Here is a 50,862-nt window from a genome sequence, read left to right as displayed (position 1 = left end):
GGGGGGGGGGGGGGGGGGGGGGAATGTTTATCACACATATTTCATAATGATAAAAAAAAAATGAATTCGATAAAGCTCGTTCAGATTCCCCCGGGGAGAGGGGGGGTGGGGATTGAAAAGGAAAAGGAAGAAAAAGAGTGGAGAGATGCCATGCCAATGATCTAAAGCATCAAGGAATACAGAAACATATAAGCCTAATATTTAATTAATCTGGTATAGCATACATAAGTAAAATTGATACAGTTACTTGGTATAAAAATTCCAAAATATTAAGTCGTTTTCCCATTATTTTATTGCAGAAACCAGCATTTTCAGAAAACAATCGAGGCAGCGATTCTGCAAGAAATCCCTTGCTCCAAATTCAAATTTAAATAAAAGTAGTGCCAGATTCATCAAACCCTTTCCTTGGCCAAATTGAGAAGTAGCTGTTCAATGGAAAATCGTACTGAAGTTTAAATATGCAGAGTTGCATTACTTGTAATCACTGACCAATAAATTTATGTACAAACATAAAGACATTTAGTAGAAAAGTCTAGTTTCTTGCCTGGATGGAGGATGAAGAAGTAGAATGACGCGCAACGGTTGGAGAGGCCGAGGGTGGACGGTGGCTACTTCTGCTGCGACGGTAGAGAGATTCTCCAGAAAGTGTGCCTGAAAGGCGGTCGAGACAGAGACTGGAAAGCTGAGTTGTCATCGGCGGAACTCTCAGTTCGCCAGACTCAGAAACTGAAAGGATATGTTATCTTCAAAGCGTGTCTAGCTAAAGCTTAATCCTCTGGACATAAATTATTAAAGTCAAAAGTTTTAATTTTAGCTATATATTCTGCTCATTAAAAAAATATTTAACGGAATTATATTATCACCACCAAATTTAATTATTGCACCACATTACAATCATACTACAATTAAAATATATTTTTAATAAATATACCACAACAAATTTACAATTATACTCTTAATTCAATAAAAACTAAAAAAAAAAAATACAGGTGTATTCATCTTCCTAATATACTTCTCTTTGTACCTTTCGCTTTTGACAAGTCAAAGAATTTTATATAAGTAATGTTATTCATAATCGCTCACTATAGTAGTTGCTCTACGTGGCATTCAACATGACGATTTCTGATTTGATGTATTAATGTGATAATTTTTTCTTGCCAGATATATTAAATCACTAACCACCACATACGTGTCACGTATGGCAATTATGGTAATGAATGGCTGCAAATAGTATTATTCGTTTTATATTCATCAATATTCCAACAATTCCTTGACATGGAAAAAATTCGCGTTAATACCTTGTTAACATTTTTTGAAGAATTCGAGTGAACTTTGCTCTAGAGGATAGCTGCCATGACAAATATACTCACAACACTGCATCGGACGATACAATTTTGAATTTCCACAGATTGTTGGACTGGAGAAACATAGTGATGGCAACGGGGGGTTACCCACCGTCCCATTTGGCCAAAATCCCACCCCGCCTTAGATGGGGTGGGGACGGGGCAACTTTTGGCCCTGTTTGTTATCCCGTTTAATTTTATTCATTTATTTTTTTACATTTTGAAAGTTTCGAATTATGTTATTATTAGATAATAAAATACAAATTCAAAATGAGTTTTTAAGAGGTGAATTGTCTAGAAATAAAATTATTTTTAATTTTTTTTTGCTCTCCATGGGACGGGTTTTGGGTGGGGTATACTCACCACGCCTTATCCCACCCTACCCCGCCAACCCGTTTGAGTTGGGGCAGGGTAAATTGCCATCCTAGAGAAACAGTTGTAATTAATTAATTAATCTTTTTTTTTACATAGCTTTAATTAACAATTAATTCGAGTTTTGTTGTGTTTCTCTTTTTCTTCAATACTTAGGGCCTGTTTGGAAGCGATTTTTCCTCCCAAAAAATTGATTTTTTGACCGTTATTTCACTATTTCAGCCGTCATATTTGACTTCTTCTCTCATATGTGGACCCCACTTTTCTCCTGATGATAAAAAAATCAATTCTCATTGTGGCAACTGATTTCTTTTTTATAAATCAAGGCATTATGTTGTATGGAAATCAGAAAGCACATCTACTAACACATTAACATATAATACCGGAATTGATAGTTTTCTTTCCCTCACAATCAACCCCAAACACCAGAGGTTATGAATTACAGAGTTTTGAAGCAAAAAAAGAACTAGTTTGGTTTGGCCGATCATTTGTTTTCAGTTCCATCGCTACACATGAAATGAAATCGTTTGATCTATCCATAAAATTCTCATTGAAACCCATTCATCAGAAGAACCGAAATACTAATTATATTATTTTATCTTAACACTTTAACATATCATGAACTAATGGTCAGCCCAATAAAATTTTCCAACAATATCGAATAATAAAACTAATAAAAAAATATTAAACAAGTTGATGAATTCATTTAATTATCGTATAATGGAGAAGAAAGAAAAAATTAGGATTTTGTTCATGGTGGAACAATAATTTATTTTGTTAAAAAGTATATTAAAACTCTAATTATGTAATTTTACTTAAGGCTACTTAAGTAAACAAGAAAAAACTTGTGGTGCACCTAATAAAATTTGTAGAATAATATAATTACCCAAACATTTATATAAAATTATTACTATTTCTCTTGTTATTACCCTTTATGAATTATTTTTAAATTTGCTAAATGAGGCTTACCAAAAAATAAAAGAGTATGGTTTCAAATAATTAACTAATTATTGATTAAATTTTAAAAAAAATTAAGAAGTTATTTTAAAAAGTAATTTATTCAAATATTTTAATATAAAATATATTCCAAAAGTTAATAAAATAAATTTCCTTCTTTTTATAATAACCTTAAATAATAGATGCTACATTTTAATAGCTATATAAGGTTATTCATACATATAGAAATGATCATCGGTGTTTAGCTTAGGTTAAGAATCGGTGACATGACATTAATTTATGCTGAGTTCTAATATTTAAATTAAATTTATTAATCATCAATTCATTTATGTATCATGTGATCGGTTTTCGTTAACATAACTTAAGCACCGATATTTAATAGATCGTTTTTCTTCATGAATAATTTTAGACACTTGAGTTGGGCTCTTGAAGCAGTTATAAGGTGCAATAGGACACGCTTTCACATGTTGATCCAAGTAGGGATAACTTATCTCCAAGTGATAGAGTCACATCGAAACTTCCACTCCACAAGAGTATTAGAAAAAGTATACCTAAATATCATTAAGGGATTGAACGACAAATTTTCCAGCATCTCCATTAGATTATGAAGAGTCTAAATTTGTTCATGAAGCTCTATCAGACTTCACAAAAGAAAATGAAAGATTGCAATTGAAGAAGACTTGGTTGATCTTCCGTTTGATCAAAAAGTTATTGGGAACAAATAGATTTTAAAGTTAAAGCGAAGGGCTTATGGATTTATAAAAGGAGGAAATTACACTGTTCCCGGTGTTTTAACTATACAGTGCAAAAATCTGATATGAAGTTTTGTTATTCACAAATCCGGGATGAATATGATAATTAAATATCTCCCCCAATTCCAACCTTAACCATTTCAATTCACACACACTCTCTCTCTCTCTCTCTCTCTCTCTCTCTCTTTGGTGGATAGACCCGGCAGTGCGACTGTGAGGACCTGACACGACGGTATGGTAAATTGTGGATTTGTGGTTTCGCTGCTCGTTTAGGGTTGGTCAGCTATGACACCTCCAACGTTGAGGCTTGGCATCGGAGCGGTCAAATGAAGTTGCGGCAAGATGGAGTTGCTTGAATCTGTACACATTGCACAACATCAATCTGTAGGTCAAATCCAGATCTATGTGTATAGAGAGGTGCGACGTGGTGGTGGTGGAGGCACTGTGTTGGTGTTGATGGGAGTGGTGTCGCATGGAGGCAGCTACGAGATTTGTGTTTATTCATGATAGTGTGTGGTAAATGGTAAATGACAGTGGGGTTGCGTGGTGGTGGTGGCGACATTTTCAGATCGGTCTGTCGCTACCGCGGGACGCTGCTGATGTGACGGTGAGGTGGTGATTCTGCAGGCAGTGGTGTGGCGCGAGGGTGATGGTATGGCGGTGATTTAAGATGTGGTGTACTAAAGACAGCGGTGAAGGTTGTAATGGATTGGGGTTACGGTGGGGCAAGCGACAGTGGTGGTTGTGGCGACAATGGTGGTGGTGGTACGCTGTGGATGTAGTGTGGTGTGATGCAGTCGGTCGTTGTGTTTTGGTGGTCGTTTTGTTGTTTGGTGTTTTTCGTGGTGGTGATCATGGCGATTTTCCATCGAACTGGGTATTTGTTAATGTGTGTGGTGGTTCCTAGTGGCGGAGGTGGTGGTTGTTGTTGATTGTGGTTGCCTTGATTTTTGTTTTTGTTGGTGTTGGTGTTGGCATCGATAATGGGGTGAGGGTGGTTGCAAGTGCCCGTGACGTTAATGATGGTGTGATAGTGGTGGTGGTGGTAGCCTGTGACCACTATTTGACGAGTGTGACCAACTATTTAGTTATTTGTGACCATGTAACCTGGGCAATGGTAACGAGGTGAGAGTGGTCGCAAGTGGCCGTGATGGCAGTGGCAGTGCGATAGTGTTAGTGGCGGTGGTCTGTGACCGCTATTTGACTTATGTGACCATCTGTGACCAAATATTTAACTGTCATCAACAAATTTGAAAATATGTGACCTATAAATTTTTAGATTTGTGACCATCAAATAAATTGTGACATATAAATTTTTAAATCTGTGACCATCGAAATAATCTGTGACTAATTAATTTAATGATATGTAACTAATAAATAAATTGTGACCTAAAATTTTGTATCTATGACTATTAGTTCTATAATTGAAACCTTATTACATTTAATTACTAAAATATTTTTAATTAACAAATAAATAAATACCTGACTTTTGCACTTTTAAACTTAGGACTTGAAAATTGAATTGGTGTAACCAATACACTTAAGTTATGAATTTTTCCCTTATAAAAGAGGTATAAGGCTCATTTGATGACAAAAGGTTATACTCAACAGGTGGGTATGAATTGTGAAGAAACTTTTTCACGAATTGCGAGATTTACTTCTATTTTTCCTGAACTAAATATATGAAGAGATTAACAATATAAAAAAATGTGACTCACTATTCTGAAATGCTGATATAGTATGTGTAATAAGGATTAAATTAACTGAGTGCCAACTCTTAGCCATGGTGGCACATTTAAATTTAAAATTATATCAAATGGACCTAAAGCCTGCTTTTATATATGAAGAGTAGAATGATGAAATCCATATACAACAACCAATTGGTTTCATTGTAACAAAGTTGTAATCTCGTACTACTTCATCACGCTGGACGAAAATCGTCGTATTTATCTAAATATGTACAATGAAAAAATTGTAATTTATCTCTTTACGTAGATTACATCTTTTGATTAGAAACCATAGTTGTTAAATTCGGATCGATCGGTCCGGATTGAAAATCGTCGAACCGAATCTCGGTCCGATCCGGGGTGATGGAACCGAATTTGGTTCAATGTGTGAACTGGATGATTATTAAATTGAAGTAAAATTTTACATTAAATTTTCTAGAACGAAGGAGATATTTTATGTCCATGACCATTATGGCAACTAATGACCCTTGATCATTTAATGTGAGCAATATATATATTAGATTTCGGAAAATTATTTCCTTTTTATTTCAAAAATATAATATAATTAAAATTAAAGTCTAATAATAACTCACCGATTGAACAGTTGACCTGTCGGTTGAACTATTGACCCAACGATTTTTTTGGATCGACCACCGGGTCGAGTTTTATAACTATGTTAGAAACGATAACAAGTATGTTCAAACCATTTAAGAAATGATTGTCATCAAATTTTGAAATCAAGAACAAGCATGAAGGAGATTATATACTTGGTTTTAAAATTAATAGAGATCGTTTAGAGAGACGTCTTGTTTTGTCATGAGAGTTGTATATAAAAATGATTCTTGAGCGTTTCAAAATGAAAAATTGCAATCTCATCAATACTTTTATATCGAAGGGCGAAACTCTTAATCTTTGAATGTGTTCTAAGACTTGAGAAAAAGAAGAAATGTTAAGAATACCATACTCCATCCAGTTGAGAGCTTGATACACTATGATGTATACTCTTTCTGACATTCATAATGGTGCTTGTCTAGTAAGTAGGTATGAATTTAGATTATCTAATCCTAAAAGATGACATTCGAAAGTCATTAAGATGATACTGAAATATCTGAAAGGTATTGCTAGTTATTCCATGTGCCATCAAGGGAATAATTTGTGCTTTAAATGAAAAACAAACACTAATTGCGTGGAGACCTAGATAAGTGCAAATCAATTTTGAAATATGCATTCTTGCTTAATAATAATGTCATCTCTTGGAGTAGCAAAAATTGATATGATTTTTTTTTCTATGTCTACAATGGAACAAGAATTTTGGACATGTGCTTCATCAATAAAAGAAGATGCTTAGTTTACGAGATTCGTTTATCGTACAAGAATCCTTAATGATGTGGGTCCTATATTTATTTAGAATGATAGTCAAGCTACTATTGCATATACTAAGGACTCCAAGTATCGTAGAACCAAACACACTTCTACACATCATATGGTAGCTGATCAGCTTACTAAATCAGTACTTCTCTTTGTGATACATTTTAAATCTCTAAATTACGTAGAATTAGTTTATACGGTAAACTCTTAAATGTCCGTTAATGAACAAATCTTTTTGAGTTCATATATAAAGTGTGATCTTTTATCGTGATTACTTATGAGTAATTTGCTTGCACACATAAAAAGTATGTCAAACATGTAGAGATTGACTCAATCCCACAAGCAATAGCCTCAAATATTTTGAGATATATTGAGATGAAATAAAGTGATCACTTTGTACATGTGATTTAATCGCCTTGATAAATAATTAAGATGAGATTACTATAAGTAATCGAAATGGATTTCATCGTCAATTAGACATGTTTAGCTACCAGTTTGAGTTTTCGATTGAGATTGCCTAAAGAAATAAATATAAAGAGAACCCCAGTTAGGTACTAAGATATATTTAATTTGTAAAATACAACATATGCCCCAAGAAAAATGAAGAAAACATCTGTAGTATATGTGCATTAACGATCAAAATGAAAGCATGAGTCTCTGCTTTCTTATTATGTGGTATTTACTATATGTATCATATTACTTATATACCCTTATAACTTTTTACCGTTTCTCAAGATTATTATAGTATTGTTTACTTTAGGACAACATTGTGAATATAATACGATATATTACATGGAGTTCAAGTCTATTCTTAGTTATTTGAGAGATTAGAAATATTTGAATTCGATGTTAAAAAATAAGCTTAGTTTATGACAAGAAATACCATTCCTCTTGTGGAGCTACTATATATTCCTAACAAATATAGCATTATGTGCTCTAAGTTATTCGTGGTCGCACAATCTATTTTCCAATATAAACTCGGTGAGTTAGACCTAGGGATGTCAAACGGGTCGAGCGGCTTGTCGGCTCGTCAAAACCTGGCTTGTGGGCGGCTTGGGCTCGTCATTTGACGAGCCCGAGCGGCTTGTGGGCACACAGCCTACGAGCCATTTTGACGAGCCCACGAGCTCGTCAAAAAACATTGATTTTTTTTTAAAAAAAATGTCCAAAATGTGCAAATTTACCAAAAAAAAAAAAAATTAAAAAAATCACGAGCTCGTGGGTTAAAGGACTGAGCCGACTCGGCCCGTTGTCATCACTAGTTAGACCTTCAGATGGATCTAATTGATTATTTTTTTATTTCAAATCAAATTTGTTATATGTGAGTGAGAGATGTTAAAAATGGATAGACCGTCCATGTGGATTGATTGGACCACTTATCATTATAATGGGTTGGAGAGAGAAGTTAATATTTGAATTTGAAGAATAACTTTCCACCACCCATAACCAACCACAACCCCCTTGTCTTCTATACACATGGAAGTGAGAGGTTGACACACACAACAAAATACATGAAAATTCGTATAGAAAAATGGTAGAAATTTTAAAAAGCAAAAGAACCACCATTTATTGGACATACAATAATCACATAAATGATATTTAGTTTGTGGATCCTTCCACTATGATCAAGTTTGGACCAAAAATGGTTCAAATAAAGAAAAGACAAGGTATACAATCAAGTAATCTTGGGAATTCTTCAAGTAAGTTTCAACAACCTTTGATCAATTAGAAGCAAGTTAAGACATATAGTTTTACAAGAAGATATAAAGTAGTAAGATGAGCCACTCGGCAAAATTAAGGCTCTTACAACAATCTTGAGCATGGACCCGCACAACTCTACCAAGATTTTAAGACTACAGATTTGGTGTTGGCATTCCATCTCCATGCGTTGGACAGAAGAAGAAGAAGAATAAACACAATGTTTTTTCAACCTCATAAGAATATATTCTGTGGTGGACTGCTATACAATGCACAAGTTATCGATAAGGCATTTTAGCATAGGGTCAGCAATATTATGCAAGCATGTGAGAATCTGATGAAGTCTGTTGGCTTATATGTCAGGGAAAAAAAAAATATAACGTACATAAATATATTCCAATCGCTAACATTTTAAGGGCGTAAAATCGAACACAACTTCATCTTACCGAAACCAAATTCGACAAGAATAAACAAGAAATGCATGAATATGAATTTGGTCGAGGCAAAAATTGAACTATTTGGCCTTAAGACGATTATGCCCCACATGGATGCTGATGATTTTCCTATATTCGTCTCTCAAGATATAACGATGAGCAATTCAAATTACATAGACCAACGAACTCTTTATTATGAAACTCTATTCAAAGTAAATGAACAAATGAAAATGCATCAACATGACATACAATTAAGAATTTAATGGATTAAAAATCCAAACACATTGGGTCTATATGTAGTTGTTAAAAAGTTGAAATCTTAGAACCCAACAAAAAACACAACTATTAAAATTAGTCTCTGAATATAAAGAGACACGCTAATTGGAAAATAATAACTCCAAAAGTCATGATTTTTCATATGGAAAAACACACCTTTCAGCTAGCCAACAGTTCTAAAATATTCCATAATATTACACATAAGTTTTCAATAATTCACGTATTTAAGTGGCTTAATTTCTCATTTATCAAATTATGATTTTCACTTAAAAGATTAATTAAAATTGGTCAAAACATTCCGACAATATATACAGACAATGGAAATAACTGTTATCTCCAAAGCGATTCATGCTAGTCCTCTTCTTTTACGCCATTAATTAAGCACTCAAACATAAAACATGCATCAATGACCAATGCATGAGATTATGAGAATATTTATTGATTTACTGAAAGCAAGCATTAGACTAATCGTTTCTGTCCAATATTTCAGATGTATCAGTGCCTCTACTTATAATTCTTCACTTCTGTGAAAAGATAAGCTACACACGTAGTTATGAAGTAGAAAATAATGTATTCCTAGATAATAAAGTGCTTAAATTTTAACAAGTTGATATCTAAATTTATGTAGAATGTTAACATTTGTTTAAATTTAACAATTTATCGATTTAAATAGCATTATTCATACTCATTTGGACGGGTAAAAATGTAACAATGAATATTATATATTTAAAAAATAATTAAAAAAAATTGTCAGTGAAACTTATTTGTGTAAAACAGAGATTTATTGAAATCATTATTATTATTTATTTTTTTAAAAAATGGATAAGTTTATGTATATTGAATCGCATGAAATTAATTATAGTGTAAGGAAAAGTATAAAAGGATTTTTAAGAAATTAGTAATATTTATTGTTGATAATCTTAGTATTAGCCCCAAACGCTAAAATGTACGAGAGTATAAGAAAATGAGCAACAAGGTTAAACTCCACTAACAAGTACTAGAAAAAGTCTCCATTTTTGTAAAAATACATTTTTCTCTCTCTCTTTTCAATCACACATTCTCAATAAAATAATGTTACACATTCTGTATTTTAATTTTTTTCTTTTATGTATTGTACAATTGAAAATGCAAATTATTATTAAAGTAATAGAAAAATAATTGGTGAATTTGTATTAAATGAAAATTTATTATATTAAAATTTATAAGTAAACGTACAATTATTTTTTCTAAAACTATTAAACGATGTGATATTTCTAAGATATGTTATTAAATATTGTGATTTGTCAAACAAGGAAATCGGTGTATTAAAATGTAGGCGACATTTATGAGAGGTGTCGGGCAAAAAATATATTTTTAAGTATTGTGAAATATTAATTATACCCTCTAGCGCATGAACGTATCATAGCATAAGAAAATGATCAACAAAGTCTAACTCACAATTTAAAAATTAAAAAAAATTAAAAAAATAATAATAATAAATGAAGGGAAGTAATTGATTGTATTCCCCAGAAGGGGTGTAAGTGAATACAAAACTATAGTAAGCAAATTGCTGAAGACGTGTTCGTGATTTTTGGAGCAATAAAAGCATGCTTAGCTATAAAAGTGTCACAAGCACAAAAATTGTAATTTACCCTCTTAATCTCTGTTTACTGCAATATTCTGCAACAAATCAGCCTGTTGCAATCTTCGTTGCCAGTAATTCCAGCCAGATATCACCAATTAATCGTATATTAAGCAGTCAATCCAAAGTGTTTCCTTGTCATGCCCTTTCAAACTGAAATGACTATGAATTCCTAGCTTGTTTCGAATACTTCGAAACTCTATAAAATTATTGTTTGCTAGTGGCGTAGTGAAGACATATAGGAATGAACATTCTCATATAAACTTTTTTTCCTCAAACAAAAAGGTAATCAATATCTATATGCTTATAATGCACGTGGAATACGAAAATAACAGGCGTGTACAATTGTTATTGGATATTCATATTTCTTAAATTGCTTATATATTAGGGTTTTGACTATTTATCAACGAGTCATTATCTTGTACAGATATGTTAAGAGTAAATCCTACATAGACTAATGATAAAAAGAGACGCAAATGTTTAGGTGAGAAAATTAGACCGTGGTAGGCCAGTTGTGGTTTGTACCACTCTACTATGGTACTTGATTGTGAACCCTTTGGGGCTCCAAATAGTGAAATTCGCACAAGAAATAATTGAGGCCAATAAAGTTTTCTCATATCATTGACATTCCATTTCCATGTGTATTGGAATATATTCCAGCATGGGCTGCCATGCCGTTTAGAAGATATGGATTAGGTCCTTTAGCCAAGGGTCAGCAATATTACTCAAGAATATAAGAATCTGACGAAATTTCTTGGCTTATAAATACAGATCACCAAATGGAAACATTTATTATCCCAAAAACCCTATCCAGAAATGAGGAAGGAAGGGCTTACATGAAGAGAAGAGGCTTGTTTAGTAGCCAAGAATGACTTGCCTGCATTCTTTCCAAAGATGTATGGTCCGATCAGCCACAGTAACTAGTCGAAAGAATGTGGGCAAGTATGTGTTTTTGTGGGTTTCCAGGCAGTCATCTTGGCTAACTTTACAAGCTCTTCTCTATCATGCTAGTTCTCTCTTCTCACAATCATTTAGCTCTGTTAAATATGTACGTTTATATGCATTCTTGAGTATAAACTAAGGCACCACGCCTATGACACCAAGCATCATCTCTTTCACAAAGTAAAGAAGATAAGAAGAATCCAGCAGGCAGACAAATCCACCCAACACGGTGCTGTAAGTTGCCATACAAATTTCAGTCAACGTATACTAATGATGAATTACTTCTTACAGTAAAAAGATTTAGAAGAATGTTAATCTTGATTTGTATTTTGTACATTTATTTAGTTTTTTGCATTATGATGATGACTGGTTAAATTTGTGGTGACTGCAGATCAATCACAATAATATCGATCGACATTAATAAACTTAAAATAGTGCTGCAAGATATACTAAACAAGATTCGAACTTATTTTTTAAGCTTAGGACTATAAAATAGTCCAATTAATGGTAACAAACATGAATAAAATCATCTAAAGTGCAACGAGAGATGCATTAACTGAATGAAATCAAACTACTCTAATGTGATTTTAACCATAAATTGCTAAAACTAATTGTCCACATAATCTAAAAGGCAATAGCAGAAAGACCAAATGATAGAACCATCACAGGAATCCAAACTTTCCACGACGAATAGAGAGACACGCCACCATTTCTATGAGCATGAGGAGAAGGTGCAGGTGCCTCAACTGGTGCGGGTGATACTGTTGGAAACGTTGGAAGCACAGAAGGAGATGAACTGGGGTGGCTCGGGGGCGCGGCTTCACTGCCGGTGGGGGAAGGGGCGGCGGCAGGGGCTGATTTCGATGCTGCGGAGACCCTAATGTCGACTCTCTGTCCACCTTCGCAGTGGCCGGGAACGCTGCAAATGAAATAAAAGTGGCCGGACTTTTTTATGGTGAACGAGTCATTGCCGGTGGCAAAGATCTCATAAGGGGCGGTGGAATTGCATGCGTTGAAATTCTTGTGTGTCACTCGCATAACATTGTGAAACTCTTTGTTGTACTTAAAGACTGCAAAAAAATTGACAATTTTGGATTTAAGTTTAACCAAAAAGCAATGAACAAATAATAAAAGTTATTCATCTGCATGTAATTGTTAGTCAAGTTTAAGGTACCAAAATCATTAACCTTAACATCAAATAATACATAATAGATTGACATAGAGTCGACTATATATCCTTGTACGAACAATGTTAACATCATTATCGATAAATTTTCGATCGACTAGACCAATATTTTCTTATGTACAAGACAACAATTTGTGGAAAGGGAAATTAATTAGACAAAGGAATTAACAAAAATTGGCTTACGAATGGTGTCTCCAACATGAAAATTCTTAGAAGCAGCCCAAGATTTGAAATCAACGTTGCCAATATTAGTCCAGCCAGCAGCATCACCGACCTTATAAACAGTATTCCCCATAGCCATGGATAATACACAGACAACCTGAATAATAAAGAAGAAAACCATTGCTGTCTTAGCCAAACCCATTGCTAAACCGTAGAAAAAAGAGAGGTACAAAGACAAATTTTGGATGAAAAGATTAAAATAAAGAAGATTAGGGCTGGAATTTCACTAGGGTCGTTCCTAATGGCAATATATATATACAGACGTATATATCTTAGAGGTATTAAATTTGGAAATAAAAGATATGATTGAAATTTTCCATGTTTGATTAGAATATTAGTGGCTTTTTTTGTGTGTGATTACACACTGATGATTCTCTTTCCATTGTAAAATCATGAATGTGGAATGTTTATTGGGGGAAAGTTTATCGGTTAAAATTCTATGCAAATGCATTTGTGTCTGATCAGAGATGTAAACTAATTGGTAAATTAAGTATTAAACATTGAACTGCTAAATTTTTATGCACTAAATAGGAATTTAAGCTTACTGATCAGGTAATTTGTCAAATCAAACACTTGTTAATGATTGAAAATCAATTGATAGAAGTGATTTTTAGTTGCAAATGTTTTGAATGTTAGGTAATTCCACTGCAATAGTGGTTTTCTCGTTATTATTGAATAAAAATGGTATATAAGGGATTGCATAAAATAACATGGAGGGAAAAGATTGGATGAAAAAGTTGACTGTATTTTAAACTAACAAAGAAAATAGTGACATATAACATTATGTCACTCATTACGTAAATATTGATGTATATGTAGCAAGGTACGTCTTTTGTATTATGACTTGATGAAAAACATAAGGCCAACCTACATAGGTTTGAATTGAGGAGTTTTTAATTTAGTTGACAACAGTTGCAATAAATATAAATCTTAAAATTTTGCTCTTATTGAAAAGCAATTTTTGTCAAAAATTTTCCTAGTTTACCTTTATTTATATTTGTACAATTTCAAGATTAAATGGGAAAATTTGTTTATAACTAGGCAAACTAAATACAAGCTAAGTGATTCGAGTGACAAAGAAAAAACAACAAACCGATTAGAGCAATGCAACTACGGCTTAATAGCTCATGGCTCAAGTGAAATCGAGGTAAAATAAAATGGGAGTTCCGATAATTCAATAGCTACCCATATCAATCAAGGTCTATTTGTCCAATTCTTCTAAGCATTGGCAAGGATATATTAGTAAATGAACAAAAAAAAAAAATTCTCAACAGAGAAACATGACTATATACTTAGGACAAGAATATAAAGAAAGTCGATCTATATAAATGGAATAAAGTGAGTATTATATTTTAGGTGACTTCGCTTCCATATCCACTAGCGTTAGGGATGTCAACGAGTCAAGTCGGTTCTTCTAAATCTTCGATTGCTTACTAAAGTTTAAAATATTTGAATATTAAACGTCAATCAATGACTTAACTTCCGTTTATAACCTCTAACGGTAGTAGTGACGTCGTTGACGGAATGTCCAAATAGCTCCACATCACTGTTATCATGTAAAAAAAAAGTCTTTCATTGTTCACTATATTTAGAAAATCTCTTCGATTGCTCACTATACTTTGAAAAATGTTTTTGATTGCTCATTATACTTTGAAAGAAGTCTTTGATTGTTCACTAAATTTTGAACATGATCGAATTTTGGCCACCAAACTTTTGTAAATGAGAACAGCCTGTCTCAAAATTTCCCACTTGAGCCGACTTCATTTTCATAAATTTAGTGACCAAAATTCAACTACTTTCATAACTTAGTGAACAATCGAAAATGTTTTTCAAAGTATAGTGAGCAATGAAGATGTTTTCTAAAGTATAATAAGTAATCGAAGACATTTGTTATAGTATAGTGAGTAATGAAAGACGATTTTTTCTGGGATAACGGTGGTGTGGCGTCACCTAGACATTCCCTCAACCCTGTCAGCCAGTGAAAAATGTCCAACATTTGGATAAATTCATTGATCAAATCTCGACATTTTAAAGTTTAGTGAGCACTCAAAAGGCATGAACATAAGTTCAGTGATTATTGAGACAATTAACTCTAAAATATATCCAAACTTCCAAAATCACCAAGAACTATCATAATTCGGGGCAAGCTAAACTGAACATAATAAAAGATTGCTACAATGATGAAACCACAAGATGATCGTCCCAATCAAAGAAACACATTAACATAAAGCCCAAAAACAAGCAAAAACAACACAATCTTGCTACAAAAGTCGAAGGGCAGGAGAGACTCTGCCCTATTCTGAGATGGGCTGGGCGTAAATGACCCACTTGGAGAGGTCGTAGGTACTGCCTTGTGGCTTGGAGGAGCTCGAATTGGGCTTGAAACTGGCACTGCAGTTGGCTGAAGAGCCTTGGGCACCCTTATATCAACCTTCTGTCCAGCCTCGCAGTGGCCAACAAAGCCACATGTATAGTAGTAGTGGCCCGGGCTCGTGATAGTTATCGAGTCATTGCCAGTCGAGTAGGTGGCTAGAGGCGAAGACGAGTTACAAGAGTGGAAATCCGGAAGGGCAACTTGCAGCACATTGTGAAACTTAGCATCGTAGTTGAAAACTGCACAAAAGCAAAACACATTATTGTTCTTTTTTCTGTTAGCAGATCAAATAGTCCAAAATAAATGTACAAGAAAGGATAGATAATTGGTGGGAAATACTTTGTTAAATGCCCTGTATCAGTTGAAACTTAGAACTGTTGAAGACACCATTTGAATGAATAAACAAGAAAAATACATTCTCAATTGTATCATTTTTGTATATGTTAGCAGCATCAGAATTTTCCCATTCATATTCACTAGACATGAGTATTTAACAATTAACATAGTAAGATTTGTGAAGAAGATAATTAACTTACTGAGAGTGTCGCCGATTTGAAAGGTCTTAGAAGAAGCCCACGTATTATAATCAACATTTCCAATGATAGTCCAGCCAGCAGAATCGCCAACTTTGTAAACAGAACCCAAGCAAAATCCAAAAACCGCCATTAATGAGCAGAAAAATATTTCCGTTTTCACAAAACCCATCATTCAAATTTGAAATATAGGAAAAACTAAAAAGAGAGGTGTTTCTTGGAGATATATTATAGAGAAAAAAGTGAATGATGAATGGAAATATTCGTGCAAGGGTCACTCACTCTAACCGTTTTTGCAGAGTGGGTGTAGAACATGTTATTTGGCTCACAATCAATGCATGAAGAGATTCTCAATAATCGTGAAAGTTTTAGGCCGAATGTTCACTTGTTATTAGACCCAATTTAACTATTGACCCAACTCGATTATCGGATCACTTCATCGTTGGTTAAACCTATTATACATTATTTGGACAATCACTATGTTCAAAACGTAATTTATCTAGTCTTTGTATTTGCATTATTTCTTCTCTCTTTCTTTGTCTTATAGTCAACTAAAAAGCATGTTTGGTTAATCGTAACAAGTCTACTTACAAGTAAATAAGTTTGTTTTGATATAAATTACATTTTTTGTTAATTAAAGTTTAAAATAATTGAGCTGCTTAGTTTTTATTTCACAAGTTTATAAATGATATATCAAAAAATAAAAAATAAAAAATAAAAAAATTTAGTATTGATTTCAATGAAATGGGTAGGTAATAACTTTACTGAATTTATGAAGTATTTATAAATTTGTACTCGAAAGCTTATTTTGTCATTTACTTCTACACAAGTAACTATTTCACTTTAATTAAAATATTTTAAAACTGGCACTTTATGTCAACATAAAATTTAACGTCTTCTTATATCTCATAGGGTGCAAAGCGTGTGTCTAGCACGTAGCATTGAAATGAAGACGAGAATATATAAATTCCTGTTTATTGTGTGTGTATGTGTGTGTCCATCCAGTCCAAAATACCAAAACTCTCACAAGTAGATACACATTTACCTTGATTCATCTATTACGTCCAAGATTTCTAGAGTTTTAACTATGATAATTTGAAGTTCACAAACATTGTCAAGATAATTGCTCGAGAATAAAAGCATGGTCGACATTAACCAAAACATTTAGGTCGAACCGTTGAAAGGGTGTTTGATAAGCATTTTTATGTAAAAATACATTTTAGAATAGTAAATTGATGTGAAATGTGTGGTTGAAAAATAAGAAAAAAATTTTTATTTACGTGTAATATTATTTTAATAAAGAATGTGTAATTAAAAAGAAGAAAGAGAAAAATGCATTTTGAAAAAAATGACTACCAAACGGGACCTTAAACCAATGAGTGACCTGCAAAATCCCTCCACCCCAACTGATTCTCCATACCCACAAGTTCACAAGTTACCAAAACCTTAATAGGGAGAAAAGCAAGAGTAGTTACTACATTCCAACTGGTTTAAATCGAAAAGTAGTGTTTCCATATTATATGATACTTGGGAAAATCTTGTTGAATTCTACTGACCTTAGACTCAAACTGGACAAATAACCAATGTTCTACAAATTCATAACATATCCAATGCATATGCTTTCAAATTAAGAAAAACAGATTTAATCATATTCCAACTCATCCGGAGTAATTGGCCGCTTGAGAGGTATAACAGACTTCTTTTCTACGTCCCGAGATAAAGCTTTCCTCATATCTGAGAAATGAACCGAAAAACCAAGAAAAAGAGATCAAAAAACTACATTTTGTGAAGCAAAATAATGAACTGGTAGTCATATGCAGCAACTCACCCAACCCATCCTCTTCTCCGGAGTAATAGCGTAGTACCCGTCTATAAACTATATAGCCAAGCTGAAAGGACAAACAGAGAAATGAGCAATGTTACTTAAATCACATTCGAAAAGAAAATACATTATACAGAGCCTAACTAACAGAAATTACAAAATAATACCTTTTCATACATCTTGATAGCAGGTGTATTTGAAGCTCTCACGAAAAGATCAACGAAATAAGCCTTGTCACTACAAAAATGAAGCACGCTTTAAGCTCATCCAGCAAACTATGAAATCTCGGGATATAAAAATTGGTAAAAGGAGGGCACGATAAGCTTCTAAAGCAATGTAAAATGCAAGAGTTCAATGTTAAAAAAATGTTGGATTACATTTTATTTTACAACTGATTGCACTGTTAAATCTCAATATAATCTTGTTTCTATGAACTAAACCCTGAAGCAAGCACAATTTCATTCATCAAACTATGTCCACTTACATCTTGTCACTGACGTCCTCAAGCAGGTTCATGAGTTTCTTGGCCAATTGTTGCCTGCGAAATTCAGGAGCTACACTCACTGCAGTGACATGACCATGCCATGACTCCCCTTGTCCTTCAACTTTTCCCATGACTGAAAGCACATTGAAGCATTATGACATTGTCCGATATATTATCAGAAGATATAGACAACAGCCAAAATTTGAAGTAATAATAGAAAGGGAAGCAGGAACGTATAACTTTCATACGTCGTCACTGTAGGTTGTGTGGGGACTAATGCAGTGTACACTTTATCCCCTCATCCGCGGTTCGTCCTTCGCGATAAAGGCAACTGGGGGTTTGGGATGCTTTGGGACATTCGACATGTATTAGGAAGCCCCAATATTTTCTTCCTGTGTAAAGAGTATTAGGACGAGCCTCCATTCTGTATAACATAGTGAGTCCGATAAATTGGATTTATCTTATTCCATATAGTGCAATTGTGGAGCAGCATTAGGTGCACATAGATCTCACACTGAGAGTAAAGCACCTAATCATGTGTTTTTCTTACTTCCACTTTTCTTATTTCGGATGATTCATTGCTCTCTTTAGTATGGGGATTATTCGTTTAATCCATAACTGTCACCATTTACTCCTAAATTTTTGGAGTCCCGTTAGTAAAACACTAAACCAAAGGTTAAAAATCATTTCAAGCGTACAACCTTCCTACAGCTCCTAAATCCCATCTTATATCTTTCTACAAGTGTCATGCCATATCTTAGGCCCTCAAGAGGACAATATATTTACAATCAATTCCAGGAGTGCCAATTAGCCCTTACTATGGAAACACTAAAACAAAGGTTAACAATCTTTTGAAGCATGCAGTTTTGTCAAAGTCCCAAATGGATCTGTTCTATCTTTACTCAAAACCAATGCCATGCCTTAGGCCCTCCTTAAGGGAGATTTTGCTTTCTGAAATCCTCTAGATGTCAGTTCCCAAACAGAAAACGCACTAAACATAATTGTATGTTGATTCTCTGCATCAATGTTATTTTATCGACAGCCTTCAGATGTAAACCACAGACACTCCTATAGGGGTGACATGTTCATGTTTAACACTTGCAGATTCCAGAACATGTGTCTAACAAGGTCGGTAGCTTGTCAAGTTTTTATATAATTCTAAATCTTCCAACAATTGAGGAACACTTTCTACATACCTTAGATATCAGTCTGGCATGCCAAGTGGTTTGGCCAATACACCTTTTAATTTTTAACACGCGAGGACAAGCACTTTTTAAAAGATGTGCATGTCTCTCTTTTGAATATTTGTTTTCATTTATATAGCCAAAGGGATATTCACAATCTTCATTGCGAAGGAGTGGGATTTGAAATCTCTGTAATATGTTTATTAACAACCTCCTGAAATGTAAGAAAGAGAAATTTCTAATCCAAGATAGAAAAAGATCTCTTTCCATCCTTTAAGTCTTTAACCGAACAGTGGCAAGTTGATTGTAATAGGTTGATTCAATTGTGGACGCTAGGACTAAAGGTTGAGGATATTAAGGATTTGAAGTAGAGGAAGCTTGAGATTCCATTGCTGAGCTAAACATTGTCCACTGATTCTGATACCAAATTAAAAAAGAGGAGAAGATACTTCAGTGAAAGAATTTTTAAATTCCACTCAAAAAATTCATACAGCACACTAGATTAAGCAAGAAAATGCAACAACCTAACTTGTCATATGCATAGACATGTTATAACACAAAGCTTAGATACCGATAGGAATATTGTGAGGTGTACACATCTTAATAAGGACCTAATCACCAATATCTCCAATAATTGTCATTGCAATCAAACTTCACAAATATATCTCGAAAGTTATTCAAGTTGATTGAAATTAAGTTTAATTATGGAACGAATCATAACATATAGATGCATTTTCAATGCTCTACTAGCTTAAAGTCAAAAGAGTGGAGTGGAGGTTAACTTGGATAATAGTTGGCATTCACCTATTAAAGCCACTCCCTTTTGAAGTAGTTTCTGCTGAAGAAAAGATTACTCTTATAAAGAAAAGATGATGAATATCTGTAACTAGAAGTCTAGAATGCAAGAAATTCTGGATGAGAGATTGCATGAGAGAAGAACCTTGGGAGATTTTGCAGCTATGAAATATAAAATTTCTGACTTTCACATTCAGGACAATGCTGCTTTCTAAGGGGGCCAACATGCACTTGGAGGTTAGTTTTCTATTCAAATTTCGAGTATAGGTTCTCACGAGAAGGGGATAATAATAATTTTGCAGCTATGAAATATAAAATTTCTGACTTTCACATTCAGGACAATGCTGCTTTCTAAGGGGGCCAACATGCACTTGGAGGTTAGTTTTCTATTCAAATTTCGAGTATAGGTTCTCACGAGAAGGGGATGATGATGATGATGATGATGATGATGATGATGATGATGATGATGATGATAATAATAATAAAAACTGATAAACCCTAAACTTGCCACAAACAATCAAAAACCATTCATTCTAAATCTAATTCCATAGAATCAACAGCGAGAAAAAAAAATCTAAAAATTCAAAAATATAGAACACTCATTGGTGCTTTTTTCAGTAAACAAAATAAAAAATATGAAACAGTAAGCAAAAATTACATAAAGAGGGAAACTTACTGTAACCCATGATTCGGTTGCCGGGAGCTTCAGCCACATGGAAATAATCGGGCCACCGCGCCAAGTATGTCATATAGAATGACATGTTAAACTGCAATCATTAATATCATGCATTGATTAATTAACATCATTTTCACGGAAAGTTATAAATAAATCTATACATAAGAAAATATATATATTAATAATTGGGGAAAGAATGAAATTACAGTTTCAGTCAGGTGATCGAGATTCACTGATGCGAATCGGAGGAGATCGTCGCAGCAAAATCTTCGAAGCGTCGTCATCTCCCTGTGGGTCTTCGCTATTCAGCCTATGCGAGTGCTTATTGGGGGGACAACTTGTGGATTTGGGGGATTTTTTTTTTTAAGCCCTGCAGTGAAAAAAAGGGTGAATTGAAAAACTAAAAACTAAGGGGGTGTTTTCTTTGTGTTTCAGTTTTGTGTTTTGAGTTTTGAATTCATTTTGAGTTTTTGTGTTTTGAGTGTTTGTTTTGAAATTGTTGAAAATGCGTTCTTTTTGTTAGTTTCTCAAAACAAAAAACAAAAAAAAAATTTTTTTTTTTTTAATTTTGAGAATCACCACAACACCACCTCAAAACACAAAAAAAAAAAAAAAAAAAAAAAAATTTTTATATTTTTAAAAAAAAACCCCCATTTCTAATAACATAAAAAAAAAAAAAAAAAAAATTTTTTTTTTTTTTTTTTTTTTTTTTTTTTTTTTTTTTTTTTTTTTTTTTCCCCCCCCACCTTTTTAAAAAAAAAAAAAAAAAAAAAAAAAAAAAAGAAAGTGTTTCCCGCGTTTTCAATTTTTTCAAGTTTTACACTGAAAACGCCCAAAACGACAAAAAAGTCGTTTTGTGTTTTCTTCACAAATTTTTTTTCGTTTTCGAAAACGAGAAAAAGAACGCGTTTTCACCGTTTTGAAAAATCGAAAACAGAAAACGACCCGAAAACGGTAAAGAGAACAGGGCCTAAGTTACCGTTTGTTAGCCATTTTCTTCAAAATGTTTTTTTTTCTTTTTTTCAAGCACATATTTTTTATTAAAATAATATTACACGTAAATTAAAAGATTTTTCTTATTTTTCAACCACAGATTTCACATCAATTTATTCTTTTAAAATATATTTTTACATAAAAATGCCTATCAAACATCTCCTAAAATGTCGCTCAAACCTCCTTGAACTTTGAGTCTTTGCCCGAGTCGCTTGTGTGACACACAATTTAACCCTTGTTTGAAATCTATTTTATGCTGAAATGAATTTTATAATAGTAATTTTTTAGACAATGTGCAATTATAAAATGTGTAATATTATCCATAATCGTTCACTGCAGTAGTTGTTTATTCTATATGTCGATTTGTGATTAGATGTATTAATATAGTAATTTTTTTTATTTCATATATCAAATTACTAATCACCACATGCATGGCACGTAGAGCGACTATGACAGTAAGTAATTGCAAATAACATTATTCTTATAAAATAAGAAAAAAAATTTAAATCTACTTGCAAATTATTTTCTTAATAGAATGTGTGATTGAAAGTGAATATAAAAAAAAATGAATTATTAAATAATGGGGCCCAAACGGTGTCTTATCTGTGTGGCACAAATTTCTATCAATTATCCCTTCGAATGATGGATGGAGAGCTTTCTAGCAAATGAGGTGATTCTTCAACAACATTTTAAGTTCAATAAAGATTCTCGACCTAAAAGCTTAAGCTCTAGTTTGATATGGATTAAAATTCATATTTTAAATAAAGTCAAAATTAACAATAAATTTTGACAACATGGGTTTCATAACTTTTCAGTCATACATTTCATCAATTTTTATCAAAATATATTAAAATTTGATTTTAATCATCACCAAACATGGGTTAATTATTTTTTAGACAATTAATTCGAGTTTTATAATTAAGTAATTAACCTATTGAAATTTTTTAACGGACTTCCAATTTAAGCAATGTTTTCCTTTTGGACAACTTACAAAGATACCATTAAAATTAAGGATCTTTTAAAAAAATCATATAAAAGCATTTTCGAAATAAAAAATATTGTATAAAATTAATTGTCACTTTTTCATAGATAAAAAAAGTGACACAATGTCACTTTTTTATTAAGAAATGACATACAATATCACTTATATTAAAAAGTGATTTTTGTCACTTAAAAAGTGATAGAAATTTCAAGAAGGTGACAGAAAAGTGACACACATCAAAAGAAGTGACAAAAATCCAAAAAAAGCGACAAAAAATGACAAGATATAAAAAAAAACGTCAAACGCTAAAAAAAAAATATATATATATGTGTGTGTGTGTGTGTGTGTGAGACCGCCCTTAAACACTCAATTGGCGTGATCACCCAATAATACACTGGGTGACATTGTGTCGCATGGTTAACACTTTCCATTAAAAAAGTGGTATTATTATTATTATTATTATTATTATTATTATTAAATAGATACTCTCCAAATACCCTTTTTAACTTCTTTTTTTTGGTTAAAAATAGTATCCAAATACCCATTAAAATTTTAATGCATAAGCCAATTTTTCATAAATGCTATCGCACCCCCATACATGGTGAAATAGCACAGAAATAAATTTGACAATCAGAGTTGTTTTCTTATTTGATTTGATTACTTTATGGAACCTGTTTGGACGCAAATTTTGCCTCATTATGGGCTTTAATAATGCAAAACTTCATTCAACAGTTGGAGACATATCTCATGTCATATATTATACAATTTTTCGCAATCAAGAAAGACAATCTACTACTCTTTCATAAGGAATCGAAAGGCAAGATACAGGAAATCAATCTTTTAAATATTATTTCTCAATTTTTGGGCAAAAAGAATAAGATGCAACTGGAGATTAATTAATCAAGATTAAAGAGATTTAATATTTCACAACTTCTCTTTTTCTTCATATATTTCAAATTGAGGTGACGTCTTATTACTTCAATATGATTTCTGGTAACATTATAATATTAGGCTAAACTTGTAATCTATAAGACATCAATAAAGGTAATCTCGTCTCTTTCCAATATTATTATGGTTTATCTGTCGTTTTATCGATGACTTCATTATTTTGTTTTTTACGCTGTATATTCTTTTAGATCATTTTTAAAATAAGTGGACTCGTTTTATCAACGAACATGCAATCCACGTTGGTCACACTAATTTTGTTAAAAAGGTGAAATTTTAAAAATTAGGTGGTTAGTAGTTTGGATTAACGCCCAACTTTAACTTCCGAACGATTGCCCAAGCGGTTTAAGGGCAAAACATTCAACTGGGCAATCGCCCATTAAAGCATAGGGTAACTAGCCCGTGTAAAACTAGTGACATTGTGTCACTTTGTTACAAAAAGTGTGACGTATGAGCACTTAACAATATTACAGTATATCTGTTCACTGGAAGATAAATATTGTAATGTTGAAAAAGTGACAAAAACATTGTAACATACAAGAGCTTTACGTGTTCATTATGTCACTTTTTGTTATGCCAACAATAATGCTAGTTTTTGAAGCATTGTAATGTTAAAAAAGTGACCACTTTTTGTTAAAAATGTGACATTATGTACGAACGGCTAGCATGTTCGAAGCGACTAGCATGCCATTCACTTGAACCAACCAGTTAGAAGCACTGTTACACAGTAACTAACTCATTGAGATTTTTTGAAAATCTCCTACTCCTACATCAACTTTTTCGAATTTAAATGTTTCTCAAACCATCTTCATTAATTGTTATTGTTATACTTTTTGTTATTATATTTCACTTCTATTGTCTAAACATAGAAAATAATTTCATTTTAGGAACATAACATCCTGTAAATTGAAATTTATAGAAATTCAAAAGAAAAAAAAAGTGACAATAACTAAAAAAAGCGACAAAAAAAATTATAAAATAAAGATAAAAACCAAAAAGTGACAAAAACTAAAAAAAGGGGGGACAAATAAAATTTATTAGCAATCTAAGAGCCCGTTTAGTACACATTAATGTAAAAATGAGAATGAAAAATATAATCGTTATGGGCCCACATAAGAGATAAAAATTCAAATTTGGTGGCTTGATGTAATGGATAACGTCAATATTTTTTCATTTTAATGAAGAAAAAATGAGAAACAAACGGGGCTAAATAGCATTTCCTGGATGTTTCATCAAAATTTTAAAATAAATTTAGGGGATGGTTGATTTTTTCCTATATATTTTTTTTGGTGATCATGTTTCACTTCCATTAATTATCACATTAAATTGGATTTTGAAGCAATTCAATAAAGTATCAAAAGTGACAAAAAGTGACAAAAATTCCCCAAAAAAAAAAAAAAAAAAAAAACCCCAAAAAAAAAAAAAAAAAAAAAACCCCAAAAAAAAAAAAAAAAAAAAAACCCCAAAAAAAAAAAAAAAAAAAAAACCCCAAAAAAAAAAAAAAAAAAACTTTAAAAAAATAGACATCATATCAACCATAAAGTTCCTTTTTTGACTTCATAACAACATGGAAAGTGAAAGGAAATGACATTTTGTACAAGTACCTAAATTAGTTGTGGTTTTGACACAACTCGGGCCGAGTGGGGAAAAATGAGCTCAAGCCTATTGAGAGATCTCAATTAGAGTTGAGCATTTTAATAAATTGCACGACTAGAATCTAAATTGAGTGATTTTTTAACTTGATTAAATTGGAAGAAAGAAATTAATGGAACTCAAACTAAACGATCTCGATAAAAGTTGGTAGGGAAAAAAGAAACCAACTTGATTTGAATCCAATAATCCACTGCAAAAATAAAAATATCAAATCCACTCCAATCGAGCTCTACATATAGGCAGAAGGAGATGATTTGATTCCCAATTTTCTGAATTTTATTATCTAGGGTGCAAAGGTAAAATAAAGATTATTCCTATTATGATTTGAACCAAGTCGTAAATCTTGATTCTAATTTTGATTTCTAGTATAATCATGCAGGACTAAAATTCAAATTCAATTAAGGGTAACCATTCCCATGGATTGTCAACCAAACAACTTTCCATGAACAACCGACATTAAATACAAAATAATGAAAAATACATTCAAAGAAATAAAAGAATTAGGAGACGACTACACCCGTAGTTTAAAAATAGTTTCAACATAAATTCAAGAAAAAAACCCATACACCACATAGTTTAATACAGTCTAAGCGTAAATTCTAAGAAAAACCCACATCCGCACACACGCATATATCCAAAATTTCGTGATTGAGTTTGGTGGGTTTTCGGAGAATTCATAATCTAATCATATTAATGTTTCTTTGTGGGGGCACATATCTCCAATTCAAATTGCCCAGTATCAAGAAAGATTCAGGAAATCGAGTTTGGTCAGTTCTCGAAGGAGAAGGTGGGGAGATCTTCATAATCATACCATGTTTTTTTCTGGGTACATATCTTCAATTCCAATTGCCCATTTTCAAGAAAAGACACAAGAAAAAGGAAAGGAATCACCCTACTGAATGTACAGTATGGTAGGCGTAGAGTCTAATGTTGAAATAGAAATGAGAAATGGGGTTTTGAGCGAATTTATTCCTGGAACAAGGTTATAAATTAGTTTTAGGTGTATTAAACCCCGTTTGGTAACAATTTTCTTCAAAATGCATTTTTCTCTCTTCTTTTCAACCACACAGTCTTTATTAAAATACTATTACACATAAATAAAAAAAATTTCCTTATTTTTCAACCACACATTTCACATCAATTTACTATTCTAAAATGCATTTTTACATAAAAATGTTTATCAAACATCCCCTTATTCTAATTTGATATTTTTGGAGGGTAGTGGGTCTGTTTACTCCTTTTTCTTTTTACTTGTTGACACCTTTTGAAATGATGAACTTGTTTTGTCTCGACACACTAATTTCAAGATTTTCTTTTGATCATGTAACAACTTGGTTGTTGGCCTTTGCGAAATAAGACATCTAGGTATCTAACCTCTAAAATAGAGCGTTTGAATGTCCAAACTTTCACTATTATAACATTTAAGTCCCAACCAAACGTGACAATCTTGTTTACAGTCAAAAACTCAAATATATGTTGAAAAGATCATTACTCCTCCATTTGAATAAAAAGAACAAAATAAAGTGTTTCCCATCCAATTGACACTTGACAACGATAAAAGTGTCTAACAACATGTCAAAAATAAGTGTACAAATAGTAAACTTCAATCGATAAGAACCTTGCTACATGTACACTATGGTGCATATTTTAGTTTACACTTTTTTCTCATAACATCACTATATTGGATAGTTTAAATTTTAAACAGTTTTTCCATCCAATTGACACTTGACAACAATGCAAGTGTAAAACGTCTCAAAAGTCAATTACAAATAGCAAAGTTCAATTGATAAGAACCTTACGACATTTACACTATGGTGTATACTTTAGTTTACACTTTGACACGTGACATTGCCCTATTGGACAATTTAAATTTCAAACAATTTTTCCATCCAATTGACACTTGACAACAATACAAGTGTCAAACAACGTGTCAAAAATCAGTGCACAAATAGAAAAATTCAATCGGTAAGAACCTTGCGAGATGTAAATTATGGTGTACACTTTAATTTGTACTTTGCCCGGTTTTAAGAAAGATACAGGAAATCGAGTTACGTGAGTTCTCGAAGGAGAAGGTGGGGAGATCTTCATAATCATACCATGTTTCTTTCGGGGCACACATCTTCAATTCCAATTGCCCATTTTCAAGAAAAGATACAAGAAAAAGGAGAGGAATCACCCTACTGAATGTACAGTATGGTAGGCGTAGAGTCTGATGTTGGAATAGAAATGAGGAAGGGGGTTTTGAGCCACTTTATTCCTGGAACAAGGTTCTTAATTGGTTTTAGGTGTATTATTCTAATTTGATATTTTTGGAGGGTAGTGGGTTTGATTACTCCTTTTCTTTTTTACTTTTTGACACCTTTTGAAATGATGAACTTGTTTTGTCTCGACACACTAATTTCAAGATTTTCTTTTGATCATGTAACAACTTGGTTGTTGGCCTTTGCGAAATAAGACATCTAGGTATCTAACCTCTAAAATAGAGCGTTTGAATGTCCAAACTTTTACTATTATAACATTTAAATCCCAACAAAGCGAGACAATCTTGTTTATAGTCAAAAACTCAAAGTATATGTTGAAAAGATCATTACTCCTCCATTTGAATAAAAAAGAACAAAATAAGCACCCCACTAAGCCATGATATATTCTGTCCAAGAATCAAAGTCATTGCATGAATATTGCAAAATTGTTTGGCTAACACAAGTCCAAAATCGTATAGGCACTTAGGTCGAGGGTCGGACTCACGTGGGTCATGCCGAGTCATCTGACCCCCACAAATTTATTTATTTATTAATTATTTTTCTTTTCAGTGTTTTGACCCTTTTATGATTTATTTTGATGTAATCATTATGTAAAGCCAAATGAAGTTGAAATATTTCATTCTTAATATCATTTCGAAGTACTCATAGCCTAACTTTTCGCTCTTTAATGGCATGAGAAACAACTAATTGTAGCAAAAATTACGACGCATTAAAGTAGATCGTTCCAAACAAGTATTTCGTGCTAACTTTCAAAATTCGTCAATAATCGTATACTATCCAAATCCATAAATCGCCTACGTCATATAGAACTCGTTTTGATTCGTAGTCATATTGAATGATCCAAATAAATATAAAAAATAGTTAAATATATGTCAAACGTACACATTAAAATGGACGTCTAACTCGTCTTTTCTTTAAAAAAAATCAATTATTTCATTAATATTTATTATTTTTGCACGATAATTTTTTCAATTTAATTTACATCATTTTATGTGGAACTTTTACGTAGCATATGACATCAAAAATTTTATAATCGTTATGGATCGAATATAATTTGAATTACTTTTGTATCAAATTTAAATTTCATTTATTTCATAAATCAAATGTGAATTTTACTTCAATTCATTTACTTACTACATTCAATTTGACATACTTGTCGTCCGCTCAACATCTGTCAACAAAATGGTAAGCAAAACTACACAAGTAGCAAAACTCATTTAATAGCATTAATAATAATGTAATTATTTTCATTAGTACTATATAGTTTTTAAAAAATTACACTTTAAATTTTGAACCTACAACATAAAAAGTCTGAATCCCCCCTTATAACATTGAAGAATTTAAAAATGGACTATGTTAGTCTGTCGAGGTCATTTGTACAGATCCTGATCAGACTATAAGAGGGTGGACATTTTTTTTTGTCCTTAAAAAATGGGCGTGGACCCCCTTGTTTGAGAGATAATCTGGCCAGAGTCTATGCAAATGATCTTGATAGACTATCATTTTCCCTTAAAAATAGAACTGAAGCACTGAAAGAGAGACAAAAATAGGGGAGTAAAACTAGTTGATGGTTGAAGACGGATAAAAGGCAACTGAAGGTGGTGATGATAAAAAGAAATCGGGATAAAAGCTTACAAGGCTTTTTTTTTTTTTTTTTTTTTAATATACTTGTTTTTTTCTTTTCTTTTTCCTTTTTTGCTTGATGTACTTTCTATTTACTTTTCAAGTTTCTTTACAAATAAAGGTATAGTAGTATTTTTAATAAAAAAATGACTTTTCGATCGTCAAATAAGCAAAACATCATTTGGATACTCGGGTACTAGGTCCTTGTATAAGGTAGGGGCACCAATTTAAAGTGTATTTAGGAGTTGTTTATAATTGGCTTAAATTACATATAGATAGAAGTGAGTAAGAATAAGTTGGTTATACTTGTTAATTCCACAATATGTGAAAATAAAAAATGATTTGATCAATTATAGACAAAACACACGCCAAATCTGAGGACCTCTACTGCATATATTTGACTTCACATTTTTTTTTTATCTCTTTTGTTTAGTTATAATCATTATGAAATAGATAATTTAAAAGATGTCTAGATACAGGTTGAATTTGTCACACTCGGACACTCTTTATTAGCGACATCTTATTGTATCAATAATAAAAAAATTAAAATCTCTAAGTAGGTGAGATAAGCTACCATTGACGTAAAAACATAGCCCGACCTTCTATTTGGTCTTGAATTATCAAATCTCATTGTTATTCTATTTATATTGCCTAGTTTGTCCTTGCAAACAATGTTGACAAGATTTATTCGATGTAAAAATTAAAAAAATAAATGTGTATGTCATCTAATTTATCCTCGCTAACATAATTGGGTTAGTTCCGTGTAACAACTTTGTACAAGTCAATTTCTAATGAACATATTTAAGCTCTGGTAGAAGTATAATATGTATACCAATATTCAATTATTCTAAAAAAAATAAAATTGAGTTGTTTAAAAAAATATATATTTCTTGAAGAGACATAATTTTACAACTCTAGTAATAGAAGATTATTACTTCAATGCTTTTCTTGAATAAAACAAACTTTAAATTATGTTAATATTTCAGTAGAATATTACTTGCCCTCGAAGAACGTTATTTTATAAGATTAATATCTTATAAAATTATTATGCTATTACTCCTAAAGAATAAATATTTGTACGACATCTTATTTCAAAATAATCATATACTATATTGTTCATGAAGAAGCACAACTTTGAAGTAAGAATTTATAAGAATAATATATTGCTCGAGAAGAAGCATATTTATATATATACGACATTTTAGAAAAATATCATTTTTTTCATTAAAATACGAAATTTATTATTATTTTTTTAAAAATATTGTATTAATATACTTAGAGTAGTGTAATGTCATAATCTCAATATTCAAAACGAATATGATAATGGCTACTAAATAAATACAATTTATATGCGGAAATATTTTAAAAGGATATTGTGGCATTTCTCAATTCTCAAGTAGTGCAAGTTACTATATTAATATTTTGAGAATAATTTTGATGCTCTCGAAAGAGCATAGCTTCAACTTTGAATATTTAAATATGATCATTCTCGAAGAATCCAAAGCAAAAATTAGATTTGATTTTTCTGTGGTTCTAATGCTAAATTGATGAAATCAATATGTTTGTCCCAGACGAAAAAAATAAACGGTTTAATAAATTTTTTTAATTAAGATATTTTTTTTGTTAATCGCATAAAGTTTGTTTTTGTTGATGTTCCTTTAGCTATTAGAATATGTGGACATGCAACTCAATATTGACAATTTAAAAATCTCCCCCCACAAGCCATTTTCGTGAGCTCATAATACTTTATTATGTGAATATTTCTTTGTCAAAATGTTTAAAAATAAACTCATTTTGGCTTGAGAAGATCCATGCCAAATATTGATGTATATGTGCTGGAGATTCGATTGTTAAATTAGAATAAAATATCATTAATTAACCATTTTCACTTTTTACTTTGCCCTTGTCTGATTTAGATATAATAATAATAATAATAATAATAATAATAATAATAATAATAATAATAATAATAAAAATTTTAGTACCCATTTTTGTAAGAATGAAAATGAAAAATATTGTCGTTACAGGGCCCACACAATAGATAGAAAGTCAAATATAATGACTTGGTGTGATGGATAATGATCATATTTTTTATATTTATGGCCAAAGAATGGGAACCAAACGGGGAGCTTAATTTTTAATCTATATTTTTAGTTGAACCAAACATGAGCGTAGTCATTTCCAACACCTAATATTTACAGTTTAATATAGTTTTAAAAGATTGTCGATGTAAACTATTCTATCCAAGTATTTTAGCTATACGGCGTTTTAAACAAATTTAAGAAACCTCTCGTGCACAACTTAAAATTGTTTTGGATATCGTTGCAAATTTAAAATTGTTGGATGCAGTACTAGAATGTAAAATTTAATGTTTTCATATATGCATGCATATCTTTAAATCAAAAGTTTATGTGTATACACTTTAATGTTTTCATATGTGCATGCATATCTTTAAATCAAATGTTTATGTGTATACAATTTTATACTTGATTGGTTCGAGCAATATAGTTGAACCAGATTTGATATGCTCTTGCTTGATTTGAGGGTTTATTCACGCCATTGTTTTTAGACAAAATTGTGGCTGTATGGTCAATCGACTCAATCCCATGGTAGATGTCATGTCCTTTTTTTTCATGTAATTTCTTGATCAAGAAAAAATAAATATTTTGCCATACTATATGAATGTCGTTAATTTCTTGATTAACCATTCATATAACATCGATACAAAACAATTATAGAGAATATTAGTTCCATCACCAACTTTTGGTACTTGTAGTACGTTAATTATCTAGTTTGATTTACTACGACAAGAGCCAATATTTTTATTATGTGGGTGACAAAAATACAATGATCATTTGCTTCCCAATATACAAAAAGAAATCTACTATGTTTTAAATATGCACATCGTAAGTTGTATAAATACTAAAACGTAGTTAATTAACCAATTATTCTCAATTATACGACTCAGACAGAATATGTTAGCCAATCAAAACTTCATACAAGTAGAATATGTAGGTCAGCCAGAACTTCGTATAGGTAGTTTCACAGTTCTGACAAAACTTTCTTAACTGATTTGTGTTCTATGAAATATTTAATATATTGTGGAATTAAATAAAGGAGAACACAGATATAACGTGGTAAACTAATTCATATCAAGATACAAAAATATAACAGTCTCGGAATAGTAATTTCGCAAAAATTAACTAAAACAATCATAAGCAAATGAAGAACAACTTCCTTGTTTTCTTATTTCTTTTGATTTGTCGAAGAAGTGAAATCAAATCTGCGGTCTTGACTTTATATCTACTTCACTATTGTATTTTGCTACAACCACTACTTAGATTAAGATTCATCAATCTTAACTCACGCCAACTAGCCTGATCTTCAAATAGGATTATGTCATTCACTCTGAGTATGTTCTATACGGTTGAAGAACATGGGTTGTACTTCAAGATACTTCAACGCAACTCCAATTGATCAGAACTCACCGGAGTAATTCATAATACCTTTGAACATAGAACTGCAAGTTAGTCGGATGTCAAAAACAATTTTTCTCAAAACTTGTTCGACCCTAAATTACCCTCTTCACTTATATAAAGACTCCCACAAGGCCTGAACATCTATTACCTAAATTAAAGATGTTATGCACGGCAAGAATCTAGTAAAATGCTGTTGATATGATTAATAATTAAACTAAGGAAAGTTTTTATTAATTAAATTAATCTTTCATTCTTTTAGAGTTTGTTTGAGCCCAATTTTTCGTGCAGAATGTATTTTATAGTAGTAGATTGATGGATAATATGTGATTAAAAAATAAGGAAAAGTTTTAGATTTACATATAATATTATTTTATTAAAAAATATGTGGTTGAAAAGAAAAAAAGAGAAATATATTTTAAAAATAATAGAGATCAAATAAGTGCTTAATTACTTGACCAATTAACCCCGTCCAAAATGGTAAGTGTATATCCTTGTGTATGCTGCTATAAGGTAAGTAAGAGTTTCAACTTGTTTAGGGTTTAGAAAACCTGTAGGATCGTAAGTAGAACTTTGTTAACCTGTAGCACCCAATCAGTTCTGGTTGACCAACTTACCTTGTCTTTGGACGTTACTTTTGAAAATGCATTTGGCACATGCTTTGACAATTAAAAATCATTCTTATTTAAGCAAACCAATAAATAAATAATAAGTAAAAACATATATTTTACTTACAAGTTGTATTGTATAAATATAAGTATAATTGAAACAAATATTATATTAAACCATACGTTCAATTTTCCTTGATATTTTATTATTTAACATGAACAATTAGATTATCTAGTGTGATTGTTAATAAATAATAGTAATATATGTTGTATCTAAATTCATTATCATCTTTGAGGGTGATCTTTTACAACATAGTTTATTGACTGTCGTTTTGATAAGATTTTCTCAGCATAAAGAGGAGGAATCAAGTAGTTGGAAAAAAACAAAAAAACAAAATAATGCATCGTTATGACTTCTTGATCCTCGCACAAGACATTAGAAACATAAGTTCGAAAAATAATCCATTTAAATGTAATTACCAATCAAAGAGATTAATCAAATCTCATATACCAGCTATATATTAATGATCTAATTCATATTGAAATTATGAAAGGACAATATGTTAACACTACATTTGGTTAACTTACAGATTGGCGAGCTTAATGACTTTTGATTTTAAAAAAAAAAAAAAAAAACTCCAATTGACACGACCCATCCCGAATCACCTTAATGGATCCGGCACGTGTCGTGCGCCGATAGTAGATACCAACATAAATGTCGGATCTACCACCAAAGCAACTTTGACTTTCTTTTACCTATGCAATATTTTTAGAAAAATTTTGATAGTCACCTCTAAAATATGGGCTAAAACCACCTGATCAATACCCAGTTTTCTCAAATCAATACATATAATATAAAACAAGGTACACCAGTCCCTCAAAATCCAAACTACTCAAATGAAATGCTGGCAATTCGATATTTACTTGCTATATAAGTGAAAGTCCTCAAATGTACTAAAGATATCAACTATGTAGTGAAGCCATGATAACATTTCCTAAAATAACTGCATGTACCCTAAAGAAAAATGTGCTGTGTAATTTAAAAAAGATTTCATACAACCTATGAAGCATGAAAGTAAAAATAGTCTCACTGAAAAGTAGTGTTCTAAGAAACGTATCTATGCCTTACTTAGGCACAAGTCATGGACAAAATATCACACCTTTATAGTAAGCATGAAATTAATGCATAGTCTCGCTTTATTAATTTTTTTTATTTTTTTAAAATCCTTTTATATAACTTTAGTTTCAAGTTTTTCCTTTAAAATATGTGTAATTGACTAATTGTAGAAATTATTAAATCATATAGTATTTTATAATTTTAGACGTTTGGTGTGTATTATTTTAATTATTGAATGACTTTTGGAATGATTAAAAATTTAAAATAATATTAAAATTATCAAAATGTTTTTTTTACCCCTAGATCTCACCTAGGTTCATAAATGTTGAAACTTGACTTTCATGCTTAGCCACCCTTTACTCGTTTTAGAACACTGCAGAAATAACTAATTATAAAGCCTCAGAAAAGGTTTGGTACCTAAAATGTTGAAAAAAATCTAGGCTCAATTTGAGAGACCAACATCTGATTACTTAACAATCTGAAGTTTTTTTTGGTGTTTGACAAATTTATGAAAAACTTATTAAAAATAGTCTATATCATTTGGCAGTAGAATTTTTAAAAGCAACAAAATGATAGTTTTTCATGTTTTGCTTTTAACTTTTCCATTATATATCAATGTTCTATAACGTGTGCCTAGAAGCGAGGTGCGGACAAAACACTTTGCCTTAGTAGTAAAAGCAAATTAAGCTATCAATTGCTAAGTTAACCGCTAGGCGCACCTTATTACCACTGCAACTATTATTATTATTATTTCTCTTTTTTTAAAAACCTTTTATTTGACTTTAGTTTATTAAATTTTTTTAAAGACTTCTATTTGACTTTAATTTCAAATTTTAAATGACTTCATCTTTACAGAAATAAAACATGACTTATCCGATAAAGAGTTAGACAAGATTTAAGATACAGTCTATTTATAATACGTAATTATGATTTCAAGACTTATTGTTTTGTGGAAAACTTTGAAAGTATGTATGGAATTCCTATAAATCAATTGAGTAGGACTTGTTTAATTGAAAGTTGAAATTATGAAAAATAGTCTAGCTTTTGAATTTCGAACACTTGAAAATTGTATATTTTACTAATTGTATGAATTATTAAGTAAAAGCAGTGTTTTATAATTTTAGATATTTGATATGTATTATTTTAATTATAAATATTTTTAAAATGGTCAAGTATTTAAAATAAGAATAAGAATAAGCAACACTTTTTTACGCACAGGCCTTGTATAGGCTTGTAAAACTTGAAACTTGACCTTCATGCCTAGTCGTACTTTGTGCTTTTGAGAAAAATCTATAATTAAATACCAATTATATTCCAAAAACAATCCATCCTTTAATTATTAAAATTATTCGCATACATTTTTAATATAAGGATCATGCTTTTATTTTTTATAATACTATTTTCTTAGTTCTAAAACAACAATATTAATACATTATATTAAAAATTATTTAACGATATTTTTATTGTTGTACATTTTAGTAATTGTATATAAATACAAATATAAATCACTTTTAAATATCGAACATAAAAATTTTGAAATGTATAACAATTCTGAAACAAAAGTTTACCAAATATTTAGCCCATTATTCTCGCAGCTGACACCTTCTTTAGTACGTCAAAAGTTGATTGTTCTTGCATATGATTTTTTCTTTAGCACAACAAAATTTGATTCTTTTAGAATCCGACAATATCAAACCAAGTCCAATGATATATTTACAAATTAAGAATGATCTCCACGTGATGTGATAGGTGATGTGGCGTGAAACGAAAAGGTCAATTAAATATGTGAATATAAAAATCCACTTTATTAATCTTATTAATTTATGTCACATCACATGTAGATCATTCTCATTTTATACGTATAATTACTTCATTCAAAATAATCAAATTACAATTTGACAAATCTTATTAGGTACCCGTTACCCCTCAACCATGAAAGTCCTCGAGAATTAAAGGGACTTGTGATGTTAAAAGAGCTTGTCATGCTAATAACAGTTAAAGGATCACCTATCGGATGATTCTCCATGGTCAACTTGATGACTTTTCATATTTGGTTGGATTGAAGATTGGTCGTTGATCGATCACGACCCCTAACTAAAATGCAATCCGACCAATGGACTTGTATGATTGTTCTTATTTGAATTACCTTGCTAAATTTCAACTTAGATATTTATTACCATTATAACCAGCCATTTGGCCAACGCTCTATTTTAAGTACACGAATATTCCTTTATTAGCGCCTTAATTTTTAGGAAAGAACAAGGGCACGTGTGTGCATTCACTATGTAACACGAAGACACGTCATCCATAAATGCTGCTATAAATAGAGAATAATTACCTAAGCATAGAGATTACACATACCCACGCTACATAAATTGTTCAAAAGCTTCTTCCTATGTTTACTCACCTGTTGTGGCCACCAAGTTCCCCGCCATCTCTTGCAGGTTTAATGCCATTTAAATCACCCCTAAGTGGAGAAGGAGAGGCAACACATGTACAATCTTTAGTTGCTAAAACAAGATACTAAATCAATGGGGTCCTACGTTGTCGAACACACGCTCATATCAACACATTGATCAATGCCAAATCTAACCTACATCACCAAATTCCGTCTTGCGATACTACCATCAAGTAAATTAGTATCATTGTGATTCAACTACTGTTGCATCCCGAAACCAACCCAAATGTTTTGCTTCGTTCCTTCTCGAATCTACGCATTATTTGAATATCACACACACCTTCGACCATGACAAGGCATCAGTCAAGACATCACTTGTGCCTTTGCCATTTTCTCGATAAGAGTCCTAACAATTGGCCTCCACGCACCTCCCCTACTGTGTAACTTCCCACCTTTCGCAAGTTTTAGGCCGTTTAAGTCGCAATGAGGAAAGTGAGTAAGAGCATCAGAAAAAATAAATAATTTGAAAGTACAACCAAATATACATGTAGGACATGTTTGGTCCATTAATTACGTCCCAAGGGTTTGTTTGCTATAGGATGGCGGTTGCAAATATTGATTATTTTTTATTGTAAAAATGACTCTGAGATCACTCAAACTCAAGAGTTGACTCGGTGGACTAGACTCGGTGGGCCGTGACGCAATACACTCCATGGAGTACGCATTTCCTTCTTCCACGTACACATATTCCAGATCCCACGTGTTACTTGATTCTCTTATTTAGCACCCCGAACCCCAACCTCACCTCACCTCAACCTCAACCTCAACCTCATCCTCATCCTCATTCCTCTACCAACGCCACTCGTTATGGACGCCACTCTACTCCTCGACCGCTCCGCCGTGGCCGCCACCTCCCCCAAGCCTAAGCCCAAGCGTCCTTGCTGCTCCCCCGAGCCTAGACCCATACCAATCCCGAACCAAAATCCCGTCGATATGCTTCTGGAATCGTTTTTAGCTCTCTTGGATTCATCTACTGTCAATCTGGACCTTGCGCTTGACCGCATACTCGATTCCAGTGCTTGCGAATCCGACAAAAATGATATGATAGGACGCGCACTCCGACTCGGATCCGCACTTACCGAAGCCGCCATGAGATCCACCAGAAAACGCGCTTCCATGCATAACTCCGTCGCTTGGGCCCTCTCTCCCGATCTCACTATCAAAGTTCGTATAATTTGTAATTGATTTTTAAAATTATCGAAAATCTCAATTGCATCTTAAAATCACTAATCTGGATCATCGATCGTTCTTAGTGATAGTTAATTGGAGGGCTTGCAATCTATTAGTTGGATTAAACCATTTGTCAACTGAAAACCAATTGAAATATCGTGAGCCTTCAAGTTGAGCTAAAACTGTTGCAATTTCTTTATCTTTTTAATACCTCGTATTAATCTCTTAAGTATAATTTTATGCCTGCTACGGCATATTTAATGCCATTTTGTGCTCGCGCGTGTGTTTCAGGTTTCCAGTGTTGATTTTGTTACTATTTTTGCCTTTTGGTTTCCAGTGTTTATTCACTGTTTTTTGTTCCATGAATTTGTCAGTGATATTGGCCAGTTACATGTACATGGATCACTCTTACTTTTCTTGTTCTTAATTATTAGGTGATCCATGTTATCAGTGTGTATAACTGTTTAAATGCGTTTCACTCCGGAGATTGTGAATGGTCTATTTTGGGGTTAAATTTTTTTATCATGATTAATATGGACTATACCGTTGTGGTTTGATCTAATAAGTTTGTTGCACGTTTTCCTTTTTTGCAGGTTTTTTCTTTGCTCGATACACAAAGTGTATGTCATGCTGCAGCTTCATGCTCCTTTTTCCGGAAGTGTGCTGTGGACCCTTTATGTTATTCTAATATTGATTTGACAACGGTAGTCCCAAAGGTCAACAATATGGTCGTTTCAACGATGATTCAACGTGCTGGAAAAGTTCTACGGTACGGTACGGTACACCCGTATATAAATAGAAAAGTTGGATATTACCCAGTATATTCAATTAGCTTGACGACTGAAGTTCTTTGTGGGAGTAGCTGTAACATTGTAGTCATTACATATTCACAACTTGGGCTGGATTCCATCATGCTACATGTTCCAGGAATCTTGACAAAAATGTGCATTTATCCTGTATAAGTATCCGTGCTCTGTGTCATGTATCTTAGAAATGACACTCAACTGTCCTAAGTGTAACAATGGGAGTACTGCACCTTAAATTACCTAAGCTTCATTTAGTGTTGCAATAGGTAAATTCCATTCACGTGAGATATACAATTTTAATCAATTAACTATACTTTAGTTTGATTAAAATTAAAATAACTCCAAACAATTCCACTTACGGATACCAATTACGTGGTAGTAGTTAATAAATGATGGTCATTACACATGGCCTACAATTGTAAACGTGTAATAAGTGATACTGCAGTGACATAATTGACAACTATCGTCGTTGATTGACATGTGACCTATTCCGTCAATTCAATTACCATATTAAAATCAAATTAAGTCTTGTTACCCAATTGAATAAAATTGAAATACAGTTTCCTAATTGACACTAGAGTAAAAGTATAGTTACCTTGAATGGAACTTACCCGTAATGGAGCCTCTTTTGGTCCATTCTTCTGTACCCATTTTTACTTCAAGCTGAAGTTTCATATATTGTTACCGTGCATATTCCATTTGGTATCTAAGCATCTCTTGGTACAGACACAGCAGCCAGACTCGTAATTTTTGTGAAATTCTATTTCTGCTGAAGACATGGCTCCAATAGTATCCGTGCTTCTGAAAGTTCTTCACGTATGAGAAATTTTTGTGTTTGTCCTTACAATCGTGTTGGCATTTTAATGTACACAGGTCTCTTAAGCTCGGGGTTGTTCCCAGCTCCCCTAATTCATCAGTTGGTACTTCTCAAGCTCTTGTTTATTCCATGAGGAATACAACGGATGCATCAGGATTTTCGTGGAATGATAAGAGGTCTAGACAGGGTAAAGAGTCATTTATTCTTTCAAGGTCTTGCTTGGCACCATTGATTGCTGATGGTGGTGCTCCAGGGTAACAAATGAAGCTTTGACGCTATTAATCATTGTATGTTTGTTGTTTATGTATTAAGCGTGTCTTTTTTTCCACCATTTTAAGGGCGCTTTTGAGAAGGTTACACCTTTACAATATTGAAAGAATGGACAACACAGCATTTGGTGTAGCATTATCTGCTTGCCCCTCTCTGCTTGATCTTGAAATTGTTGGCCTGTAAGTATGAAATTACTTGTTTCTTCCATTGTATTTTGAATGCTTATACATGCTCTCATGTGTACTGAATACATTTTTTAATATATACTTAATAATTACGCTTTCAGATTTTAGTCCCTTTTGTTCGGCATTGCTGGATGATTAGCAGGTTTGTAAAAATAGAGACATCAACTGTCTAGACTCTAGAACTGTTTGTTTTGATTTCTAGAACTGTTTGTTAATATTTACATTTTTTAGCGTGGAGGATAGGGAAGAAAGGACTTGGTCAGAGGAACTCTTAGTTTGTATAGATTAGAACCTAGGGGACATTTCACTTCGTTTACTATTTTTTTGGTTCACGTTTTTGGTAGAAGGAGTTTGACTTTATATGCATCATGTGATCTAGTTTCCAGAATTTGTCAAACTACCTGTCTATAGTGGTTAAGCAATTATTTCTGTTAGTTTGATGAGGATGATTCAGTATATAATTCTTAATGTTAATAATCACTGAACTAGATGAGAAGACTTTTATGCTTGAGTTCAGGGAATTACGGCTTAATAACTTGCAATTCTAGGTATCCCCAACAACATTATTGTGCAACTTTGTACATATATCAAAAAGATTATGTAAAACCAGTGTTAAATTACAAAGTTCTTTTTAATTATTTTTCCAAATTAACTTTTGCAGGGCTTTTAACAAAAAAATTATTTACTTTCACTTTGTTCTAATAGAGTATTTACAGGGAAACTCGGGAAAAAGAGTTTTTAGATGGCGGATACTCATTTTGAGACATTTAATTTGATAGAATAGGCATTTATTTTATATTTTTTAAATTTTCAATAAGTATGGATACGTATTTTTTTTTATTATTTTATGTTTTTAAATTTTTATCGATACATATCCGATACATTAGGACACATGAAGCGTATGATTGATTTTAAGCTTTTTTAAAACTCACTGTTATTGACTATAGATTGAAAAAGATTTTTTTACTTTATTGAAAGTACCAATTAGAGTTCTAAATTAATTAACAACTAGACTTTTTATTGGAAATACACAATGTTGTTAGTCTTTTATTACATGTGCAACTGTGTTAATAATTGACAAATATATTTTTATTATTGAAAATAGATAGTAACTAGTATTAAATGATTAGAGTACGTACTTTTTCGTGCATTTCATGATAATGAATAATTTCACAAGGAATTGAAGAATGGGTGCATCGATAGCAATCTGCAATTTTTTTTTAAAGAAAATTAGATCTTTATTCAGAAGGAGAATCCAAAATATATGACATTATCGGAGACTTATTTGATGCTCTTAAAGTTGTTGGATTGTTCGATTTTGCTAATCTATCATTAGATGAGCCAAAGTTGGAGATTGTTATTTTTAATGATAATGAAGAGCTCATGTTGAAGAAAATGGAGTTGGGATAATTAAGGATTAAACTCAAATGTTTTAATGTTTTAATGTTTTATTTTATTTTATTTTTTATTATTATGCTTCCATTTTAATTTTTTTTATATTAATGAAATTATGGTAAATTTTATAACACGTATCCATGTATCCTAACTTTATTTTGAAAAAACCATATCGACGTACTCATATCATATTCAAATTACGTATCCTTATCCGTATCCGTACTTATTACATGCTGGCAGCCTTGTGGTAATACTATGAATGGTGCAGTATATGGCTAGACTTCACGGTCATGTTACTCTTGGTATTGGTCTTGATGTGTCTGTTTTATCTTTTTGTTTATTTATAACTATTGCCAACTATTGGTGGAATAAGGGACTGGGCCTTTCTATGGCCCATGGTATGGGAAATGATGGCCATGACCCTTACTGGTACCTGCAAAGGTTAAATGATTATTATCTTTGATTCATTCAAAAAGTTACCTCAGTTGATCTCTAAAAATTATTTATCTGCCTTCTAAGCTTGTATTAATGTGGTTTATTACCAGTTACCTTGGTAACAAAAGATAACTCTTACTACTTTTTATGAGAATTCATTTTCTTGTGATAGTCATGTTGAACTGAGGCAGACGCTGGAGTCGGTGAGCAGACATTGTCATCTGATAGAGCGCCTGTTTTTTGAATCATCCAAAACAGGTGCATTTTACCCCACTTATGTTTAGCCAATTTCAATTCCAGAGAAACATTATACTTATGACATACTTATTTTCAGGTAGAGATGATAGTTTGAAATTGCCAACATGCAATGATCTTGTGAACAATTGTCCCCATCTAACTTCATTGGCACTCAGAGGATTCAAATTGCACGACTTTAAAGCTCGTGTACTTGTCAAGGTGTGGTAATATGTTAGTAGATGACAGACGTTGTGGATTTTGTTTCTCCTTGAATTCAATTTTTAAGTCATAATGCAAGCCTTTTTCCTTGGCTGTGAAGTAAGACTTTTTATTTAAACTGAAACTGGGTTAGGTAGTAAATTCTGATGGTAATTTCTCATTGCCCATTGGTATCGTTAAGTCTTGTAAACAAAGTTGCTGCTTTATTGCTTGGTCTCTACCTACCTGTGTAATATAGAGCAGTCTATGGATATCAATTAGCAAGTTCTGAGGGCCAGACAACAGAATTCATGGATACTTTGTTAGATACTAGGAATTTATGGTCATGATGTGTGTTGTACAAATATGTGGAATGATAATCATGCTCCAGTAGGTGTTATAATTATATAGATGTTCTTCAGGTTCCAGTTCTTGAGAAAATTCTTTGTTCTGTTTTGTTTTTTAAGGCTTAGCTGCTTCTGCTTCTGCTTCTGCTTCTTCCTGTTGTTCAGTTCGTCTTTGCCTTCACTTGGAGGGACTGAGTAGGCTTTTGTTTCTCAAAGGTGTTGACTATCATTGCTAGGTAGAGTGACCTGATTTATAAGATTCCTTAGCAGGAAGTGGTATTGTTGAAATAATTAGAAGAGATGCCAAGTTCAGTATCTAATTATCTTAAATGAAGATATGGTGCCTCAACTGAACTGAAGAAGATTTGTGTTGCGATGTTGGTTAAAAAATGACCTGCTTGCTAGTAATTTGTGGCTCAAATATAATTACAAATTTTCTTTTTTCTTTTTCCCATTTTTTTCACCCCGTGAAGGGGGTTGGTTTACGTACTTATGAATTTGTCATGTTCTCCCTCCAAAGTAACAATAACAACCATTGGAGCCCCTTTTGTGCACCCTTATAAATTTGCTTTTAGCTGTCAGCCCAAATAATGTTGTCCTGGGCCTATGATTTTGTGTAGAAGGGTTCATGTGTAGCTCCTTGTGGCCAAATCTAATCAGTACTTGTGTTGGTCAACCTTAAAGGTGTCACAGCATTCACATGCTGCTTGTTTTAGGGCATGAGCTAATGGAAAAATTTCCTCATGAAAGATGTGACTCTATCCCGTGGGCTTAGTTTGCATGCTTGTTTCATGGATATGTCATAAATGTATCGATGAAATTCATAACCGATTGAATGTATTGGTCATGCTGCTAGGCACTTGTCCAAAGAACATTCTATGATTGTATCTTAAACCGGCATGGCATCTCCTTGCAGGGATTCCGCAAATTGAAGCATGCTGACTTTTCAACATCCTACTCAATCACTGGTGACTTTCTTAGGTTTGTTTTCTTCTGTGAACTAGTGTCTTCCAGATGCTCCAGGACAGTGCATCTAGTATGTCTGTATCTCTGTGTACCTTTGATGATTCCATGCATATCTTTTATCGTTCTACCTTCTATCTTCTCTAGGAATCTTGGTGGAAGCTCACTGGAGGTGTTGATTTTACGGGATTGCATTCATTTGAGGGAAGTAAGGGCTACAGCTTCTTCTTCCATATACATTTGCATAAAAAGAAGAGAATAGTACCTTTTCAATTAATTAATAACTTGTGTTATCCAGATGGAGGTTTCACGGTTGCTGTCGGCAATTCTTGCAGGACGCTTCAAGCACCTTACACATCTTGTGGGTTTAAAAACTCTTTTTGTTTTTCCTTCTCTCTCTCTCTCTCTCTCTCTCTCTCTGCTAAAATGCACTCTCTCCTCTTTCTCTTCATTTATTTTGTGTCTTAGACACCTCTTATATCAATTTTGGAGGCTCTAACCTGGGTAAATGGTTTGGCTGAACAGGACATATCCAATCGTGAGGGCTTAGCATCTGATGGCGATTGGTATCATCGATCTTTCACCACAGGGTAGTTTTATTTCTAGCCTGCCAGAACCACTAAGTATATATAACCTGCTGTGTCCATTTATTCTAACAGTCATATGGGACACTATGCAGTTTCATGTCATTAGAGCAAGTATTGGAAGAGAGGCCTAATCTGAAAATTGTGGCAGATTTCCCTGCAGAAGGAAGGTGAGTAAAGATTCTTCGACTTTGTCGATATGCCTATGAAATTTAAGCATCAATTTATTCATTTGGGATTCTTGTCTCTGCTACGCAGTTTCCTTGAAGAGCAGACAACCAGCAGTGACATGAATAGTGATGTCAATTCACTTTCATTGTTGAGTAGTCATACGTCTGATGGGTTGTTTACAAGTTCATCCGATAGCAGTTACAACAGTGATCAAGGAAGTGGCAATGAGGGTAGTCCAAGTTCCAGTCATGCAATTCAAGAAGAAAGTTCAGATGAAGTCGATTACTTATAGAGACAGTTGAACATGAAGATTGGTTAAGCATGACCACCGTATATTCTTGGTATCTCTCTCTCTCTCTCTCTCTCTCCCTTCCTGTCTTTGACAGTCATGAACATAGTTTAATCACTCAATCTGGTAGAACATATCTTTTAAGTCGATCTCAATACACTGTTCAAATCTGATCGCATAATTTTCTCCATACAGTGCAAAATTTGCAACATGCTAGGAAACGGCAATGGGCTGTTCAATCAGTCAACAAGGAATTCCTCATTGGAACCTGTTTTATAGGGTATCAACACGTCAATTCCACCTGCTCCTAGGGGTGTAAACAAGCAAAGTCAAGTTGAACAATAATTTGTTGAAGCTGGTTTCAATTTGTTAATGAGCTTAAAATTGAGTTCGAGTTAGGATTCATATCTAGAGAGCTTTAGCCTATCCATGCACGATTTGAGCTCTGATAACTTGGTGTTCTAAGTCATTATTTTTCAACATATTGAGTTGGACTTGATAAATTAACAAATGTAGAAGCCTTGAAGATTGATTTCTTATGCTTCAGCGAGCTTTTAGAGACAGATCTTGTGCCGGGATTTGAGTAGTTTGGTTTCATTAGTCTTTCATTGTCATTGATGTGGGTTTTCTCGTTGTGCAGGAACATGTGCTGCAGTAGATTGTAGTGCTCAAGCACTAAAGGAAGGCTGAGGGAGCAATTTCATCGTTTCATCATCATCGCAGTCTTGCAAATGATTATTGAAATTTAAGCCATCGAAGGGGTATCCCGAGCTTGTCAAAATTGTGAGGGGATTTTTCTACTTCCAAGTGTGGGACATAACATATAAGCAGCAACTAAAATTTTTGCAATTAGATTTCGATGCACTTGTCAAAATTCATTTAGTTGACATGAATTATAGTATCTATGCTATCGAAGTATTGGAGTATAAGATACTCCAACGTAATTTTAACTTATGTTTATTGACGTTAAATATAATTTATTTTTGATTATTAACTAAAAAGATCTCTGAAATTGAAGCTGATGAGCCATAATTTTGGAGCATGTGTGCTACTTCCATAATCATGTGGAATTATATTTTTCGTTGTGGGGCTAAGAGTCAAGTTATAAATTTTCTTTCATGCAACATAACATAAATGAAAACAATTATATAGACTACTACATACGTTGCCAACGGGAATATCAAGTTTCAAATACGTCAGGAATGTTAGAAATTTCTTTTGGCAACTATCAAGTTTCAAATGCTCAAGGAATATTACCTTTAAAAAAAAAAAAAAAAGACGAGAAAAATACTCAAGGAATATTAGAAATTTCTCAGTTTTCTTTTGTTGGGATTAAATTAACGAATCTTGTGACATAATATAAATGGAATTGTTAATTTGTTTTCAAAGGATTCATAATGATAGGTGAAAATAATATTAAAACTTAAAAGTAGTTAGGGAAAAACTTTGAAAGTATAGTAACTATTAGTTAAATAAAATGAAGTTCAACGACTATTAAAATATACATTTTAAATAGGGATGACAATTGGGCTTTTCGGCACGGGCCGTCTGTGGCTCTGTCCAAAAGAAGCATAAGCGGTCCGACTCGAGGCTTGGAGGCATCGAGCTCCATTTTGGGGAGTCGGCTCGAGTTCGATCGAGCCACATAGGTCGACCCGTTTAAATTTAAAAAAAAAAAGTCAAAAAAATAAAATAAATCCAACCAAGCTTGGCTCAAGTCGAGCCTCAATTTTTTGGTTGAGCTTTTGCTCGGCACGGACCAAAAAATACTCAATGTAAAAAAGGTTGAGCAGAGTTCGAGTCGGGAGTTTCGGTTCGCAAGCCGACTCCACTAATTTTAAAGCAACGTTATTATTCAAAAAAAATTATAATTTAATGACAGCTAGAAAGTGAGTAAAAAATAAAAATAAAGTATTTGGGGTCAGTTGACCCCGCACGAGACCACCTAAATCTACCAAACTTTGAATTTTTTTTTTTTTTTTTAACGAGGTGTCCCAGCTTACGCCAGACTATATCTTCGTCCCTGAACTTTCGGCCCCTCAGCAGCCCAAGGAGGTAAATCGCGGGATGTGCTCAAGTTGACTAGGGTTCGAACAGCCTTTATACTCCTGACCCCAAGGGAGCCTCCTCCATGGTTATTACATCACCAAATTGCTCCAACCCTTCCTCTGGTTATTACAACACTCAGCTGCTCCAACCAGGAATCGAACTCCTCACGCTGGGGTTGCGAGCCCCGCACTGTCCTTCCTTTGCCAACTTGGATGTGCCCCGGTGGGCAACTTTGAAATTTTCTCACAAGCCTGGGTGGTACAAGCAATTAGAGGAGATATCTTTGCTCGAAAAAGCATCTCTGCCAGAAAAAAAAAGATGACAGATGTTTTGACCGCCTCTCACAAGCATCAGGCCTCGCATGAATAAACAATTGGAAGAAAAAAGTGGTCCCAACCATAGTGTGAGAGTCGGTCAGGACTTTGGTCAATTTTTTCTGACAGTGTGACTCGATTGTCTTTATTCTGATTTAATCTTTGCTCTATCAATCTCTGTTATTTATGCCTTAATGGAAATTATTGAATAACTGTTAGATGACCAACTCAAAACAAAATATATTATTTTTGAAACAAAAAATTTGGAGACCAGATTAAACAGTGTTCAGTGTTTATTTACCATTTGGTTTTTAACGTAGATACTTTCTAAACTTTTATAAATATATATATATCTATTTATTTAATAATTATATTAGCAATGGGTTTTAATCTATTGACAATTAATGCTTTTTCGTACCTTCATAATACTTCGAACAAAATAAAAATGAGTTGAGCATTACTGGTGTCAAACATAAGTCAAGGTGACAATAATATGACATTAAATGATAGATTTATTTAAATGTAATGTTACACTATTCATTTAATTTAACATATCAAGCGTAATTTAGGCATACTAGATAGCATTATTTAATAAAAATAGGGGTAATGTTATTTAAAATTACTGTTGCTTAAGCGTTATTTAAATGTCATTAATTGACACATCATCTTAAAATAGAGAAATGAACCTCATTTAAAATGCCTTATGATATGTATGATACATAAGTTGACATAGCATTAGTGGTGCTAGTAACATTACGGAGCCTATTACATAATTCTACCTAAACTAATATTATAGTATTTGTTGTGATAAGAATAATGTTAATTGTACATAATGAGGTTACATAATGATTTTTATAAGACGAGTGTCAAAAAAAGAGTGTGAAAGTTGTTTTTTTTTTATTTGATTGAAGAAATTCAGACCCAATCGTACATCATCAAATTATGTATATGTAAATCATTATTCCTTTATTTGAACTCTATTAAAATGTAATTTTGGGGGGAAAACGTATTTTGGAATAATCATTTTTTTATAGAATATTTGGTTAAAAAATAAGAAATATTTTTAAATTTACGTGTAATATTATTTTATGAAAGAATGTGGTTGAAAATTGATTTTGAAAAAAATGAAGGTGTGTTCTCTTCGTGTTTTAGTTTTATAGTTTTGAGTTTTAAATTCATTTTGAGTTTTGCGTTTTGAGTGTGTATTTTGAAATTGTTGGAAATGTGTTCTGTTTGACATTTTGAGAAACATTTTTGAAAATAGAAAAATGAAAAACGTATTCACAATGAAATTCTTTGAAATTTTGGAAAATGTGTTTCCCAACAGGTCCACCACCATCAACCACTGCCGACAGAGACAACCACCACCACTACCGTTGACCAAAATCAACACCACTGCCACCACCAACCATCAATCACTACCACCACCCTGAACCACTCACCACTGCCAAAATTAACACAACCCACCACCACATCAACCACTGCCACCACAAGCAGACCATTAAAATCACCATCAACACCCATCGCCTCCCAAATCCAAAAAACAAAAAAAACCCCCCAAAAGAGAGAGAAGGTAGAGTCTGGAGAAATTTGCAGTGTCGATCACCATCGCGATGAACTGCAGCTTCTCTCTCTTCAACTGTCGATAGAGACGGCCCCAAACCACAGTAGTGTCGCCTCCCCTGGGTCGTGACGCTCTGTTCAGAGCAGCATCGCATCCCCACGCTGGCACTGACACATCTCTTTCGTCGCCGGTTGAAGAGTGCGACCATCCATAGTCGGTGTCGACCACCCACAGTCGGCGTCTAGTACAGAGAAGGCAAAGAATGGATTTGAAGAAAGTGATGAAGATTTGGTTGTGTTTCAAAAGGCGTTTTCCGTGTTTTGTAATTTTATGGAGTTTTGTATAGAAAACAGCCAAAACGACATTTTGGTCATTTTCCGTTTTCTTCACAATTTTTTTTGGTGTTTTCGAAAATGGGTAAGAGAACACGTTTTGACCGTTTTGAAAAATCAAAAATAGAAAATAGGCCAAAAACATGAAAGAGAGCACACCTTGAGTTTTTGAGAAAATGAATGCCAACATAGGTTATATAAACCATTATATATATGTAACACAACCGGAGTAGTCAAATTACATTGCCCACAACCTTAACAGATAAGTTGACATAATGTCACATAGATTTGAAGAAAGTGATGAAGATTTGGTTGTGTTTCAAAAGGCGTTTTCCGTGTTTTGTAATTTTATGGAGTTTTGTATAGAAAATAGCCAAAACGACATTTTGGTCATTTTCCGTTTTCTTCACAATTTTTTTTTGGTGTTTTCGAAAATGGGTAAGAGAACACGTTTTGACCGTTTTGAAAAATCAAAAATAGAAAATAGGCCAAAAACATGAAAGAGAACACACCTTGAGTTTTTGAGAAAATGAATGCCAACATAGGTTATATAAACCATTATATATATGTAACACAACCGGAGTAGTCAAATTACATTGCCCACAACCTTAACAGATAAGTTGACATAATGTCACATGACATTTTATCATTGAACTAATTTAAACATAGTTATCATATTCATCGAATCATTTACATCTACCTATACATCCATCGAAGAGGANAACTCTGCACTATTTTACTTTGGTGCAACACCATTTGCTTTACATTATTATTATTATTATTTGTATTTAAAATAAATTTTAATAATGTAAAAATATAATAGTTAATGAATTTAGCCCTTGTTTGATTTTCATTTTGAAGGAAATAATGTATTTTGAATAGTAGATTGATGGAGAACGTGTAGTTAAAAATTAAAGAAAAGTTTTTGATTTACGTGTATATTATTTTATTGAAAAATGTGTAGTTGAAAATGAATTTTTGAAAGAATGAGAATCAAATAAAGGTTTAATATTTTCGTGAAATTATTTAGCAATTTATGTAGTAATAAAATAAATAGAGAAATAATTTTTTAAATAAATAAAATGACAAAAATGATTAAACACAATTCATTTGGTTTTGGTGTATTGATTGAAGATGATTTTTAATTTGGTGCAAAATAATAAAATATTGTAAAATTTAGTCGGGGACGACACGATTCCAGTTTTATAGAGCTTTCCATTTATTTCGATGGCTTCTAATGTCCAGCCGAATACCTAGGCCTCTACAAACTTTCCCCAAAATTAAATAAACCCTAAAGCCAAATTACTACTGAATTCCCCAAAATAAGACCATAATCGTGATAACCGAGTTCAATCGAATATATAATATTTTCGATTTTTTTAGTTTGTTGGACAGTGGCTGCCTGAATCTAGGTTTCGACGGCTATGGCGAACAACGGCAACCCGACGCAGGCGTACCAGCCGTATAGCCTGAAGAAAATCCTCACGAACCACACACGAGCCGTCTCCTGCGTGAAGTTTTCAAAAAACGGCAAGCTTTTCGCCTCCGCGTCTCTCGACAAAACCCTCATTGTCTGGTCCTCGGAAACCTTAACCAAATTGTTCAGTTTAACGGGCCATTCTGATGGAATCTCTGACTTGGCCTGGTCCTCTGACTCAACGTACATCTGCTCTGCCTCAGACGATCGTACGCTTCGAATCTGGGACGCACGCTCCGCCGAGTGCGTCAAAACCCTCAAGGGTCACAATGATATCGTCTTCTGCGTAAACTTCAATCCCCAATCTAATTTGATCGTTTCAGGGTCGTTTGATGATACAGTTCGGATTTGGGATGTGAAAACGGGTAAATCTTTGC

At 32.8% G+C, this 50,862-nt stretch overlaps 6 protein-coding genes across 9 annotated transcripts in view; 2 read left to right on the top strand and 4 right to left on the bottom strand.

Moving 5' to 3' along the window:
• The window catches only part of LOC111388548 (DAR GTPase 3, chloroplastic), a 20,099-nt gene extending 19,328 nt beyond the window's left edge, over nt 1–771 (bottom strand). For both annotated transcript variants that reach the window (XR_002701596.1, XM_023013292.1), the window contains exon 1: nt 545–771. Coding sequence is in view for 1 of the 2 variants with exons in the window: in XM_023013292.1 (XP_022869060.1) it covers nt 545–694 (150 nt within the window). In the remaining variant the exon portion in view is untranslated. The remainder of the gene's footprint in view (nt 1–544) is intronic.
• Nucleotides 772–12,114: 11,343 nt separating this feature from the next.
• On the bottom strand, nt 12,115–13,040 carry LOC111388528 (mavicyanin-like). Its single transcript, XM_023013262.1, has 2 exons — nt 12,860–13,040; nt 12,115–12,560 (listed from the first exon to the last, which is right to left on the bottom strand). Exons 1-2 carry the CDS (start codon nt 13,038–13,040, stop codon nt 12,115–12,117), a joined length of 627 nt encoding a protein of 208 aa, XP_022869030.1.
• Nucleotides 13,041–14,974: 1,934 nt separating this feature from the next.
• LOC111388557 (mavicyanin-like) lies at nt 14,975–16,467 on the bottom strand. Its single transcript, XM_023013310.1, has 2 exons — nt 15,809–16,467; nt 14,975–15,511 (listed from the first exon to the last, which is right to left on the bottom strand). Exons 1-2 carry the CDS (start codon nt 15,978–15,980, stop codon nt 15,105–15,107), a joined length of 579 nt encoding a protein of 192 aa, XP_022869078.1. The 5' UTR covers nt 15,981–16,467; the 3' UTR covers nt 14,975–15,104.
• Nucleotides 16,468–17,232: 765 nt separating this feature from the next.
• Nucleotides 17,233–21,128, bottom strand: LOC111388550 (N-terminal acetyltransferase B complex catalytic subunit NAA20). Its single transcript, XM_023013294.1, has 6 exons — nt 20,973–21,128; nt 20,767–20,857; nt 18,112–18,244; nt 17,795–17,864; nt 17,634–17,694; nt 17,233–17,539 (listed from the first exon to the last, which is right to left on the bottom strand). The coding sequence occupies exons 1-6, from the start codon at nt 21,048–21,050 to the stop codon at nt 17,448–17,450; spliced, it is 525 nt and encodes a 174-aa protein (XP_022869062.1). The 5' UTR covers nt 21,051–21,128; the 3' UTR covers nt 17,233–17,447.
• Nucleotides 21,129–37,618: 16,490 nt separating this feature from the next.
• Nucleotides 37,619–45,781, top strand: LOC111388558 (F-box protein At4g02760-like). Of its 3 annotated transcripts, XR_002701599.1 has the most exons (14): nt 37,619–38,046; nt 38,646–38,821; nt 39,732–39,929; nt 40,014–40,124; nt 42,133–42,218; nt 42,295–42,416; nt 43,659–43,723; nt 43,853–43,913; nt 44,004–44,066; nt 44,231–44,295; nt 44,385–44,459; nt 44,548–44,801; nt 44,945–45,029; nt 45,390–45,781. XR_002701599.1 is itself a non-coding variant. In XM_023013312.1 (13 exons), exons 1-12 carry the CDS (start codon nt 37,690–37,692, stop codon nt 44,750–44,752), a joined length of 1,584 nt encoding a protein of 527 aa, XP_022869080.1. In that variant the 5' UTR covers nt 37,619–37,689; the 3' UTR covers nt 44,753–44,801; nt 44,945–45,778. The 3 variants fall into 3 exon arrangements, 2 of the variants coding, with proteins under 2 accessions (XP_022869080.1, XP_022869079.1); XM_023013312.1 differs by having other exon boundaries at nt 44,945–45,778; XM_023013311.1 differs by lacking the exon at nt 44,945–45,029 and having other exon boundaries at nt 37,620–38,046; nt 45,390–45,778.
• A 4,417-nt stretch (nt 45,782–50,198) lies between these two features.
• LOC111388564 (COMPASS-like H3K4 histone methylase component WDR5B) lies at nt 50,199–50,858 on the top strand (the record flags this gene model as incomplete). The annotated part of the gene is made up of 1 exon (XM_023013322.1): nt 50,199–50,858. A coding segment is annotated over exon 1 (426 nt), but the record flags the coding sequence as incomplete, so codon positions are not given.
• Nucleotides 50,859–50,862: the final 4 nt, after the last annotated feature.

Source organism: Olea europaea, unplaced genomic scaffold (assembly GCF_002742605.1).
Source record: "Olea europaea var. sylvestris unplaced genomic scaffold, O_europaea_v1 scaffold505, whole genome shotgun sequence".
Lineage (NCBI taxonomy): Eukaryota > Viridiplantae > Streptophyta > Magnoliopsida > Lamiales > Oleaceae > Olea > Olea europaea.
Note: the sequence above shows the minus strand (reverse complement) of the source record. Positions and strands in the feature narration are given on the sequence as shown.

What these genes read in the sequence shown, in the direction of transcription:
- LOC111388550 (XM_023013294.1), bottom strand. Translation starts at nt 21,050, where the DNA reads ATGACGACGCTTCGAAGATTTTGCTGCGACGATCTCCTCCGATTCGCA. An exon ending in TCGATCACCTGACTGAAACT is followed by an intron (nt 20,858 to 20,972) that starts GTAATTTCATTC and finishes TAATGATTGCAG; the next exon opens with TTTAACATGTCATTCTATAT. An exon ending in CTATCAAGATGTATGAAAAG is followed by an intron (nt 17,695 to 17,794) that starts GTATTATTTTGT and finishes TTGTCCTTTCAG; the next exon opens with CTTGGCTATATAGTTTATAG.
- LOC111388557 (XM_023013310.1), bottom strand. Translation starts at nt 15,980, where the DNA reads ATGATGGGTTTTGTGAAAACGGAAATATTTTTCTGCTCATTAATGGCG. An exon ending in TCAAATCGGCGACACTCTCA is followed by an intron (nt 15,512 to 15,808) that starts GTAAGTTAATTA and finishes GCTTTTGTGCAG; the next exon opens with TTTTCAACTACGATGCTAAG.
- LOC111388528 (XM_023013262.1), bottom strand. Translation starts at nt 13,040, where the DNA reads ATGGGTTTGGCTAAGACAGCAATGGTTTTCTTCTTTATTATTCAGGTT. An exon ending in TCATGTTGGAGACACCATTC is followed by an intron (nt 12,561 to 12,859) that starts GTAAGCCAATTT and finishes ATTTTTTTGCAG; the next exon opens with TCTTTAAGTACAACAAAGAG.
- LOC111388558 (XM_023013312.1), top strand. Translation starts at nt 37,690, where the DNA reads ATGGACGCCACTCTACTCCTCGACCGCTCCGCCGTGGCCGCCACCTCC. An exon ending in ATTGCATTCATTTGAGGGAA is followed by an intron (nt 43,914 to 44,003) that starts GTAAGGGCTACA and finishes TGTGTTATCCAG; the next exon opens with ATGGAGGTTTCACGGTTGCT. An exon ending in TCAAGCACCTTACACATCTT is followed by an intron (nt 44,067 to 44,230) that starts GTGGGTTTAAAA and finishes TTGGCTGAACAG; the next exon opens with GACATATCCAATCGTGAGGG.